At 40.4% G+C, this 72089-nt stretch overlaps 2 protein-coding genes and 1 long non-coding RNA gene across 4 annotated transcripts; 1 reads left to right on the top strand and 2 right to left on the bottom strand.

Moving 5' to 3' along the window:
* Positions 1-31421: 31421 nt before the first annotated feature.
* Positions 31422-37630, top strand: LOC117591085 (ER membrane protein complex subunit 7 homolog). The gene is made up of 3 exons (XM_034284185.1): positions 31422-31473; positions 31564-31705; positions 36943-37630. Exons 1-3 carry the CDS (start codon positions 31422-31424, stop codon positions 37628-37630), a joined length of 882 nt encoding a protein of 293 aa, XP_034140076.1.
* Positions 37631-37830: 200 nt separating this feature from the next.
* On the bottom strand, positions 37831-46481 carry LOC117591070 (protein teashirt). 2 transcript variants are annotated; one of them, XM_034284173.1, is made up of 4 exons: positions 46252-46481; positions 40913-41690; positions 38295-40861; positions 37831-37911 (listed from the first exon to the last, which is right to left on the bottom strand). In XM_034284173.1, exons 1-3 carry the CDS (start codon positions 46302-46304, stop codon positions 38765-38767), a joined length of 2928 nt encoding a protein of 975 aa, XP_034140064.1. In that variant the 5' UTR covers positions 46305-46481; the 3' UTR covers positions 37831-37911; positions 38295-38764. The 2 variants fall into 2 exon arrangements, with proteins under 2 accessions (XP_034140064.1, XP_034140063.1); XM_034284172.1 differs by having other exon boundaries at positions 38295-41690.
* A 233-nt stretch (positions 46482-46714) lies between these two features.
* On the bottom strand, positions 46715-60854 carry LOC117591071. The gene is made up of 3 exons (XR_004574347.1): positions 60842-60854; positions 54744-54745; positions 46715-47018 (listed from the first exon to the last, which is right to left on the bottom strand). It is a non-coding gene; the product is annotated as an uncharacterized LOC117591071 (long non-coding RNA).
* Positions 60855-72089: the final 11235 nt, after the last annotated feature.

Below are 72089 nucleotides of genomic sequence, written 5' to 3'. Positions count from 1 at the left end.
TAAGAAATTATTCATAAATGTAAGGAATATGTATTCATGAAATCATTGAAACTGGAAGAATATTCTCGTAAATGAATTCCCCTTTCAAATCCGAAAAAAGTTCCCTTAAGGGATAGGAAAATGATTTAATTTTTAAAGAACGAGAAGGGACGTGTGAGACGCTTCTTACGCGTCACAACTTTTATACCCGGCACTCAGTACAACAATAACCTTAGCGGTTATTTGTCAAATTTTACATTTTTTCTTCATCTGTCATCTGTTTTTCTTCTTCTACATCAACAACACTACTCACACCAACACGCTCCTTTAGCTCGCAGCCCTTCCCTAGACCCACACACTGCAGACTCGCTGCAGAGGTAGAGGCAGCGCCCGCACACAAAAAAAAACAAATATAAGCTGCGGGACTGCGTGGGTTAAAAGTCGGAAGAGGCAGTGGCAGGGGGAGGGCAGAGGCAGGGGCCGAGTGAAGCAGAAGCAGAGTGTGAATGAGAGAATATAAAAAGAACAACAAAAGCTGCGGGACAGGGTGGGTTTAGCCACTGGAAAATAATTTCTTCATTGTGGCTATAATAATGATCCAATCGGATCCCAATTTGGTGATCCGGTAGATATGGCCATTCCCTACGGAATGGCGTTTTTAGTTTTCTTTTATTTGTAGATTCGGGAGGCTTTCGACCTTTTGCGGGGGCGGAAGGGGGCGTGGCACATTTTTCAAATACACTTGTAACAGTGTGAGCATACAGAAGTCTGGATGTAAAATTTGGTGGCTCTAGCTTTTATGGTCTCTGAGATCCAGGCACTCAACAAGACGGACGGACAGACGGACGGACAGACAGACATGGCTCTGTTGACTCGGCTATTGATGCTGATCAAGAATAAATATACTTTATGGGGTCGGAAACGTTTCCTTCTGTGCGTTACATACAACCGTTATTCGCACAAATACAATATACCCTATTTACTCTTCGAGTACCGGGTATAAATATGGAAATCTATATAAAAGATAGAATACGCAGAGAATTTTCATAATTTTCAAGGATCATTTGTCATCTTTCGAAGCATCAATGTTTTAGCCATTGCCATTACAAACGCACATACTTTCCAACCACTGTGCAATGTCATTAGATACTCGTATCAGACTTCATCGGTGGAGTCGTCTCAGTCGTCGTTGTTGCATGTTGCCGATTGCCTTTTGCCATCGTTGCGATTTGTAGCCAGATCGGAAAATGCATGTTACCAACAAATGACACCTTCACCACCAACTCTCTTTGAAGTTGGTCATTCCTCTTGCCAGTATGCACGCCTTTTCAGCCTCCTCGTCTGTCTCATAACTTGGCCAGCAGCTGAGTTTCGGCTGTGCCCCAACGTGTTGCCAATTTGGTTGCTCCTTCGTACGTTGGCTCATTGTTCCATTGGACATTTCAATGCTTCCTCCATGTGCAAAGTTGCATGTTTTTTTCGTTCCAAACCTGAAACCAAGAGGAAACTTAATAACTATAAGGCCTTAAAAGGCCGACACTTTTGCTTGCTCATTTGGCTGGAATGCTTGAACGCACTTTGCCAAAACAGCGCGCGAATTAACCTGTTGAATGCCTGGCCGCAGCAGCCGCTGATGTCTCTGCGTTGGCGTTTTTTTTTATTGCCTCATTTTCCCATGGCTTTTCCCAGTTCCCATCCCCCCTCCAATCCGTTTCATGTGCATATATGGAGCACACATGGGCATGTCCGCTGTCAAAAAACAAATTTTCCAGAAATTGTTTGTTGGCTAACATTTTCCACCAATGAATGAATGACGCCTGAAGAAATATTTTGGGAAGTAAATATAAATGAATATATGTACATGCATAGACGGCTATGGATATAACTAGCTTAGAGATTGTATTAAAAATTGTACGAAGTTTTAAATGAAGAAAAACGTAATAGTTTAATTTCACAAATCAATTGCCAAAACAAATTTTAGGTTATTCAGTAGATTCTGTTTCTCTTAAATTTTATTGCAAAGTATAATGCAAAACTCTCCTATTTTATTCATTTTACATTTCTTAATGAATGGAAACTTAAAGATGCTTCGGACTAAACTTTAAACATATGTTCGTACATATGAAATGTATATTTATCAATCATGTATATGTATCAACTTATTGAGTTTGACTGTTTCTGGTAGAATTTCTGGTAGAAATCATTCCATTTACGAGTATGATCTTTGTTATTACAAATTTAAAGAATATTTATACAAATATTTCTAAATATGGAAACAGCCGTTAGGCTAATGAGATTTATATTTATTTACATTTTTCTCTGTTGTTTCTCTATCTTGTATCTACATATGTAGATCTATTTATCTGCTCCCATAACTTCATTTGTTCTACAAATATTTTATCAAAATCATTGGCGTTTCGCAATTTAGGCGAAAAAGCCGAAATTATGGAGCATGAAAGCCTCCACGGCTGACACTATCTACGGAGATGGCCAACAATTGTATGTGTAAAATAATTAAACTATTTGTGCAACGTTAATGAATTTGTTTACATGCCCGCGGTGCAGTGGAATTTTTCATCTTAGTGGAAAATCCATTCAATCTACTGGAAAAGCTTTATGCAAAAAAAAAGAGGAGAAGCAAAAAAAAACCATTTAAATCACACGGAGCAAAATGTGGCAGAGAAAAACCCGTTTAATGATTAATCACACGAGCATGCGATCGGGAGAGCGATAGAGAGGGAGAGAAAGAGATCTCGCAAAGCGCGGTACAAATGTCAGAGACAGCGAACATCAATCTCCAGCGGCGGCCAGAAAGAGCCAGGCAACCTGGCCACATGGTGGTGGTGGCAAAGTCAACGAGTTCTTTGGTTGCCACAAAAGGAAAAAGCATTAGAGCCACAAGCCGCTGCTGCTCCACCGACAGAGTGGGGGAACGATGGGAAAACCGGCTAAAAGGTGGCCAAATGCGTTAGCCATCGTTTTGGTTGTTTTTTTTTTATTGGGTTTGTTGTTGTTGCAGTGTTGCTGTAACGTTGCAGCAAAACTACAGTTGGGTTCATAACCTCATTTCAAATTGGCAAACAGGTGCGACACAAATCGTGTATGTCCACTACACTCCACCCCAATCCGATCCACTCCAACCCTCTCCACGTCTGACTCCTGCCACGTTGTAATGTAAGATGATGATACGCTGAGGCAAACAGCCATTGGGTTAAGTGACAAAAAATATATATAAATAGCCAAAGCACTTTAGGGGGTTCAAAGAAGACTTTAGAAGAAACTTTAGAGAACATTAAAAAAGTGCTTAGAATATTGCATTAAATGTAGAGTTCAAAGGCCAGCAGATATGTATGTGTAAATAAATCACAACTGACTGTCTTTGCCACTCCCAAATATACAAAAAAAACGAGAAGGGACGTGTGACGCTTCTTACGCGTCACAACTTTTATACCCGACACTCAGTACTACATCTGCACCTTAGCGGTTATTTGTCAAATTTTACATTTTTCCTTCATCTGTCATATGCATCAACAACACTACTCACGCCAACACGCTCCTTTAGCTCGCCACCCTCCCCTAGAGCCATACACTGCAGAGTCAGCGCAGAGGCAGAGGCAGAGACGTGTCTGCGCGAAGCAGAGTGTGAATGAGAGAATGTGTAAAAAAACAAATATAAGCTGCGGGACGGGGTGGGTTTAGCCACTACAAATTAATTTCTTCATGCTGGCTATAATATTGATCCAAACGGATCCCAATTTGGTGATCTGGTAGATATGGTCAGTCCCTACGAAATGGCGTTTTTAGTTTTCTTTTATCTTCAAAACTGTAGGTTTGGCTGCTGAAGAGAGCGGGGCTAATTTTTTAAATACACTTGTTTCAGTGTGAGCATTGAGCAGTCTGGAGCCAAAATTTGGTGGCTCTAGCTCTTATAGTCTCTGAGAACTAGCCGACAAACAAGACGGACAGACGGACGGACGGGCATACAGACATGGCTCTATCGACTCGTCTATTGATGCTGATCAAGAATATATAGACTTTATGGGGTCGGAAACGCTTCTTTCTGTGCGTTACATACACCCGTTATTCACACAAATACAATATATCCTATTTACTCTTCGAGTACCGGGTATAAATATTCAACTTAATTTTCCCATTACATATCCATTACTTTTCCGCATACAGAAAAAGCGCTTTCATTAAATGGAAAACCAATCAAACTTCAATTGCGGATACTCGTACTCGTTTTTTTTTGCGATGCTTCGACTAAATTCTACCTGTCAGACAATCGAATATTCTACCTTTACCCTGCCCCTGCCATCGATCAGGCGCAAGTTCGGTCGTCGTCATCGTCGCAGTCGCAGCAAATCATGACATGAGTTCAATTTATGACAATTATTGTTTCAAAAACCGAAGCACAGTTTTGCATTCGGACGCGGCCACTGAGGTCTCAGGCGAATGGCCGCCTCTCCGAACAGTTGTACGATTTTTATCGTTTTTCAGTCGATTTGGTTTCAGTCAGTTTATTTGTATGTGTGGAGCTATAGTGCTGCTGCTGCCTCCATTCGTTACATTTAAACATGCCACCATACTAAGCAAAACTTCATATGGCTTAAACTTCTTTTATGCATTATTTTTTGTACTGAAATTAAATTGTTGTGTCAGCGGTCAACGGTGTGTATTGGACGTTCGTTTAGTAATTGCATTTTTATTTAATTTTATTGGCGCATTCATTTTTATTGCCTCGAAAATTATTATTTCTGTATTAGGCATCGATTGTATTTATATTTTATTCATTTGTCAAATGTTTTAATTTCAGATGAAACCGAAAATAGCACAGAAACAAGAAAATTTGATTTTATTTCCATATTATTGTATTAAACGTTTCTTTGTAAAGCTGAAATGGAGAGCAAACATGGGTCTGTAGAAAAATCGAGTCCATCTAGAAAAAAATGTATCAAATGCAGAGATTAAATTGGTCAAATTCAAGATTTAATTTGTATAATAATCAAATCATCAAATTTAATAAATAATTTTCAAAATTAGTATTATTTTTACCACATTTTCTTAGGCCTTTTTTATTCTTTAAAAAATATTGAACCGTTTAGGTTTTCTCCACTCTTTTATGACTCGATAAATACCTTTAATTATAAAAAAATCTCCCTTCCTAGATAATTTCCTTTATGATTATCCCACAATTACAAAAGAAATCTTATTAGAAATAAAAACAAATATTACCCCAAACGTATGACGCATGTAGGATGAAAATTAAGGTTTTTATCTCTCTCTCGCTCGAGTGTTCCAATTTTGGTATAATTTCCATTCGGGAGATTTCATGTGTAAATATTTTGTCGAATTGCGAAGCTTTATGATATTCTAAATACTGTATAAATATGGATAGGGGAGCAGGCAACCGGATGGCGATCATAAAAGCAGCAGCCACCACCGGGCAGCCCCTCGAATAAACATAACATTTTTCGAACAATTTTTCAGTTAATTAATAAGACCGAAAATATTGCAAAACCATTGGGGGAAAAGTCGTCGCTTAAGCGATCGGAAAATATTTGCAGAGTGGCAGAGAAAGTCAGGGCAAAGGCAAACAGTGAGGCGGGAGGAATAGCTGGCCAATAAAAGATATCTCCAAAGGGGCCAGATCTGCTCTCCTTGCTGCATGGGTGCCGATAGTGGCGATAGTTAATTTCTTAATTGGGCTGTTGTTGCTGCCGCCACAGACACAAACAATAATTGCGTTGCGCGGAGATAAAAATGTATCCGGTAGATACGAAATGCTATGAGTAGGGTGCGGAGAGGCATTTTACAAACAACAAAATTATGGAAAATTTATGAACTTCTTGAGTTCAAAAGAATTGCTGCTGAACGCTGCAGACCATTTCCTCAATTCCATTTGACAATTAAATAAGTACATATGTATTGGAATATTTGTATGTCTTGAATACACTGCCAGTAATCATCACACACAGGTCTCTCTGTGAGTTGAAGATCAAAGAGGAAGATACAAGTGGTTTTTCTTCACTTAAAAATCTAAAGAAATTATCATTCGAGTTGTCCACTGTTTAGCCTGCAAGGATTTGTTTACCCGAATTTCCCCCACTTTTCCCCTTGGCAAGAAATCCACCTAACATTTTTGGGAACGGCCTTTGCATAATTTCTGCAATATTTTTCCTCAGTTTTTTCACAGATTTTTCCTATAAACCAATCTTGTGGTGCAGCCAGCTAGCCACTCCTCTGCAGTCCGTCTGCAGACAGACTTTCTTGCCTCCAAATGTTGTATGCTGCAAAAATTATGTAGCACGTCCAAATGCTGAATATGCTTTGAGCAAATAAAAAATATTATGCACGACAAGTTACATGCATCAAACTGTGGCCACCACCACTGCCGCTGCCAGTGCCAGTGCCAGTGCAGCACCAAAATCTGGAAAACGAATGCCATAAAATCAAAGCACAAACCAGAAGGCGGTGGCGGCAGCGGCCACAGTGGGGTTGAGTTGTGGCAGACACACACACCCCGTCGGCCGCGGCCATGGCAGAGAATGGCAACCTGTTGCACGTAGCAGCGACGATAACGACGACGCACACACAAGCTGGTAGGAAATCTTGGAACATGCATTTCATTAAAGGAAAAAAGTAAACCAAAACAAACAGCCACACAAAAGTGAGGGAAATAAAGTAAGGCAAGAGAAAATTATATAAATTTGATGTAAAGAAAAGTTCTGGGAAGAAGTTCGTGAAAGGAGCTAAGATTTATGCCCAAAACAAAGGTTGCTCTATTTCACAAAGAATCCTTTAATCATTTACACTGAAAATCCATACTTTAAGGAATTTTTGTCTCGTTTTAGAGCTTCAAAACAGTTATTTTTGTTTCCCTAATAAAAAAGTTACCCTTACCACATCATTTTTGACTCATTTGTGGGGTGCGCCACTCGGATATTGAGCAGCCCAAGAACCATTTGCACTTTAGCCTGCCCAAGGCCCAAGAAGAAGGACAAGATGAGACCAAATAGGCAGAAGAGGCCGAAGAGGTAGCAGGGGAAACTGCAGCACCAGCATACATAGGCTGGTAGCAACATCAGAGGAGTGTTGGGCCAGTGCTAGCACTGGCACTGCTTGCATGCAAAGAGAGAGAGAAAAGAGGCAGACGACTTGCACCTCTAAATCGCATTGTTTCGGTCGCATTGTCCGAATCAATTGTGGGAAAACGACGCACAGGAATAATCTGCCACATCGTTGGACTCACGCTTGAGGTGTGAGTGTGTGTATCTGTGTGTGTTTGTGTGTGTATATCTGTGTGTGTGAATGTGTGTGTGTGTATCTGTGTGTGTGTTTGTGTTGGTTCCTTTTTGGGTGGGTGGCATTGGCCGCTGGACAACGCGACGTTTGTCGCTGTCAATTAAAGCCGGGCATCGGTCGGGCAACAGCCACAGCCAAAGCCAAAGCGAACGGCAGGAACTGGAACTTGTTGTACAAGTTGCTGCAGCGTTGCAGTTGCAGTGGCACATGGCTGTCCCACTTTTCTATGCCTTCGTGGCATTTTTTGACAATCTGGCGACGTCGTTGCAGCAAGAGCAGCAGCTGCTATGGAAGCAACGCCCCCCTCGCTCGATTCGGACGCCGCCAGGCATCTAGAGCCGGGGCCGAGCCCTTCCGCTTCACGCTTGCTACCAGCTGCATTTTGTGTGTCTCCCAGTCTCTGGCTCTATCTCTGTGCTTTTGACCAACTTTGCTGGTTTATGCATGCATGTGCGGATGGAGCAGGGGCAGGAGAGATTGCCATGCTCTGCTCTGATATCGGTTATCTGTCGCATGATACATAGAAACATATATTGACAGGCAGTCGAGGCAGAACTCACTGCCGAAGGCAGCATTTGAATGGCGTTTAAATGATTAGAAGCTTCCTATTTTATATGAGAATTTATCCAGGGATTGCCATGTTCTTAAGAGACAAATATCTCAGATGTAGAAACATTTTTGAGATACTTTTCCGTTCTGCTTCCTTTATACGAACAAGTCTGCTCCGATATCATCCATAAAACATCTATCTCACTAAATCTTGTATCTAAGACTTTCAACCTAATTCTTTTGCATCTTCACCTGTCACCAAAATGTTCTATCTTCCTGCATTTAAAGCATTTCCCTATACATCTTAAAGTCCCCAATCAACAAATAGCTAAAGATACTTTTACTTCTCACAATTGACAAGATAGTTCTCTCCTTCTATCTGCTCCATCATCACTTTATAGATACTATTGTTTCACAGCTGTTGGGGTGCCTGCAAAATTAAACAAAATTGAGTGTAGCCACAACTGATGGCGGCTCAAGAGCTGCCAATCTCAAGGTGTAAAGATCGTATTTGCAAGATACAGAACCACAGAACCACCAAGTGCGATCGACATCGCAAAGGCAGTGCAATCCGATGATGTTACAGCAATTTATGAGCCCCAATCGCTGGCAACGCTGCATGGGAGCGAGCCAAAGGTTCGATCGGCAGGAATGTGGCATGTCCATCATGTTGCATCCCACTGTGTGATGACGGCGAATGTGGCAAGTGGCAGCAGTTGCTCAACTGAAGAGGGACACTCTGCTGTGTGTTGATTCGTCGTAATTCAAGCGATTGCATCTGTGTGCAACAGACGAGTCAGCAGCTTCCATTTTTATGGCTGCCACTGACAGCCGCCAAGAAAGAGAAAAAAAAAAGATTATCATGACGTTCCCTTAACCATACATCCATGTTTTGTATCTGGTATTTACCTCTCACTCTCTCTCTCTCTCTCTCTCTCTGTATCTTCTCCGAAGTCCAATCTCAAAGCATAGATTCGAAGACGCGACTACGACTCTTTACCTGAATAAAGGTAAATAATCATTGATTGATTTGATTTATTTTTGTCTGCTTGAAAATCTTCTGGAAATGGCGGAAATCCTGCGCAGTTTAAAATTTTAAAATTAAAGCAATTATTGAAAGGGTTAAACTTTCTTTGGTGTTAAAATGGATGTTACGTAAATGGTTTTTCATATAAAGATGGATGTACTAAGGGTCTGAGAATAAATGATGCTTGGGAAATAAAGATTTAAAATGTTTAAATAGGTTGGGAATGAAAAAATTTACAGTTAAGCTTCCGATCCATCCATTTTGCAGCTCTAAAAGAATAGCACTGAAGTCAGAATTCAACCAAATAGTCGGAACTGTCAATGAAAGACTGGTAGCTCTTTATGGAACCTAAGATAAGGGGTAGCACTTTAAGTCTAAGATTCTGAATAACATCCAGGTTGGCCAGAGAGAGAGAGAGAGAGCCAGAGAGGCCATCTCTAAAAAGAACCACAACACCACAGAAAAGCTTTCAGAAAATCAAAAATGAATTACAAATCCATAAACATTCGAAAAATGCCTCCATAAAGACTTTGAGCTCTCCCTCCTAGGCCGCCTTTAATCCACAAGCGTCGACGATGGACGGACTTTCAGCCTCGTGGAACAATAATCATTTGAATAAATAAAACTTTGGAAAAAAATCAATTTGAAAAGGAGAATTTTATTTGAAGCAGAAAGTCTGGGCTTGGAAATTACCACGAACTCTATAAATCAATCGAATTTACTGACCAAATGACAAAATGGACACCAAAGATGAGAGAGAATGAGAGTGGATAGGGAGAGCAGAACGAAATGAAAGCAAACGAAAAGGCATTAAGAAGGAACCATGAAGATTAGGCCAAAAAATCGATTAAAAATATATTAAAACGATTGGAATGTCAAATGGAAGACCCAGAACCATAGCCTCCTACAAATGATACAACAAAAAAACAACAAGAAATACGAGAAAATATAAAACAGAAACCCAAATATTTCTTGGAGTGTTCTCTATGGCATCTCCGCGCAGCTTTTTTGTCTGTATTTCTTGTCGGTATGTCTATGCCACAAATCAAATGTGAGACATACCTAAGGATGCAAAACGGAACAGAACGGACTGTCTATAGTTCTAGGGGGGCTTTGCTGTTTCTGTTGCTGTTTGTTGTTTCTACTGTCTCTCTTCCGTGGACTCTGTGCCTTCTGTCTCTTGCTCTTGGAGTTTGTGCCTTCTGTCGCTGTGTCTCTGTGCCTTGAAGTTCCTTCTGGATCTGGGGGAACCGGCGCGTAGATCGGAGCCCCGCTGCAGGGCGTCCAACAGCAGCGTCATAATCACACGGCTGCTGCACTCGGCTTAGGAAAGGAGTGCGGCAAAGAAATGAATGAGGAAGTTTTGGGATGGAGTGTGGCATGGCTCTGTGGCATGTAGCTTTAGAGCATCTCCTCCGCCAGCTCCTCTTGCTTCTCTCCGATAATTATGACGGGAAATAAATTGTGTATGATTGCTTGATTGGCGATTTATTGACTCACATTATTGGAAGTTGCCGTCGCCATCATCCTGCGAATGCGAATTATGTGTGAGTGTGTGTGAATGGCTGCATCGTATTCGCAGTCATTCGAAGTGCAACCCATGAGCGTTCATAATCGATGCCCCTCTGACAGCGTATTTATTACCAAATGCGTATAATAATTCCAAGGTTTTTTTGTTCCACTGGGTACACGGGAAAGACAGTAATGGGTTGATGATTGGAATTGCGAATACTCGGTTCGAGGTTAGAATATGTATCTGCCAGAACGGATCTATTAAAATATAAAAGATGCAACCTGCACATAAAATGTGCGTAAATGTTTATGGGGTATGTTTCTAAGGCCATTTGCAACCAATGGAAACTAAGAATTATTTGGAATAGACGACATAAGACATCCTAAAAATACGACTATAACTTTGTAGCCTCTAAATATCCAAAACTCCTCCAAAAGGCATACGAAAATGTTTTTATTATTAATTCAACAAACATCAGTACTTCTTCCATTATTAATAAGCATAAGTTAGGCATTAAATAAATCCTAAAACGACTTCAATTATGTTAAACCAAAACTTTTGTGCTGCCTGCCCATTGTGTATGTATCAAAGTATGTGTTTACCAGCACAAAGGTACACCTATTCGATTGATTGGAACAAAGAGTTGATGGGATGGAGCCTAAGAGTTTAGTTATGCTTTTGCTTTTGTTCCCCCAGAACAACATTAATATGCTAAGATGCTGATGAAAAAGAGACAAAAAAGAGAATCTAAAGATGCTGTAGGGGAAAAAGGAATTAACTAAATCCCCAATGCAGAAGCAGATAAAATCGAGAAAGAGAAATGGAGTGAAAGAAGTGAAAGTGGAACTAAGAAAAACAACCCCTGAAAAAAATCGAATGGTTTGTGGGGCATTAAAATATAATTGCGACTATATAATGCCATTAAAGTCACTGCAACGATTAATGACTAATGGGGTCACAGGGTTGGAGGGTTGCTCTCTAATCGTGTGCCATGCTGTGTGGGTGTGTGTGTGTGTGTGGGTGTAGCTCGTTTCTGGGATTGATAGAATGATTTAATGTCGCCATTAATTGGACACACAGACGAACGACGTGCTAGACATTCGAAATGTTCTCTGGCCCTCATTGGGATCTCTGGCCAAAGCTCAGAGAAAAAACATGGCCGCTGCCGGCCTATGCTCATTGCATGCTTACATGACATTTAATGTGTCATATGTATAAGGGTTATTACTAGCCCCACCCCCTATCTCTGGGGGGAAAGAGATAGACAAGCGAGGCTTCATCGTCATCATCATCATCCACTTTCTTGAGGCCGCTCGTACTTGGACTCCGGGTGTAACTTTTATGTGAAATTGATATCCCATCGTCATGTGTCCTTTCTACAGTTCTCCCTTTCTCTTCCCCTGGTGATATCTGCTTTTTCCTGTGCGTGTGTCTGCGCGTATGTATGTATGTATGTATGTACATAAATCTGTCAGTTGCTGGGGTTTTCTCTTCTATTCTTTTTTTTGTCACTGCTCCGACTGTCAATTCACACAAAAATTATGATCCTGAAAAGTAGATTATCCTTGATTTATGGCCGCATCATTTGAAAGTTGAAATTGCCCTTCCCCCTCAACCGGCTAGAAAGAGAGTAAACGAGAGATGGATGGACACATGTGCACACACAGCGGAGTGTGTATGTGTGTGTATCTGTATCTTTTGTGTGCCAGCATGTGTTTGTCGTGTGTATTCTCATCTCTCTGTCAGTCAGAGTTACGACACTTTCGGCTTTCTTTTCCCTGGCCTGTCGAAACCTTTCTTCAATCTGATGGCCTTTAATTTATGTGTTACCCTCATGCACCATCAGTGTACATTGCTGTATATCGGTTCTCTGGGTTCTCTTGGTTCTCTTGGTTCTAGTTAGATAACAGGATACATCAAAATCGTCTCAGACGTCTGTAAGGATACATGCGTCTCTGAGTCACACAAACGACATGGACATGGATATGGACATCATCCCCGCCGAATGATAATAAATAAAATAAAATGTGCTTTTCTTTGTAGCAATTGAATTATGTGCGTGTGAATGCCCAGTTTTAACCATTGCCAGTAAGTACGTCTCCATTTCCCATTTCTCCATACCCATTTCATTTTTCCTGTTTTTTTTGTTTTTAAAACTCTGGCGGCCAGTAAAATTGTACTGGCTTTCCATCGCATTCTCCCAAACGAAATGGCTTTCTTTGCACAACCCCACATCTAGCCAGCTTGGATAGCCATCTACTCTCATGAATTATTCACATTTCATTTGTGACATTATTTTCTGTGGTTTTCCATGGTGTTTTTGTTTTTTTTAAACATATTTTTATGGCAGAAACTCTCAGATATTTAAGTTACTTCAGAGGCCCAAGCTCTCAGTTATATTTTCTAAATAATTAATCCAATAATTAAAAAACATTTTTAAAGTATGCATATGTAAATTCAGCATTATCCTTTTTAAATTTCGAACTGAAACTCTTTTGTCAGGGTAATAATCCAACGCCGTAGAGCTTTTTCTTAGACCACAAACCCCCCCTCATCAAAGCCCACCCCCCTCGCTAATTCAATCAACTATTGTTTTTGGATTCCCCATCAACGTTAAGAACTCTCCTAAGGAACAGTTCTCCATCTGCCATAGACCCTCCATGGCTCTGTAGCTTTCATGCCATTAAAATTCCTGTGGGCGTGCAGACTAAGTGCCAGTATAAAATATATCCATACATGCATTCATATGTACGTATGGAAAGAGACTATAACAAACAAAAATGTAACCCCTTCTTTTTTAGATTTACAGATGGGTGGCATACAGAAATGATTTAGGGAAAGGGTATGACAGTATGACTCGGACTCGCACTCGCCTCTGTTTCCAGAACAAAAGGAAAGTTCAGAACAAACGTATCGAATCGACAACTAATCAAGTTTTGACAGTGGAAAATCCACCATCGCTTGAGAAAGAATTGAGTGAGAGGCAGCTGAAGTCCAGAAAACATGGCCGCTGATGATGATGGCGGTGTATCATCTAATGAAATGTGCCACAATATCGGGGAAAATTAACACAGACTGACGGTCTCGTCCCGCATTGCATCCATCCCTTAGTTCGATGGCCATAAAACAATGTCACGCAATTGAAAATAAAAAGCCAGAGGCCTAGAGGCAACCGCAGAGCATCCAAAGAAACGAGGGAAAAATATCAAATTTTGAGTGATTTACAGTGGCAAAAGGGAGGAGAACGTGAGGGACGAGAGTTTTTGAGTTTCCAATGAAAACTGGAACATGTAAGGAGTTCATAATTCTCGAAGTGAAAGATAAGAAAGTTGGAAAAGTGACTGTATCTGAAACTACGGGTGGCAGCAGCAGCCAGCGGCCAGCACCAGCGACCCTTGACCCTAGACAGCACATGCTGTGCTTTCTCTCTGTTTGAGTCCCTGTAAATTAGGCAAAACAGGATACGCCGCCGCTGCCACAGAAGCAGCGTAGCGCTGATGCAATGCTGAAGTCACGAAGACAGGCCCGGGACATAAATCACGAGCCCAGGCGGTCCCACTAATTTGGCAGAACGAAATTGAACGCGTTGCAGCCGTCAGATACTTTTGCGCAGGCGCGCAGCTGCGCTTACGTCTTTCAAATACTTGTGGAAATATGAAAATTATGAAAGAGAAAGCAGCGAAGGTCGTGGAGCGCATGTGCCCCTCAAATCAAAAGATTTACAAGACCTTCGACAGTTCATTCCATCAGTTGCTAAGAAACTCTCTTCTTAATGCACTGGAACGACAAGGCCGACGTCCTCCAGCGGTTTTATCTTTCCCGAAAATTGTTTAAGAGAGAATTTCACTGATTTTCTGATATTTTTATGATGCGCATTTCCGTTCCCTTTCGCAGTTGACTTTAATTTTTGAAGTGTAGTCAAAGATTTATGTTTTCTCTCTCTTCGATTATGGCACCACGCGGGAGAGTTTTTTCTATTCTTTTCATACCATTTTCTTTCTACTGTTCATTTGTGTGGAAAGTCAATTTACAAATTTATGATCTTTTTTCAGCCATGAGATTTTTCATTCACTCTTCAGGCGGCAGTTTTCTTTCGTTTGATTTTAAATTTTCCCATGCACTTTTTTGATTCGAAAAATTCATCGCATCTGTTGTTATTTAATTTGTTGGTAATTTTTAAGTTATTAGTCATAATTTTTGGTATTTTCAGGCAATCGCTGACAGCTTTTTGTAGTCGATTCTATGGTTTTTAATCAGCCAGGTCTATGGTTTTAAAGTAAGAAATACAAATGTATGTATGTTGGGTAGGTTGTTTTTTTATTGAAGTTATGTGTTATAGATATGGTTTTCCGTAAAGTAAATAGGGATAATTGATTTATGTGTTTTAGGCGGTGTTCTTAGATGTGAAAGAAAAAAGAGAGAGAAATAAGATGTTTAAAGGGGTCTAAAGAAGGATTTCTTACTGCCTTAAATTTCCTTATAATCCATACACACAAATGCTAAAAACTGAAAGTATTTATCTAAGAATTGTCCTCAAGAAACTTATGTATGTTAAAAGCGTAACCAAATTCTAACTTAACTTTAGCTTCAAACTTTGCGGCTTTTTTCCACTTGCTTATGGACAATCGAAAAAACACCCACACTCTGCCATTGAGAAAAATTTCATTCATTTGTAGCCTTTCGTCAAAACAGCAGCAGTGGAGAAAGCAGCGAAAAGTTTTTAATGAAAAACCCGCATTGGAACGTCGCACTCCACGCTCCACTCTCTCCACCCCTGAAACTCGCAATTCAAAACTTTGAAGAGTTTTTCTTTAGAATTAGAGCAATAGAGAGGGAAAGAGAGGACACACACACGGAGAGAGAGACGATGATTCCATCATGGCCGACAAGCGACGAAGAAGAAGGGAACGACAATGGCGAAGACGACGAACGACACGACGCCTGACAGCCTGTCAGTCATTCCAAACGGGGCAGGGCAATGGCCATACAGCAGAAGAAGCAGCAGCATGTGCGGGCTCTCTCTCACTCACTGACACTCTGTACTTATGTCTCTCTCTCTCTACCTCTTTTTTTCTGACTTACAAGTAGGGGGGAAGGAAAACCAGCTCTGATGATTTTCATCCACCATTCAAAGTCGGGGTTTTCTGGTTTTTGGCAAACATTCACATTACCGAGGAGGATTCGAGAAAACGACCCTTCCGACTCGTACATATTCCTCTTCTGTTGGACAGGCGGGTAGTCATAATTCTTTTTTATTTTGTGACACGAATAAATCACTCAATTGTATAAAATTAAACGCAAAAAGGACCAACTGAATGCCAAAAGAGCACACGCAAACACACACATAAACAGTGAGTGGCAGCAATGAGGGTTGAGGGCAGTATTCGGGAGTTAAGTCACTCGCAGAGACGCAGTTATTTAGGGCTTTCTCTCTCCCTCTTTCAATAAAAGAATTCTGATTCGTGCGGCCGAATAAATCAGTAGATTGGACACAGATATCATAAAAATAATATCCTGTTCTGAGCAAAAATAACCTCTGTTTGTCCTTTGGCAGCCGTTTGATGCGACCCTTCTCCTTTTTCATATACATGTCTTAGTCCAATGGCCAGCAAATGGCCTAGTTTTTTCCTTCCATTTTACTATGCAGCTAAATGAGCATTTGGCACAGATCAAAGTTTTCCTATTCTTTTTTTGATCCTACTTTATTGGATTGTTTTTAAGAAGGGAAATCAGCTATCTTTTGGAACAGGTTTAGGGAATATTTATGTACAGGTCTTTAAAGCCACAATGAAGAAATTAATTTGCAGTGGCTAAACCTACTCCGTCCAGCAGCTTTTTTGTTTTTTTTTTACATTCTCTGCTCTCTGTCTCTGCCGCGTCACTGTCTTTGCCGTGGATCTGCAGTGTGCGTCTCTAGGGAAGGGGGGCGAGCGAAAATAGCGTGTTGGCGTGAGAAGTTATGTAGACGTAGATGTAGATGACAGGTGTAGCAAAAATGTAAAATGTCAAATGTAAAATAAAAAAAAAAACGATATGGTCAAGGTACAGGTATAAAAGTTGTGACGCGTAAGATGAGTCTCATACGTCCCTTCTCGCCACTTTATATACATTTATGGGAATTTGATCTATTTGCACAAAACTAAATAGTTTGGACTTCTTATTTTCAGTGTTATCAGTTTCATCAGTCAGTGCCAGTGTAATCACCGCGTCAGTCTTTAAATTCTTTAGATTGCATTCAGGTAGGTTTCTTAGTCCGAAATATTTATACAAAATTACAGAAATCTATCGAAATTAAAGCCTACCCTAACCTAACTTCCAAGACCTTTAAAAAAAAACCGCTGCCACAGAGCGTCTAATATTTTCCATTGCAAAACCGTAGCCCTAGTGTACTCTCTTTAAGTTTTTTTCAGCAATTTTTTCGGTGGTTTCTCCGCCTTATGAAAGGTGGGTGGGTATTGGCTGGTGGCTAAGTATTTGGTCCATGATTTGTGATGTTTGATAGAGGCATATGAGTTATAGCAGGAGAAGGAAAGATAAGTTGTGAGTGTGTATGTATCTACGTACGTGTCTGTGCATGTGTCCTTAGTTCTTCCTTCGTGTCATCATCATATGCATTAAACGAGCCTTCCTCTCCAGCAACCAATGCCACCCAAAGTACACCCCCCACACCAACCAAACCATCAACCATCTACTGATGTGGCATTAAGCAACACTTAGCACGCATAAATTACTTTTATTACCTGTCAGGGGTATTTGTACGCATTGTCCTGTGCCCTCTGTTTTTTCTCATTTGGTTGTTAGCTATGTACAGTAAGCAAACTTATTATTCGTACACCATCATCACCCTAGTTTAAACACCTATAACTTGGCGTACGGTCAACGTAAACAGATAAAGTTAATTTTGTATCAAAGATCAACATATTTACTAAATGTTTATGAAAAAAGTTTTTAATAATCTTCTATAGTATCTTTATAAAAATTAACTGAAGCAAAAATACATTTTTTCACACATAAATTATTCGTACAGCCGTCCGACTCTTTAAGTGAAATTAAAATATTAAAGGTAACATGTAAAATGAAAATTTTTGTTTGCTATATGTAGTCTTTATTATGTCTAAAAGCATTAAAAACAATCTTTCCCCCAAGGTATTGGTGCCCCATTAATGAATATCAGAAATTAATATAGTGTTTCAGCTGGTTTCAGCTTTAAATGAGGCAGATTTAATCCAAAAGAGATTAATTTTTGTGTCATTTTTTTGGCTGGGTCAAGTTTGGCTTCGAATTATGACTAAATATTATGACACATGGATGCCAATTGTTACTCAAAATATAGTTTAATACATCCTTTTTCATATTTCCACTAAATAAAACTATTCGTACAGCTCCAGCTCAAAAACAACACAGGTGAAACACTAGGCACCAGCTGAAACCTGCACTTCGGTTAGTAAACTTGAGGTAGTTGTAGAGAGGACTATTAATTAATTCATGGGGCACCAATACCTCGGGGGAAAGATTGTTTTTAGTGCTATTAGTCATCATAAAGCCTAAATATAGCAAAACACAAATTTTCATTGTACATTTTACCTTTAATATTTTAATTTCACTTCAAGAGTCGGACGGCTGTACGAATAATTTATGTGCGAAAAAAATGACTTTTTTGCTTCAGTTATTTTTTATTATTATATTATTAAAAACTTTTTTCATAAACATATAGTAAATATGTTGATCTTTGATACAAAATTAACTTTTTAACTGTTTACGTTGACCGCACGTCAAGTTATAGGGTGATGATGGTGTACGAATAATATGTGTGCTTACTGTATGGTACTGTATGTATGTACATATATTTTAATTGCATATCGCGCGGGCCATAACTATTTTGCACTGCACGGACAGCAAATTGAAGATATTTATTAATATTAGAGGCAACAGACAAACGACGAACAGGAAACAGAGCATTGCACACAGGTACCCGCCCATTCCGACTGCTGTCTATCTGTCCTTCTACTCTACCCCCAAATGAGTCGCATAATTCCAGGGGGCTTCCATTAATTCTATTTTATTACGTCACAGATTTTTAGATGATTTCGACTATCTACTTTCATATGTATGTATGTAGATTTCTGTGTGTGTTTCGTTATGGCAGTGCATTTTTTGTGTGTGTGTGGTGTGGGTATGTTGCATATATCATTTCATACAAAAGATGTTTAAAATACATTTGCAGACAATCACTCGTTTACGGGGATTGCTTCTAAGGAAGGGTAAAGGGCTATGCCATAGAATGGTAGGCAAATTATGGCTTTAGGATGCGGGAACAGGATTAAAGCTGGTCATTACGGTTGTAGCTAAAAACACCTGAAATTGTAATTTTATTCTTATTTTTTCCACCGCAATCAACCACAATTAAAAGCATTTTAACCTTATTAAGAATCCCTGAAAGTTGCATACTTTTCTTACCTTTTTAAACTGCAATAAATGAGGCGGAAAAAAATAAATGCGTATGAAAAATGATATATTAATTAAACGTAAGCAGCAAAAATGCATCAGCATATATTATGTAAGCATGTAGCTAAAATTGTATAATTTGTTAGCCTCTTTAGCTGCAATCAAATAATTTTTCAAATAATTACCTGAAAGTGGGTATTTTAGCCACAATCGAAACCAAAGAACCTTCATAAGTACTTAAACATACAATTTCGTATGACATATGTACATGTATGTATATTGTATACCCAGTCCCTTCAATTTATCGTCAACGAGTAGGAACGTTCAGTCAGTATATTCAATGCACATAAATATATACCTACATACATATGTAATATGTAATATGTATGTACATACATATGTGTGTAACCTTATTGTGATAAATATGCACATATTTACATATTTTAAATAATGATTTTTTTCTAATTTTACATTTTACATTTTTTCTGAATCTACATCACTCCTTACATCAACACGCCACACACTGCATAAGGCAGTGTGTACGAGCTAGAAAGAATGAAAACAATAAGCAAGCACAGGCAAAGCTGCTGGAAGGGGTGGGGAGAAGCCACTGCAAAAGGAGAACTTCATTCTGGCTATAATAACGATCCAATATAATCCAAATTCTTTGATCGGATATATGTATGAATGTACATATCTATGTACATACTTATATGGTCATTTTCTTCGGAATGTAATTTTTAGTTTTCTTTTATATTCAAAACAGACAGACAGACAAGGACTTGTCTACTGACTCTGCTATATGTTTCTTTCTGTGCGTTAAGCACATTGCTCCGACCAGACAAAAAATATACCTTGGTCTTCGAGTACCGGGTATAAAAAGAACCACTTCATCGGAATGACAGAGAGAGAAAACTCCCAACGAGAACGAACCTTTGTGCAGCCAGCAGTGCCTATGTCTGATGTCTGAGACTCTCAAGAAAGATGTCTGCTGCTTTTATCGCTGAATTAATAGAGCTATTAAAAAGTCTTTTGTAGTGAATCTTTTGATACCAAAAAAAATAAATAAAAGAAACCACTGGTTAACCTTGATTAAGTACGAGAAGATGGAAGCACCAAAGAAATGGGAGACGGAGTAAATCCTTCAGCAATAAAAGAAACTGATTTACTTGCGTTGAAAGTGACATGTCCTCCATCGTGTGGCAGCAGCACTGCCACAGGTTCCTGCAGCAACTCAATCTTAAGGGGTCTCTGGTCGCCTTCCTGCTGCTGCACATGGTGGCTACGCGGTCTGGAGACGACTTTGATAAATACCATGACAAATTCAAAACTGTCAGACATCATTTTTCAAATTTTAATTGCATTATTATCGAATGCTGAGTAGGGATATGCCAGAAGAAGGAGATAGAGAGTATAGGTAGAGGTGTGCGGGCGGTCCTTCTTCAAGAGGGAGTACGGGACATATGGGAAATGGGAAAATGATGATGGGAACAATTGGCGTATTAATCTCACAAAATGTCGTAACGAGAGAGAAAAAAAACGTCCACGACATGTGTTTCGGCATATAGGATCTTCCTCTCCTTCACATTACTTCGCCTTTCTGTCTGCCCTTTCGCTCTTTCTCTAACTCAGTGTCTTTTCTCTTTTGAATAATTTAAATGTCAAATGTCGGCATAGAGCAACTCCATAAGGTAGAGAGAGGTGGAGGGACGGTACTGAGAGAAAGGGCAAGGTAGAAAGTTGCTTAAGTGATTCACTCAATGAATCAGAAACAGGTAGAGGGACACCGTAAGAGTTGGTGTTGGTGCAAAAAAATAGGCGACAGAAGTGTCGTCGTTTATGCAGCATGTACGATTTTTTATTAGGCTGGAATATGGGTAAGAATTTCATGGAATTGGATGGGAGTAAATGCAAAAGAATAATTAAATCTTAATTAAAGCATGAACTAATTGAAATAAAATCATTAAAAGTAATAGACTTAAATCTAATTAAATATATATCTCTCTTTATAAAGTTTTTAACTTAACATTTTAGCTTAATTGAATTTTACTTAATTTTTTTTTGTTTTAGTTCACATAGGAATCCACAAATACACAACAAGATATCCAAATATAAATTAAAGATTATAATAAACCAAATAAAAATATCGTATGTAAACTTGCTTTTCATCACAATTTCGTTCATCGCATAAACTATCCACCATACCATTCCATATCCATTGACTTCCCCCGCTCCCTCTCTCTCTATCCACGGAGTGAGCTGTGCTGCATCTGCAGTTTTTGGTTTACTGCTTAAAAGGGAAAGGCGCAAAGATAAATTGCTCGTAGAAACTCCTAATTAAATCATATCATGGTTTTTGGGTCGCCCGTTGGCACCTCCTCATCCTCCATTTTTCCCCTCGTACTCCTTCTCCATCGAATTCTTTTCCGTCTTGTACTCCTCCTCCTTCATCTTCTTCGCCTACTTAAGGATGTTTTGATGTGGTCAATTTTTATTTCCATTCTGTAATGAAAAAAAAATTGCATGTTCAGTGTCTCAATTAGGGAGGGAGCACATAAGAGAAACAGAAAGAAGAGAGGAAATCTAGGGCCGCGTCTGGGAGGGTTCCTAGAGAAGGTCCTTCTCTTATTTTCAGATGCATTTGCATGGAAATTGTCTTCAAAGAATCACATTTTGGACAGCCACCAGTCTCTGGTAATGTCTTTCCTTTTGTTTCCATACAGGTTGCAAGTATTTAGTTGGTTGCATGAACACATAGTGGAGAAATGTCTACCATTTTGTCTGTGTGTTGTATGTGAAATCTGAAATCCTTTTCGGCCAAAGAGGCAGCAGCACCGACCTGATTGGTAGTTGACTGCTTTGCCTCTCTGCTTTTGCTTCGTGCCTCTTCTGGCCAAGAGATTCCTTCAGCCACAGGCACTAGCAGTAGTGGCAGCAGCAGCAAAAGTGGCAACAACAACAGCAACAACTACAAGACAAATGAAAACGAAATGCTGCTGCTTTCCTGCTTCTGCTGCTCCAGAGACATGAAGTTGACAGCTCAATGCGCTCGAACCACAAAACTCAAACTCGAACTTCGAACAATGCAGCAGCCAGACAGAGAGGCAGCTACGTGGAGCGACAGGGATAGGGACTGGGACAAAGCGAATGAGTGAGCCAAGCGATGGCACACCAACACACATGAGCATGGAGGAGCACAAAGCACAAATACGAAATGCAAAAACAAACAACAAAGCAGAAAAAATAAAATGGAAAAAGCTGGAATGAGAAGTCAGAGCTTGAACTCTGGACAATCTTGGACAGGGGAATAGGAGGACCTGAATCTGGTCCCTTTTTTGACATTTTTAAGAGATATGAAGGAAAGACTGAAATAAGTTTTTAAGAATATTCACTGCGGAATTCTCTGGACTGTCTAAAGTATTTGTTGGAATAAATTTAAAAAATATATAAGTGATCTTTGCCTTGATTTCTTGTAATTTCGATCAATATTTTAAATAACCTTGTTTATTGTGAGTTATTTTTTAAATTTAATTACAAGTGTTTCTTCGAGTTTCTTTTTGAAGTTTGAAGTTCTGATTTTTTCCCCTTTTCTTTTAATTCCCTATAGTTTTATTCCCCACTACGTTGTATTGATGTACATAGTATGTACATATGTATATTTATGTACATATGTATATTTATGTACTTAATTTCCCTTCCCATAGCTGGATTCCCCTTCGGCTTAAAATATGTACCTTATTCCCTCTCCACTTAATATTTCTTTTGTATGTTGCTATTCTACTGCCCCTCACTATCACTGGGGCTTCAAGCTAAACGAATCGATAAACGAGCTTCTTCACCTCCACCTTTTCCACCACCTGTTACCATGCCCTTTGGCAGCAGCAGGCAACAACATCAACTCATCCACTCACCCCTGATTCCATTTTCCTTTGCCATTCCCTCTTTCCATCAATTTCCCGCCAACCAATGCACCGCATTGGAGAAGCGTTGAAGAAAAATCCATCAATTTTTATGTTGCCCTCGGTCGACATTTTTGTCGTTTCTGCTTTTGCTCTCCCTCTCTCTGTCTTCCGCTCGTCTGCTAGTAACTATATAGTTGCTTCATGGCTAGAGCTAGAGCTCTATACTATTTGGTTAGTGCTCTAGCTTTGTGCTTGCCTCGTAAAATGCAAATCGAAATTAATATCTCACACACACCCTTACGCAGACTTCTGTTTGTGTGGTGGTTGAACGGTTTCACCCCTTTTCATCATTGCTCTGTCCATCAAAAATGTACAAAGAAACAAGCTTAGAAAGAAGAGGATGGAAAATGCTGAAGCTGTGACAGTCGAATATTTGGATGCCCTTTGCTGTACGAAACTATCAATGGGTAATATATGTACATATGTATGTAATTTCATACATACATATACATATGTATGTATGTACATAACCTGTAATTTTTCGTGGCGAAGTTAATGCTGCTTACGAAATAAATAATATATCTTTTTAAATCACCTTCAGTATCGAAGTTGTGGCCCTCTCTGTTTTGGAAATATCACTTTAACTATTAATAAACCACCTTATACTTAGCAGAGTATCCAAAGTTCCATTCACATGCTGCTTTCGATTCGTTGACTTTTTCGTATGCTGCTCCTCCTCGTCGTCATCATCATCTTTGTCTCCTACGACTTCTCCGTTGTCTTCTTCGTTGTCGTTGTCTCTCATTGCTTCTCCTTTACTGTTGATTCGTCGTTGGTTTCTGCTGCCTGCAGCTTTCTGCTTCGTCTCCTTCTTGAAAGCTTTGCTGATGCTGCCTGCATTTCAATTGTAGTTGTTATCGTTGCTGTTTCGATTTTACTCATCGCTGATGGTCCCGCCCTTCCTACAAAGAACTTTAGCTTGATTTTTTTTGCCCATTGTTGTTGCTGCTTTACTTTGCTTGCCACATGCCACTGTAGATGCCACAGCCACTACCTACTCTCTGTAGCAAACTCCAAACAAATGTCTGCCCCGAAAATGCCAACCCGCCCATTTTTCCATAGTCTCTCGCTCAGGGCAGTCGACAGAAGCCTCTGGCTGAGAGGGAGACCTGTCCAAACCATCCTTCAGCTCTGCCACCTCCCTCTTCATGACAAAATCCCTAAGATGCAGCTTCAAACTTGATTTCTGTTACTTTGTGGGGTTTTATGTAGCAGGAGGAGCGGAGAATGGTACAGCATTTCAAACTTTTCACTTAAAATTTGTAGCCTTTCAGCATTTTTAAGAATTGAGATAAGGCCTTGACGATAGTGCCACAAAAAGTTAGTGCAAAAGTTCACAGGATGGGGAATATATATAGGGAATAGCATAGAGAATGAATGAATGATGGAATGATACATATGATGGAGGTTTTTGTTGTATAATTTGCCCATATAATATGGAGTTTCAACCCATTTTCCCCTCATTTACTGCCACTAAATTTTATTCTAAACTTCAATAAATTTATTTTCAATCTTTATACAAACTATTACCGATAGCAGTAATTTCCCTGCGGTGTGCCCTCTCTGCAACAGCTGCAGCACGCTGGTATGCATCGTCAACAGCCACATCGCCACAGTGAAGCAGCAGCCGTAAAACTAATTGAGTTGCAACATAAACCACGCCCCTCGTTACGAGCTAATTTTCTGAACACAATTTTCACTTAACTACACTTAACATAAATTAACTGTTTGGAAATCATTTCTTTAAAAATAATTTCAAATTGCATTTGAGCATGAGACGTGAGAGGAGACGACGGAACTGCCAGACGGCAATGGCAGCGGAGGCAGTGGCAGCAGGCAGGACCAGGACCCACAGCAGGACATAAGTGGTAATTGCCATTAACGCGAAATAATTTTTGCGAAAAAGGCAATAAGAACGACCATTTCCAACACGCACGCATAGCCAGTACCAGTTCCAGTTGCAGAACTCGGTCCCCACAATCCGTTCAGGACACAAATTGCAGGACAATCATCAGGCTCTGACGCCATTGACTCCCCTCATACCATTAGCTGGTGGCGCAACGCATAAAATGCACTGCAAAAAGGACTAAGAGGATATGTCCCCACCAGAGCAGGAGAGTGGCAAAATCCACTCAAATGAATTTGTATTAGTTTTTAGGAATAATTTTCGCGTGCGCGTTGTCTCTCTGATTCTGTGTTTGCTTCATGGGGAAGAGGCAATCAAAAATTGTTGACCCAGGCAAGTGGGTGAGGTGGTGATGCTTGTGGCATCAAGTTAGAGTGGGTCAGACGTGGCTACTGGGCTCAGGCTTAGAAGGGTTCCCGCCTGTCCTTCTGCTGGATTTGTATGCGGTAATCAACATTGGATTGTGTCGGATTTTTAGAGTGCTGATATGTGTGGTGTGTGTGTGTGTGTGGTTGTTCTCTGTCGATATGGATATGCCCCACTATACACGCCCCCCCTCCCACCCACCACACACACTCTCTCTCTCTTTCTCTCTCGCTGGCAACAGTAATTTATGTGGCGTCCTGAGGCTTATGCAATTTGGTCGACATTTTTTCAATGCCTGTTAATTGGTGGCATCAATTTCGTTAGCCAGTTCGTAGAATGGATAAAAGGATATTTAAGGACTTTAGAGGGACATATGGCCTGAGAGAGAGAGGCTCACATACATATGTACATATATGTATGCACATATATTTGCTGTGGCCGACTCATTATTCAGTTATTACGGCCTATAATGAAGCTCTCATATTAAATAGTTAACGAGGCAAATTTAAGTTTTATGGGAGAAGAAAATATCAACATAAATGTGGAGTTGATAGAAGGTTATAGGCAGGGGGTGCTAGTTAAAGATGTTTTCTTTGGATTTTGTGTAAAATATTACATAGCTTTCTCACTTTTTGTATGTAGATATATTTTGTATAGAACATCTTATACATATGAGTTATATAGAAATATGTTGATTCTAATGGTTCAATGATTTGCTTTGATTGAGGTAAGCTTTATCCAATTAATTATTACGGGTTTAGGCTGTTATAATTATGCGAAGATTATTCTAAAATTTAACATTAAAACAAATGTTGTGTAGAAAGGTTCTTGAATTTTTTTAAATTTTCGCAGGTATTACATTTTTAATTCTTTAAGCTCTGAAAACCCAAGGATACTGCTTTAAGCGAGAAGGGACGTGTGAGACGCTTCTTACGCGTCACAACTTTAATACCCGGCACTCAGTACTACATCTGCACCTTTGTGGTGTTTTGTCAAATTTTAAATTTGTTCTTCAACTACATCTACAACACTTCTCACACCAACACGCTCCTTTAGCTCGCCGCCCTTCCCTAGACTTACACACTGCAGACTCGCGGCAGAGGCAGAGGCAGCGCCCGCACACAAACAAGGCAAATATAAGCTGCGGGACGGGGTGGGTTTAGCCACTGCAAATGTATTTCTTCATTGTGCACCTAACAATGATCCAATCGGATCCCAATTTGGTGATCTGATAGATATGGCCATTCCCTACAGAATGGCGTTTTTAGATTTCTTTTAACTTAAAAATTGTACATATGTTTGGGAGGTTTTCGCCATTTTGCGGTGGCGGAAGGGGGCGGGGCTCATTTTTGAAATACAGTGGTTCCAGTGTGAGCATATAGCAGTCTGGATGCAAAATTTTGTGGCTCTAGCTCTTATAGTGTCTGAGAACAAGCCGACAAACAAGACGGACAGACGGACGGACGGTCAGACGGACAGACAGACTAGGCTCTATCGACTCGTATATTGATGCTGATCAAGAATATATATACTTCATGGGGTCGGAAACGTTTCCTTCTGTGCGTTACATACAAGCGTTATTCGCACAAATACAATATACCCTTTTTACTCTTCGAGTACCGGGAATAAAAATGTCCATATATTCGGCTCAATATCGAACATATTATTCTGCCCATTTATGCTTCATACTTTAGTCGTCAATTTATCTCACACAGCACACAGCATTAGGTGTGATAGCCCAAATCAAATATCATTTGAAATCTTAGCCCAAAATCTATTTAAAACCCACGTCCTATTCCATATTCCATATACATATGTACATACATACATACACACATATGTATATTTTTGTGGTTAAGCGCCGAATGGGGAAAACTGTTCAGTTTTCTGGAACTCATCAAGGGGCAAAAATCATAAATTATAACCAAACGAAAAGGCAGAACCAATAGTAGAGAACAACAGAAAGAAACTAAATAACTCCCGAAGAATGAATTATGACAGTTCTAATTGACTGAAATATGGTGCAATGGCTGCTTTCCATCATCTGTGAGAGATCTTGATGGGAGAGTGGCAGAGAGGCAGAGTGTGTTCCATTTCAGGGGGAGGATTGAAGTGAGCAAACGAGCATCTTACCAGATACTTTTCTTCACTTTTCGATTCAGTTACGCTTCTCCGACGCTTGGTTTTCGCGTTGGATTGGTATTTGAGATACACAGACAGACAGACAGTCAGACAGGAAAGGCTGCTGCTGATTCGAGTGGATCTCTCTTGAAAACAGAACCCCCAAAAGAGACGGCGACAGGCAGCACATACACACACAGGCCGTAGCCACTGCTACACAATATTTCATTTTCTTTTCTTTTCGGTTTTTGAAGTGCCAGTTTATGTATCTGAAAGATACGCTCAGCAAGCACACACCCACACAGGAAGAAAGAGCTGGAGAGAGAAGGAGAATCGAAGTAAAGAAAACATGCGATGCTGTTTTTTTCGGGGGTAAAATGAAAGAAATGGATTTTTGACAGATTTATGACTATCGGAGCCGTCTTCATATTTTGAATTATTGCCATCGAAATAGACGAACAATTTTCGGTGTTTTTCTATGCCTTTGCCCTTTAATTCGTTTCGTTTCTTTTCTTTATACTTCTCTTCACTTCTTTCGCTGCGGTTTTGGGAAATGTACTTGCTCGTACCTCCTGCCGTTTTTCTCCATGCCACAGCGCGCGGTACTCATGACACACAGAACATTAGGATTATAGCTCTGTCCTCGTCGTCGTCTCAAAGGAAAGTGGTAAAGGCAGCTTTTTGGCTGTGGTTTTTGATTCAGTTTGAAGTTTCCTTATGGTTCCAAATGCTGAAAGTTCTGAGATGTGTCCAAGACTGTTTTTTTTTATGATTTTTCTGAGTGGTGAAAGAGTTTTCAATCGATTGTTAGGAGCATGCCACACTTCCTGATCTTTGCTTTTGAACGCCTCTCTCTCACATTTTTCTAATTTTTAACAACAAATAATAAGTTTTCTTTGTGTAAACAAGCACATTCCAGTCTTAGCTACAGATTCACCAATTTGTACAAATGCCTTTCTCCTCTGCCAAAGTCTTTATTTCTCTCTATCGATCTGCAATCGAGCGTATAGACAAATGTTTTCATTCGTTTCGAGACATCCACAAAATGCCTAAACAACCTCAATACATACATATGTACGTACATTGTATGTCCGTACCTATACATGTATGTATGTACATATAACAATATCCCCCCGAACAACTGCAAGCCGTAAACATAAAAATCTAAATCTAAAAAATAAAGTAGCGCTAAGATATTAACCCGCAGGTCCTATCGCTAGTTATACCCGATACTCGAAGAGTACATATATAGGGTATATTGTATTTTTGTGGAAAAGTGAATGTAGCAAACGTTGCCGGCGAAATAAAGTATATACATTCTTGATCAGCATCAATATCCGAGTCGATATAGTTATGTTTGTCTGTCCGTCCATCTTGATATGAGCCTGGATCTCAGAGACTATAAAAGCTAGAGCCATCAAATTTTGCATCCAGATGGCTGTATGCTCACACTGTTACAAGTGTATTTCGCCACGCCCCCTTCCGCCCCCGCAAAAGGCGAAAAACTACGGTATCCACAATTTGTAGGATAAAAGAAAACTATAAGGCCATAACTATAAGATCACCGAGTTGGAATTAGATTGGATCATTATTACAGCTGGAATAAAAAATTAATTTTAATTTTTTGCACATTTTCTCATTCCACACTCTACTTCGTTCAGTGTGTCGCTCTAGGGGAGGGGTCCGAGCTAAAACAGCGTGTTGGCGTGAGAAGTGATGTAAATGTAGATGTAGATGACTTGCATATATAGGTAGAACGAGAAGGGACGTGCAAGGATGGTGCAGATGTAGTACTGATTACCAGGAATAAAAGTTGTGACGCGTAAGAAGCGTCTTACACGTTCCTTCTCTCTTTTTAGACGGTAGATCGGGCGGTGTATAAAAAAACCTCATCGAACAGGGGGAAAAGACAGAAATCAACAGAAGCAACAGCAGCAGCTACTTTAAATGAACAATTTTATTTTTATCCCGCAAACAAATCTTGCCCCAAGCGAATGTTTTACAATTCCACTGTGCAGGCCGCCTGCCCACCTCCCACTCCACCCACTCTTTCTCCCCACTGTGCGACGAGGCCGAAACGGTCGAATCGGAGTGGAATCGGAGAGTCATCGGGAGAGTCCGCAGAGTTGCAGCCAGACAGAGTCCATCGTCGTATTTAAGCAACATTATTGCCAAATCGTGACTATAGTTACATGAAACTGATATGAAGGCAACCGCTGCTGGCGCTGCTACAGCAGCTGCCACTCCCCCGCGGCCACTACGCTTGATATGATGGCGCCCTCCCAGCCTCCGCCCAACTCCTTCGCTATGCTTTTTATACCCGGTACTCTAAAAGTAAGTAGGGTATATTTTATTTGTGGGGAATAACGGTTGGATGTAACGCACAGAAGGAAATGTTTCCGACCCTATAACGTATATATATTCTTGATCAGCATCAATAGCCGGTCGATTGAGCCATGTCTGTCTGTCCGTCCGTCCGTCCTTATGAGCGCCTGAATCTCAGAGACTATGAAAGCTAGATCCACCAATTTTTGCATCCAGATTTCTGCATGCTCAAACTGTTACAAGTGTATTTCAAAAATGAGCCGCGCCCCCTTCCGCCCCCGCAAAATGGCGAAAACCTCCCAAACCCACAATTTTGAAGATATTCTCAAAACGCCATTCCGTAGGGAATGACCATATCTATCAAATCACCAAATTGATTATTATGGCCACAATAAAAAATTAATTTCCAGTGGCTAAACCCACCCCGTCCCGCAGCTTATATTTGTTTGTTGCACATTCTCTCATTCACACTCTGCTTCTGCAATGTGCGTTAAGGTACAGATGTTCTACTGAGTACCGGGTATAAAATTTGTGACGCGTAAGAAGCGTCTTACGTCCACGTCCCTTCTCGTTTTTTGCTTCACTTGTTGTTTGCCATTCAAATTAAATTAAGTGCAAAATGCTGCAGCAGTTAGCCAGAGAGCCAGCGAGCGCCATTGCCCGGCAGCAGCAAAACTATTGGAAATCATAACGGTGTTACCCCTCCACTTACCCCTCGCCACTGCCTCAGCCTGCTGCAAGTTGCACTTAGCCAGAGGGTTCCGCATACTCTAATATGCTTAACTTTACATCAGACGCAGCGATAAAGCGATGCAGAGATCTAAAGATCTGAAGATCTTAAATTCGTAGCTTATAATGACAATACTTATTGATTCTGTATAATTCTAGATGGTTTGGAGTTCTCCTAAGACTAAGGTATTGCATTTGTTTGTATGTGTCTGAGGAATGTTTTGGGCAACAAAATTCTTTCATTGGAAATCAAAGAATTTTGTGGCTTAAATTATTGCGAATTGTATTTAATCAATAAGTTCTCATTTTTTAATTACTGAATCAATTAAAAGCAGCTTTCAAATGCAGGTAAAATTGCATCACACTTTTAATGTTGAATGGACTTCAATCTCTTAAAATATTAGTATTACTCAAAAGAAATATATTATTTTCTACAATTTATGGCATTTTGAGGATTATTTTTCGTGGATATTTTAACCACGTGTACTTCAAAGAAATGGCGTACATTTCTCGATCGAAAGGTTCTGCTGCTCACTATAAACTAAGGAAACTAAGAAAAGTTGAGCTATAAACTTACCATTCTACAAATTTGTAGATGGATCATTGATCATGGATCCATAAACTGAGTAAAGATAACAAAAAAAGACAAAAATTCAAGTTCCTTCTGGTTTTAAACCTTAGAAAAATCAAAATGCAATTAAATAATCCAAAAAGTTTAAGCTTTTCACTGCCTTTTCCCTTGAAGTTTTGTGTCTCAAACTCCTTTCTGTTTGTAGCTTAAACTGTTTCCTGCTTGTAGTTTTGCAGTTTGATCTCTTTGCACCTTTAGAATCCTCGAATGATTCATAGATGACTTCTTCGATCCCTCATACAAATATGGCTTTGGCCAGGCGAGTATCGAAATTCGATTATAGATCTGAGTGTTTGTAGAATCACGTTGCCGCTGGGATTGGCCTTTTGGCCGTTGCCAATCGACAAAGAGCGGTCGTCGCTGTCGTCGCGACGACCTGTAGCCCGTGTAGCCTGAGTAGGCTGTGTGCTCTGCTCCCGTTCTACGAGTAAATGTTGTCGCCATCGTCGCCCCACAGAGAATTTAGTGCAGTGCCAGCAGCAATCGTTGCATGCATAGTCGTAGTCTACTGATGCTGCTGCACGTTGTGTGCCCTGCCTGATTTACGAGGCAGAAAATGGTGCATGCAGCATCAGCAGCAGTCCTCATCCTGCGATGCCATGACCATGATCATTGGTTTGTGGCGCAGGTCAGTTCCATTATTTCTGGCTGGCCAATTCGCCATTGTTACAAATGCTAATTTTGATATTTTGTATTTAAATGCAGGCAGATCCCGAAAGACAGGAGCACTGCAGCAGCCCATAGAGTACTTGAAACTACAGCAGCAACAACTGCTGCTCATGTTGCAGCCACAAGCAAAGAATATAACTTTATGGTGCACTGCAGCATTTATCCCTCAAAATCTTAGGTATGTACGGGTAGGGTATAAAAAGGTTTGGGAAAAAGTTTGTAACGCTAGAGGAGCACAACATTGAGAAAAATTAAAGGCAAACATTCTATGGAGTGTGCCTGGAACTCTCTTCGGCTTTATTTCTATTTGGTTAAACTCGGTTATTAGTTTTTTTATTGAAACACCTATAGAAACCTCTTAAATAATTCGTTCTTTGTCGATAAATTGTAAAAAGTAAGTATAAATATCTCCGACTTAAATACGCATGGACGAGTTATTGATTTTTATACCCGGTACTCGAAGAGTAAATAGGGCATATTGTATTTGTGGGGAATAACGGTTGTATGTAACGCACAGAAGGAAACGTTTCTGACCCCATAAAGTATATATATTCTTGATCAGCAATAGACGAGTCGATAGAGCCCTCCCTGTCTGTCCGTCTGTCCGTCTGTCTTGTTGAGCACCTGGATCGCTTGCTATCGATAATTTATCTCTAAATTTATTTGCTAAAAGTGTCTATGAACTTGCTTAGAATTTTAAAAATATATTTTTTTAGAGCTGCTCAGAAATTTCTTTGCATGAATCCCTAAACATCTTAATATCTTTCTTATTTTAACAGAAAATACATTACTTTGATTGAAAAGAGCATCAAATCTTCGCTCTAAGCTCTAAGTCTGCACATTTATATCTATTTTATATTGCTCTCAGGCCCTCAGAAATAGGCCCCACAGCCGCCTCTCTTTCGCTTTATACTTTCAACCCAACGTAGCCAACCTAAACGTCGTCGACCACGTCCTCAACCTCATCCCCAGCCTTATCCTAAGCCTCTCATCCACATCGTCTTCGTCGTCGTAGTCTTGTGGTCGAGTCGATCGCTGTGTAATGGATGTTATGTTCTTGGCGGCGATCGCATGACAGGCGCATGTTGCAGCCGCTGGCATCCGCACCATTATGGCCAAGAGTCGCGCGGTTCTCGCTCTCTCTCTCTCTCTCTCTCTCTCTCTCTCTCTTTCTATCTCTTTTTCTCTTTCTCTATCTCTTCCTCTCTCTCGCGATGGCCCAATGCATTGCAGCGTTCCCCAAAAAGCGTGTAATCAATAAACAACAAGAGCCATCGCCATCGAAAATCGTCTACTGCCTCTCTGTTGCACTATCGCTTGCTGTCCCGCTCGCTCACTGTGTCTGCCACTTGTGCCCCCTTTGGACGATGTTTGTGGCATCGCCGCTTCGTTGCAATGTAACCTATGGGAATGCCGTTTCGATTGCGGTCGATTGTATCTGTTTCTTCGCTCTTCTTGGCTCTACTGCGTTCGTTCTTCTCTTCTCTGCTCTTTTGTTCTCTTTTTGTTTTAGTTTTTTGTATCTGGATAATGATCCATTGTTTGCATCTTGAACTTGTTTTAAATGTGCCTGCCCCAGCCTCCATGCCATTCCACTGCCACTTCCATCTAGTGGTCGTCTGGCTGCCTGAATGCCTGCCTCTCTGGACTGCTGCCTGCCTGGCCTGCCTGTCTGTCTGTACCTGCCTCATCATCGTCAATGTTGTGCCACAAGACCATATCTAGAATTGGCTCAAGTATTTCCAGCAGCAATTCCTTTAATTAAAAGTTTTTTTAAGCTTATGAGAATATGTCTTTAGCATTGGTAACGAATTTCAGAGTGAGAAAAATGTTTCCAGCGAAAGGAAAGTAGAAATGGCAGTGGGACGCTGATTTAAGACTCGTGACTTGGAGAATCGAGTTAAAGTTCCTTTAAATATGCTAATTATTTCCTCTCCAACTTCATCTTCGCAATCAAATTCCCAAAGATCATGACTCAGAAGGAAACATCTCAACCTTAACCCGAAAACAGGGATTCCTTCCTAGCATCTTCTGCAGAACTGATCTGATCGTTTAGAGGAATCTGAAAATGTGTTAACATATGCAGGGGAGATGTCATCACGAAAGTTCTGAAACCAGAAACACGAACATTGAGAACGATTTTTGCGTTTGGGCCCAATAATTTCAGGAATTGACACAAACTATATAAATCACTCAAGCAGCAGCCGGAACAGAAGGATACCCATACCAGCAGGATGGGGCATCATCATCCCCAAGGATCGTGCAATACTTGTTGGGTTGTCACAGAAGCTGGGGATCGAGCCACAGACCACTCCTAAATGACCCATTGTGTTGTGTTCTTCCTAAACAATTGTTTTGCCTGAGACTGACATTGGGTTTCGATTGGATTTTGCTTTTTACTGTTTTCTTTTTTTTTTTTGCTCAAACAATTGATCGTTGAATTCGCCGCTGAAACCGATCCGATTTCGATACCGATCCCTGTCGCTGCGACAAATATCACGCATGAATATTTAAAAGCAGCTCTCCCTGTTTTTTCTGCATAAATCAAAAAGGTTTTCGAGAAATTTATGACCTCTGCTGTTCCGCAAAAAAACAACGAACAATTCCTAGCAAATCAGTTATGAAGGGTCTTCAAGAGAAGTATTTTAGGTGTGGGGTTTTATGTGTATTGATTTACTGCAGATAGTGTTCTGGTTCTCTGGCGATAAAGCGATAGCCATCAGACCGATCGATCGAACCACAAACAGCTATACAGTAAATCTCTGTGTTCGCATATCAGCCATTAAACGATTATCTTGCAATCGTTCAAATTGCTTTATTATGAAAAAAAAAACGATGAATAATGCCCGGACATTATAGCGATAGTGGAGGGATAATCCATAAGTATGGTGGTACTCTCTCTTCCTATCCGATGACTGTGGGATTTATGATTTGAACATGACTCTTTTATATTCATAAATCAGTCATAAGCTATCAATTTTTGGTTTGATTGATTTACTGAATGGTTTTGATATTTTTGCCTGGTACCCAGCACCCTGGTTTTCTTTTTTGCTTTCAGATTAGATTTGGTATTATTTATAGAGAACTTTTATGGAAGAACCCTGCTTTGATAAGGTGTAACACTTTGTTGTGTGTTGGATCAGGTTAGTTTTATAGGGAATAAGAAGCTCAGAGAGATAATTGTTGGGTTCTATGGAAGATGGTATGGAGCATAAAAGGTTTCATTTTTTAGGTTTTATGGATTGAAATTTTGCCATCCTGTTATAGGAATTCCATTAATAATTTTCGAAGCACATTACATTCATGTTTTTTGTGTACTATTTTTGAGAATTTCGAGAATGGACTAACCGAAAACACCTTTAACATTTTTTCCCTATACTTTTCTAGACATTTCCTGCAATTATTTCCACTTTTCCCATTGACTGTTCCACCATATCGATCTTCATTTAAAGTGCCAGACTCCAAATCGATATTCTTTCATTTATTTTATTTTTTTTTTGCACACATTTTGCAGCTTTAATCACGGGCAATTATTCACCATTCAACGCTTCATAGCAACTTATATACATCTAGCCGTAGACAGAAGCTCTCCACCATGCGCATGCGCTGCTGTCAATTGAGTGGAGCACCAGATACAGCTAAAAAAAATTGAAATATCCACACAAATACAACAACTCTGTTTATTGGCAGGTCTCGATCGGCTGAGAGGCGCTCCGTTTTGGGGAAAATGTAAACACAAATAACTGATCAAGATTCTTCTCAATACGAGGCTGGCGCTAAATCAAACGATGAACACGACGATTACGACGATACCATGCAGGCCCCTGGTAGCCCCATACTCTACAGAAAAGTCAAATTATACTGGAAAATTGTTTGCACATGCCCCCAGATACCGTTTTTGAACACTTGTTGAGAGGATAATTTGAGCAGATACTTGCTGCGAAAAAATTACCATCGATGCACCATCGTTTGGGGTGTCGTGATTCCCGCGACACAGAAGCAGAAGCCACAAAACGTTCATCAAAAAGTGCAAATTTGTGGCAGCCACTTCATGCCTGGCTGCTCTGCCTGGCCTGGCCCTGCCTGGCCTGGCCGTGCCTGGCCTGGCCCTGCCTCTTCTCTCTTAGACCGCAAGCATACATTCCATATAATGTCTCCTGTGTGTGCGGCAGTGTCTGATGGTTGAGCAAAAGTCGCCTTGGTCACGACTCTCTTCCCATAGAAGAGAAGTCTGCCGCAGGAGAGAGGGAGTAGGGCTGCAGTGATTCACTACTCTCATCTCTTGGCGTCTGGAGATGCAACAAATGTTGCGTTATAAAATGCGAACGATCGTGCGATCGTTCACTGTGGAAAATGTGGTTTTGCCGTCGGTAATTTGTGTTTTTTAAGAAGATTTTTGGCTCTTCGGTGGCGATAAGGAAGTTTTTGAAAGGCGATGGTTAAGAGGATGATTTAAGAAAAGAGGAATGTATGTAAATTTGCATTTGTAGTTTCTGGAAATCACAGAGAGATTTCTCTGCGATCTATGGGAAGATCTCTCGAAGGATCGATTTTTAAATTTATTTTTACACATTTCATATATAAATTAATTATTAGCAACCCTAACACCGTTAAACACCTTTTTTATTTTTTGCATATTCTCTCATTCCACACTCTGCTTCGTGAAGTGTCCGGCTCTTGGGGAAGGGGCGAGCTAAAAGAGCGCGTTGGCATGTCAAGTGATGTAGATGTATATGACAAATGTAGAAAAAAGGAAAAATTTTAGATTTGAAAAAACCACTAAGGTACAGATGTACTACTGAGTAATGGTGACGTGTAAAAAGCGCCTCACACGTCCCTTCTCGTTAGTTGTCTTTTATCTTCAAAATTGTGGATACAGCAGTATTTCGACCATTGCGGAGGCGAAAGGGGCGGGTCGAAATTTTGAAATGCATTGTGGGAGCATACAGCCATCTGGATGCAAAATTTGCTGGCTCTAGCTTTTAAAGTCTCTGAGAGCCAGGCGCTCAACAAGACGGACGGAAAGACATACATGACCATATCGAAACGGCTATTGATGCTGATCAAGAATATATACATATACTTTAGGGGTCGGAGACATTTCCTTGTGTGTTACATACATCCACTTCTCTTCGAGTACCGGGTATAAAAAGATTCCTTAAATATATTTCCCTAAAACTCCATCACGTACTCACAGATCTAAATGTATAGTCAACATTTCTAGAATCTCGTAGGATTCGTAGCTTCTCAAATGAAAGGTATATAATACAAAATAATATTTTCTCAATTCTCTTTTGAAATTTTCATCTTTACCGCCCAAGGAATCTTTTTTTCCGTCCAAAAAGTAAACTTTTTGTGGCTAAACTTTTAAAAAACGCCTTCCAAAATGTTTAAAATTATTTTGTTTGTATTGAGCTTCTATTTGGCTTTTGTTTTTGCTGATGTGGTGGTTCCAGTGAAAAATGATGTTGCCATTGCCACGCCGCTGTATACCATTGAAGGTTATATCTTACCACCAAATCTTAACTTGGGATTGAACCACCGCTGGCTGTCGGAAATCACGTTGTCCATCAATGGTGGGCAGTACAAGGGATTCGTGCGCACCGATGGACGCTTTGTGATCAGCGGAGTGCCCTACGGCAGTCATGTTGTGGAGGTCTACCATCCGGACATTTACTTCCGTCCCGTGCGAGTGGAGATCAATGCGAAGGGCAAGTATAGGGTTCGAGCGTTGAGCTATGTGGAGCCGGGCACCATCTCACAGATTGCCTATCCACTGCGACTGCCGGCAGCGAAGCGTCGCAAATACTTTACGGAACGCGAACAGTGGCGTTTCGTGGACTTTATCCTTAATCCCATGTTCCTGATTATGCTGGCGCCCGTCCTGATGCTCATGATTGTGCCCCGCATCATACGTGATCCCCAAACGAAGCGCGAGCTGGAAAATTTGCAATTTCCCAAGGTACCCAACAATTTGCCAGACCTCAGCGACATGCTGACATCTCTGCTCTCGGCCAAGCCACCCACACCCATACCCGAGAAGACTGCACCCAAACCAATTTGCAAAATTTGCAACACGAAACAAAACAAGAAGAAACGTTGATGCATCACCTGAAATTCCACTTGAAAGAAAGATTATCCCTCACAATGCTTTGAAAAATAAATAATCCGCTTGTAATGTTCATAAAAATGTTTTTCATTTATGTTTTTTTTATTGGATCACAATGTTTTCTTTTTTTCAAATTTCATAACTCTTTGCAGAGAGATGTGGCAGCCCTGACAAGGGCTTGTGTGTGGTTTTTCTCTATCAACAAACAAAAAAACCCACCAATAGATCAGCCATGACAAGTCATAGTTTTTCAAGGATCCCAAGTTGTATATATTCTGCAATGAAGAGAAGAGAATCGGGGTTTTAGTTAAGAGTTTTCATGGGGAAAAAGGTTATAGATGGGATATTACATATATCAAAGATTATGGAATACATTTTTGTCGGAAAAGATTACGCATTCACTCGCATCATTTAAGCCTGCTTCGTTATTCTTTGTTCCATGCTTGAACGTTCCACTTATGCTCTCGCCCCACTCACTAAATTTACATAGCTTCGTATCAGTTTCTTGTATTTTCATACGTTCCTTTTCACCAACAGCTAATGCTCTCCGTCTCTTCCAAAACCTTTAACCCATTCCCTCTTGTTCTCCTCTCATTTGTGTTCTATAATCTTTGCTATTGGTTAATCCTTAATTCATTAAAAGTGCTTGAATAATTACCTTGAAAAAGTACGCCTTAGAGCTTGCTGAATGCGCGGGGCCTCGTCGCCATAGCGGAGGAGTAGAATGCGCGGCAACTACTGCGGGGAATCTGGATCGAGTTCTCCTTCTTTTCATTCATTATTTTCATTATAATCGTTTTATGATCCCGAATATATATCTTTCCATATCTCGGTGGTGTCCTTTTATCTCTAGTCAAAGTTTCGTCCAAGTGGAAGTGCCTTTGACTCTGGCATCTCCCTTCTCTTCTCTCTCTCTCTGAATGGTTGCCGAAGTACCTCCCCAACACAAAAAAGTCCAAAAAATGCATGGGAGTTTGTTGTGGGGAGGTTGGCGTGTGGGCAACGCGCAGGCAAAACCAAAAAAACTTGTTTGAAATTACTTTTTGTTTGCGCGAAAACAACGAAAAAACGAGGCTAACGAGAGCGTTTGACGGAACGGTCCGGTTTGCGGCCGAGAAGCACCAGCGCTTAAGCGGTCTTCTCCTTCTTCACGCAGAACTGTCGTAAGGCGGCCAGCGAGTTGCTGGCGCTTAAATTTTCTGGCGAATCGCTGCCACCAGCCACGGGCAGGACTCCCCCAGCGACCGCTGCCGCTGCAGCGGCCAGCTTGGCTCTCGTATTGGCCGCCGCACCGCCTCCGCTGGCGCCCAAGGAGTCAAACATTGAGGATAAAGCATTCAAGGAGTCACTAGGATACTTTTTGTTGCCCTCGCTGCCATCGTAGGACTTGTGACTGGAGGCTGGTGACTTGGGTGTAGCCGAACGTTGGCTTTCCGAGGGACTACGCGGTGGCAGCAGCCTCGACTGTGGACTCCCTGCCACCGAGGGTGTCTTGGGTGAAGCTCGTTCCACATTGTTGTTGTTGCTGTTGCTATTGTTATTGCCTGCAGCGACCGAGGAGGAGTTGGTGGGGGTAGAGTAGCTGCCATTGACCAGTGTGGCCTCCATTTTGGGCGATGGCATGGCCGTCTCATCGTTCTGCTCGTCATTGATCTCAGACTTGATCTCCATTTTGATGGCTTCCTCCTGCTTGATATTAGGCCTGCCAGCAATCTCCTCTGTGGCCATCATCGTCTGTTGCTGTTGCTGCTGCTTCTCGGGCGTTGGTGCATCCAAACGAGGCCTTGCCGCCTCCGCGCTGCACTCGCTGCCACTGCGCTCGCTGCTCGTGTACCGATAATGCTGATAGTACGGATCACTGGTGTCAATCAATGGCTTATTGTAGTCCACCGTCTCATCAATGCCGAGCCGCTTCAGGATGCTGCTGGCCACTGGGGAGGTGTTCTTTGTGGACGAATTGGAAGGACTGCTCGCCGGCAGGCTAGCATGCCGCGGAGGTGTATCAAAGCTGGTGGTAAACATCTGCTCAATGGCACTCAGTACTGATGAATTACCGGGCTTGGCATTTCCATTCTTTTGCTCCAGCAGCTCGGGGGATTTGTTTTTGGCCAACAGCTGAGCGGCAGCCACTTTGGCAATCTCCTCCGGAGATTTGACACCCGTTATATACTGACGCATGCGCTCGGCAAAAAGTGCCGCATCGTTTTTATCGCCACCACCTGGACCTAGGCCTGGTTTTCCCTGCACCGCTGACTTTTCCGCTGCCAAATCATCTTGGTTGGCCCCTCCACCACCCTTCATTTCGAGCAGTTTCCTCACTGGCAGCGATTTCTCACGCTTCTTGGGCGCGGGACGCTTTCGTCCACCAGCATTTTGGAGCAGTGGCTCGGCATAGTGATTGTTTTTGGCCATGTGATTGCTGAGATCGCCCAGACTGTTGAAGGCCTTGTCACACACCTTGCACGTGAGCACGGCGCTGAGTGTGCGACTCTCCTCGGAGCTGAGGCTGTTGTTTTGGTTGTCCTTGGAGTCTGAATTTGCATTCGCTTGATTCTGTGACTTGATGGAGATGTTTTGCTCCTGCGAGAGGATATTCGTGTAGTGCTGCGTCTCCTGCATGTGTTTGGTCATCTCCCCGAGCGAACGGAAGCTCTCGCCACACCGCATGCACTTGAGGATTTGCATGGCCTGCTCAACGCCCTTTCCAAGCCACACATTCTGGCCGCGCACCAACTTTCGGGGCAGGGGCGTTGGGGGATCTCCGCGATACTGGAACGCATTCTTCACATTCGCCGAGGGCGAATGATTCGCGTTTGTCTGTTTGCGCATATTCTGGTGGTTCTGCTGTTGTTGCTGCTGTGCCCCCGAATGATGGTGCTGCTGGTGATGCTGAGGCGGATTGTTGCTGGGCAGATTACCAAACGGTGGCACATTTACCCCGCAATGTTTGCTGTCCTTCATGTGGGTGGTCAAAGCTTCGAGTGTGGGGAAGCTCTGCTTGCACCACACACAGCGGAACACGGAGCTGGCCACGCCCTTGTTTTGCCAATGGGATTGCCAAATGTTGTGGCGGGCCTTGGTGATGCCAGCACCACCACCAGCAGAGGCACCTATAGCTGCTCCTCCTGCTCCTGTAGATCCTCCCTCGGAATTTTGGCTGTTATTGGATCCCTGCTGCTGCTGCTGTTGTTGTTGTTGTTGCTGTTTTTGTTGCTGCTGCTGATGTGCGGGACTCTTTGGCGGAGCTGCCTTGTCGGGCGGGGTGGCCTTCGATTGATGGTGATGATGTTGAAGTTTATCCTTGTGTCCCTGTGCTCCGCCCTTGACAATGTCCGACATCTTTTCCAGCGGATCCACCACCAGATCGTTTTTGCCATTCCAATCGGGAAACTGTCCAGATCGGAAGATATTGGCAGCAGCCACAGCCGCCAGATAGGGATTCACTCCAGGCATCAATTGGCTGGCAGTGGGCGCTGCCGCAGGTAAAGAACTCGCCGGTGGACTTTCCGATTTGAACATTTTCTTCACCTGAATGTGGCCCAGCTGTGGCTCGGCGTCGTGGCCGCGTTTCCGTGTGCCCACGGAGAGATCCAGTGGATTGTTGGCCCCATCATCGAAATCCTCCTCCTCCTCGGACGCTAGCGGCTCTGCGGACTCTGCGCGACCATAAAGATTTGTGCGAAAGTCCAGCGCCTCCGAGTGATTGCTGGATGCCGTGGGAGATGCCTGCGGTGGCAGCTTAAACGGTGGCGTCGCCTCATTGGCCATGGGTAGAGGTAGCCGTGGTCCTGCCGCCGCTGCTGCAGCCAGGGGAAAACCGTATTGCTGTGCGGCTGCTGCCACCATATGCAGATACGCCTCCATGGAAGGCGGCTGGGCGGGCAGGTTTTGCGGCACGGCCGGGAATGTCGAGTGCATGGATGTGGGTGGCATCACACCCCCACTTGGATCCCCACGATGTCCCCCATTTTCCGAGGAATTGGATTCGTGCGAGGGACACCGCTCGCTGGAATTTGCCGATTCCGTGGAACGCGGACGAGCTGTGGGCAGGGCGCTGTAAAGTAAGAGGAAAATGCATTTATTATTTATAATATTTTACTTTTTAGAATTTTACATTTAGAATTACTATAAATGTTTCTTCGAGTGTTTGAATGATAATAAATCATTTATCTCTCTTTTTTAAACTATTTTCAGGCTTACGAAAACAATTTTAGATGCAATTTGGGTATTTTTTCATATATTATCTACTAACTTAAAGATTTTCATCTTCTCATTAAGATGTTATCATTCATCCATCAAACCACATGCAAAAAACGATTACCAAAGCTTTCTCCTCTTAGCCATGTAAAGACTTTCAAAGACATCGTTTTTTTAAGTCCGTAAAAAAATATACATTTTTAAATTGGATAAGCAATAAAAAGTAGAAATATTGGAAATCTGTTTTATAGCCCCTCTTTCGCTTACCCCTGCCCAACCACCTTCAAAAACCTTTATATTTTGCGCTAAATCATAAGCCTCCGAAAACTAACTAACTAAGCAGGAACAACGACAACAACAATGGTAAGAATGCCAAACATATGTCAACATTTCGATTTGTTATTCAAATCTCAAAAAGCGCCATAAACCAAAATGCATCCATCATTTTAGACCACAGCTGTGTGTTTTATCTGGGCCTGTCCCTGCTGATATACATACGTTGCTCTGCCCGTTCGTACCTCTAACTTTGTTCTAGGTTCCATCTGTTTCCTGCTGCTAGACGTTCCACTTCCCTTGGACTCACCTCCATTGCAGCTTCACGTACACAGCTTAATGTTTCACCATATTTATTTCACCATGTCCCCGACCCCCCCAACCTACTTCATTGCACGTTCCACTGTCCATCTTTCACCCCTCCAGTGGCCTTACGTTCCACCTCTGGCTGTCTATCCCTTTCTAATATACATTCCACTCCCTCAAAACGTCCCCTCCCTCGCTCAACAAACACTGCTGGGCTGCTCTTTCGGCGCTGTGCTCTAAGGGGTCGTAAAAGTCTATATTGGAACAATGGCGTTTAATTCGAGATTTAAGGCATGAGTTATGAGCAGACACACAGAAAAGAGACGAAAGACCGACCCAAGATGATCATAATCATAAGATCTGAGATCTGCGGCAATTATCATCATCTGCTTGGGTTGCCGGGCAGTAAACAAACACACACACTCCGCATATCAGTTTGCATAAATTAATTGGCCACAAACTTTTATGGCAGCTCAACAAAAATAAGAAACACAAAAAACGTAAGGAAAACATATAGAATTTGATTTCCTAGTGATCAGCGAAAATGGTACCACATTTTTAATTTTTGTTAATTTACGATTTTTATTGAAAAACATAATTTTGTGTGAGTCTTTGAATGATTGCCTTGATTGACTTTGAAGTGTATATGCCAAATGCTTATCAATTCTTTGATGATTAGGCACTATGTATGTGTATACATTGTATATAAAGTATCTGTGTGTGTGTGTGTGTGGGCGTCTGCAGATACTGACTTTTACGACTGCTTTATGGCGGAGATCACTGAACAAATGGTGCGTTAGTGTGATTTGATTTGAATGAACAAAATATTATTTAAAAAATATATATAGATAGTTCTGAGCAGAATTTATGTTGCTTGGGTGTTGTCAACAATTTGTCATTTATATTCTATTGTCTAAGAAGCGATCGCTCAAAAAAATACTTATTTAACGGGAATTAAGTTGTTCGAAACGAAAACGAAGGTTTGTCAAAAGTTGCCTAATTGATGGATAGTACACACAGCAAAACGAACACTGGAGACCCAGTCTATATGCAATATTGATGGGTTCGGTGTTTAAGGTATGATTCATGAATAGGGTAGGGGTGCACCTGTACGTGCTTACGAATGGCTTAAAGCCACAGTCGTTTATGGCAGCACATCATAGATGCAGATACTTATTACCCACCGATCGCTCACAGCTAATTAGCCATCCACCCAGATTGCATTCTACAATTAGGCCCGCATACAAAAGCATATTATAGCAGCAGTCAAAACCATAAAGCTTGGCTGTTTTTTTTTGCAACAAGTTATCTCAAAGCAAGGGCATATCATAATCGGAAATCTCGTTATTCGATTAAGCTTACATATATCACAAATGATTTATACGCAACTTCTCTCGCGAGTGCAGTTAATTACAGGTTGGAATTGTCTCATTAATAAGCGAGTGGAAGAAAGAGATAGAGAGATCTGCATACATATATATGCCAGCATATCAGGTGCAAGCAATAGGATACAGTGCGTAAAGGCATTACTTCTATGCGAGAAGAATGCTGAAATTTTATGAGAGAGATGATAGCTGTCCTCTTTGCAGGTGTTAGGTGTGGTAAAATTTAAGAATTCTTTTTTAACGACATTTAATGCTATAAGTAATCGATTAATTACAGGCTTAAATGTATTAAAGCTTGAGCAAGCAGACTTAATTCAATAAATATGAAATGATTTGAGGCTGATATCAATCGTTTATATACACATTCCTACACTTCTGTAATGCACGGTGGTGCACTAAAAACATGACTAATCCGTTAAAGGTACAAAAAGTGAATATTTGTACACACAGATACATATACACACACGAACACACACTGCACCACGCACTAATCAGCGCCAAATTGTGAACATAAATCTTCCCGGTAATAGGCAGACACACACAAAGCTACAGATACGAAGTGGGAGATAGAGACAGGGAGAGAGGTAGGGAGGGGCAAAGTGGCAAAGATAGAGATACAGGCACCCACCCAATTGAGGAAGATAGCAACCAGGGCGTGATCCGTGAGTTTCTCTTCACTTTTTGCATGATTTATTCAAAAATTTCTGGAACGTCATCGCCTTGGTAATATCTTGAACACATTTTCTCAGCCACCATTCCACACCGCGCCTGACATCTACAAAGTAGGCGAAAAGCAGGCGAAAAACTATGTATATCTAATTTTGCAAACTTGTATAGCTCACAGTCGCGGCACACAGCAAAATCAGACAATTTGTCGGACTTTATTAGTAATGTCACAGATGCAACACGTACACACACACACAGACTAACTAACCATAACCAGAGTAACCATTCGCCCATGGAAAACCCGTTTTCAGTTGTATCTCGAAACTTGTTTAATCATAATTTTCAGACACACACACAGCAGCGAGAATTAATAGCCGCCCAAAAGATAGATCATTTTGGAATCTAGACAATATAATTTTGTTGTTTAATATTTATCGCCTACCCCTACTAACCCCCCAATCGTATCACAGCAGTGCGATTACAATTGAAATTTTTCCTATTTTACAACTTTATAAAACTTATTGTTCTTCTCGGGGTTCTGGGTTTTGTGGGGTTCGGGATTTCTGAGTTGTGTTTCTGAGTATAAATAAATACATTTTTGAAAACAGAACTGTTGCTCACGCTGTGTGTGCGGGGGTGGGGTATGTGCCCCTGATATATGGCGGGCCTCTAATATTGGCGTGGGGATGAATTTATAACGACAGGTGTGCGACGTAGTCGACGACAACTACGAGGACGCCAATCATCAATGTTCTGTGGAACTCTTTTGATGAAATAATCATTGCTTGCATTGTATGATGAATATATATTTGTGGGCCATTGGCTATCAAAAATCAGAATTCTTGCCTCACTGATGAAGAGGCGAAATGGAAGAGAGGTCGCTCATTTGATTAAAAGCGTTCAGATGGTTAGGAGACAGTTTTAGTTCTATATTTGTGAAAGAGTGCGGCTATAAAATGTGAACATATTGTGAGGTAATCATAAGGGAAATCTATCTATAGTGTTTAAGAAGAGAAAGAGAAAGACAGAGTACAGGCGTCTGCAGATATATCAACATATTTAGAAAAAATTCGAGTTCCTAAAGTTTGAAAGTATGGAAAATTTTGTAGAGTAATACTTCCAAGTGCCAAAGTACAAAATTGTATTGCTATAATTGTTATCTCTAGCTATTCACCATCATCTAAATGCATCTAATTATAGTTTATTAGAACTTTTGTTCTTCATTCAAATCACTTTTAGGCTCTAAAATTTAAAGGGGTCAGAAACAACGTTCCGCAAATCAACACGAAATGATTTACGATATTATTTAGAAGTTGGATGTACTTTTTGACTTTTAAACTGTTTCAGAAACGATTATTGCCATATAATATATCAGTTTAGATAAAACAAAAATATAGATCTCTCTGCAATTTAATGTAACTTGCTCTTTAAAGAAATCTGTCTATATATTAAAATATTTCTGTATGTTCAAATTATTTACTCCCGTCAGAAGCGGACTGGAACTTCAATAGAAGTTTTCCAATATTTTCGAAATGCCAATTCGTCAATAGAACTCATTGTTTTATTGGTTCAATTATCCACTAAATAGTTTCCATATGCTTTCTCCAGCTATCTATTGATTGTCTTTCCTCACAGTTTTCTGGATCAACTGTTAACCAAACTATTAAAGAAATCACACACTTCTTAACCACAAACCCTATCTTCCTGAAACATTTCCATATTCCATAACTATCCAAACCTCTCCGATATATTATTCCTAACATAACATACTTAATGAAAAACACTTACCCGGCATTTAGCGCCTGTCTGTAGATCTCGAGCATCAATGCCTCATGCAACATGTTGAGATTTTGTTGAATTTTGACGATTTTGTTAGAGAACTTATTATTAATTTGACACAATATTCATAAATTTTGGTTTTGGTTTTTTTTATTTATTTTGCACTTGGTACGTTTTTTGTATAGAATTCGTTTTGTTGTAGCGTATAACTTTGTTGGATTTTCCGATATATATATATAATTATTTTTAATATTCTATATCGTATGGCAGACAAAAATCTATGTTAAATTTTTTTTTTTTTTAATTTAATTTAATAATTGCATCGAGTCGTATACTTCGTTAAGGTTTTTTGTTGGGGTTTGTTGATTTTTACATTATTTTGTTTTAATTTTGTTGAGAGCAAAATATTGTTAAATATATTAGTATATATATTGTTGTAGTTTTTATTATGTTTTAATTTTTAGTTTAATAAATATATTTGTGGGGTATAATAATTTGTAGTCGTAGTTGTTTTTGTGGTTTGTTTTTTACGTATACTTTGTTGAACCATTTGTTGTAGTTGTTGAATAATTTTGTTTGAGTTGTGCTTCTGTGTTTTTCTCAGTCTTGATTAAACATTCGAAGCGCATTTCATGTTTGATGAACTTTCAACTCAATTTTTGACTAGATATGATGGTAGGACTCGCTTTCTTCAAAAATAATCCTAATTATTATTACTTTTCGTATCACACTTGCATATTTGAATATTTCTTGTGGCTTGAATGGCGTTAAAAATTCTTATTTTTCTCCTTTATTTCGCTCGCTGCTCCTGTTGGTTGTAATATTACTGTTATATTCTGGGAAACACGCGTCGCGTGTACGTATACGAGATGTATTGTATGTGAATGTGCGTGTATGAGTGTGTTCCGAGTTACGGATTCCTCGTCGTTACTCGTTTGAGAGTCCGAATTCGAATGAATTCTGCTGCCGCTTCTGCTGTCGGCCTGCCACTGCTTTGCCTCGCGCCGCGCTTCTTCGGCTCTGCTGCTGCGCTGCGATGCTGATGGCCCTCTGTTGTGTGCTGTGTTGTTGTTCGGTTGAGTTGAGTGGGAGGGGTGGGGGCTGTCACTCTGATTCAGTCAAGAATCAGACGCGTCGCGTCGCGTCGTCGGGTGCGTTTTCTCGCAGCACCCCCTTCTACCATTGATTGATACAAAAAAAATGAAGTTCAAAGCGCGACGGCAGCGACGCGCACGTTTCGTTTTGTCTGCTGCGCGGACTGTTGCTGGCGCTGCTTGCTCTGGTGCTTGGATGCTGGGGCTGCTGGTTGCTGCTCTGCTTGCTGCTGACTTTGTTGTTTTTGTTGTTTTTTGACGAGAGCCGACAAACGTTCGTTAACACGAAGCCCGCGTTTTGGCGACGGCAATTTTGATTCGATTTGCGTTAAGCGACGGCGCAACGCAGTCGACGCAGTATGACTGTGTTCGTTTCGCGTGTGTGTTTGTCGACAGCGCTGCGTGTTGATTACTTTTGCTTCTTATTCTTTTTGTTACCGTTGTTCACTCTCTCCACCCACTGAACGCCGACAACTGACGTGAGACGTGATTAAATTGTGCGCCCGTCTCGCTCGCGCACAGTAGCAGAGCTCCTCTAGGCTCTCTGTCAGCTAATTAATTACTGTTTACTGTGTGTAGAGTTGAGTTTACCCTTTTACGTACTTTTCGGCAAGTTTTTGCGTTTGTGTGAGAGCTTACGCGCGCAAAGCTTTTCAAACATGATCACGCTGTAACGGTCCGTTGTGGACTGAAGAACAACTACAAAAGTTGCTTGATTTTCGCTCTCGCTAGTGGTAGAGAGAGATGGAGAGAGGGAGAGTCAGCAGTTGGCTGAGCGCACATGCAAGCGAGATTCATGCGCACCAGCAATATCAGTTTCCCCTTCGCACCAATTGGGAATGGTGATAAATCTTCACGAATGAATGGGAATGGAACGCAGGGGAAATAGCAGGCTCGGCTCTCTCAGAGAGCAAGGCTGTCTGCGTGTGTTCGTGTGAAATCTGTTTTGCCACCTTTCGTCAGAATGCCCGCTCTTTCGTATCACCCTTTCCTTTCAAATACCCAACGATTCTGATTCCATCACTCCGCCGCAATTAAGATTTATGACAGTTCAAAACAAATTTTCTGGCTCGCATGCGCTGGCCTGCTCACACCTCCCACTTCCCTCAGCCCATGCTCCAACACATTTAGAGTTGTACAATACATAGACTCGATGTATATATGTGGGTGTGTTTGTGTAGGTGTCTCTCGTTCTAATTTGTTGGTGCGACGTCGCGCTTTCGACATTTTGTCTCTCTTTCTGACATTCGTTTTGCTTCTTCTTCTTCTGCTGCTTATTTTTGCAATGCGCGGGTGCTTCTCTGTGTGACTCTGTGTGTATGGGTGTGCAGAGGGAATGACAATGTAAAACAGCTAAATAAATAGCGGTAATAGAAGCGGTAGGTAGTCAGAGAGAAAGACGGTACTGTGGGCCGAGGGAGCAGCATCCACGTTGTTGCTTTTGAGCTTTTCGTCCTCGTCAATTTTAAGCGTGACTTGCCCTCTCTTTCGCTCTGTCTCTCTCGTTTGCTGTATGTTGTTCTCTTCTGGGATAGGACTGGCGGCAGCAGCTCCTTCTGCATATTTTTCTGTTGATTGTCATCCCCCATCCTCATCCCTTGTCACTCTTTATTTTGTTTTTTTTTCTTTCACTGCACTCTTCTTTTGTCTCCCTTCCGTCGTCGTCGTTGCTCAAGGGGTGGCGGTGGTGCTGTTGCCCGCCCCGTTATGACAAGGGTTGGGGGTGGGTTTTTTTGGTGAGTGCGTCGCGCTGCACTTGGATGGAAAAAAATTAGTTTTTCCTTTTTTTATTCTGGCTGGAAAAACAATTAAATTAGCGACACTTGGACTTGGGTGGAATGGGGTACCATTTTCTTTTGAGTGGGAAAATCTGTAAAATGTTACATTTTTACGACTTCAAGATGGATTCGAATGGGCACAATTTTTGTTTTCAAAATTTGCTAATGTGATTAATGACAAAATTTTGTTTGAATTTATGCGTTGAATATGTTTTATGAAAGGGATTAAGAAATAGGCATTGGAATGCGAAAAAAACAGAATTTTACTGTTGAAATTATGATGAGAAACTTTTGAACTTGAAACTCAAGGGAGAGATATGTATGTATATGTACATATGCATGTATGTACATTTGAATGTATGTATATTTTTATGAAGAAAGCATGACTGAGGGTATTAATAGATGTAATCTATGAAGTCAATTTAAACAAAGTACGTATTTCGCTATTAAACTAAAAAACATTTTAAACCATTCTAATTGAATTTACTCTAATGGGTATTTTTCTCGTCTATACTCAACACCACATCCTCCCAGATACCTTCCATAATTACACAATTATTATCCATTAAAAGAGAACTGCTTGAAAAGCTTTAAATTTCTGGTTGCCTGCTGTAAAGCCATCCAAAGAGGTGATCTGCCTTGCTTGACGAATGGCTGGAGAACCATAAAATGGATGTCATCGCGCGACGACATCGGCGATGAGTGAAAAATGGTGGACAACCATCTCGTGTGTGCAGTGCTTGTCCCGTGTCATTTTATTGGTTGAGAAGGAGTCCAGGCAGTCTTTCTGACTGCACTTGTTGATCCCAAAACGTAGCTAGGCCCCAGCATTGGTCCCACTTAATGCCCTCCACGGCTGAGGAAGCGAATGAATCGTAAAAGTTTTTACGATTTACCAATTAACCGATAATAATCAAATCAATTGACAGAAAGAGAGGAGGCTAGAGCAAAAGAATGAGAGGACAGGCCACTGCTTCTGATGGTTCTCTCCTGCTGTCTGTCGCCGCCAACACCCCTGAAAGAGAGGCAGAGAGAGCCCCCACTGATGAGGTCCCTGGTGGTAATAAATACTTTTACGATTCTATAATTTGATTTGGTCATTTTTTTTTTTGTTTTTTATTTAATATTTCTGCTTCTTATGCCACTTTGACAGAGCGATCTCTCCGCGTGGATGGTCTTCTTCCTCGCTCTATCGCCTCCGGTCGCAGAACATCAATTTTTTTATTCGTTGAATCGTAAAATTCCGTTTGATAAATTATAATTTGGAATTTCTCGTCGATTTGATGCTAAAGGTATCCGCTGGATACGCAGGCATCTACGAGCATTCCCTCCTTCGTTCACCAAAGGGAGGGTTTGATTAGTAAAGAATTATGATGATTGCTGCGGTGTATAAATATTGTTTGTGATGAAATTGTGTTAAGTTTTCCGAACATCAGGAAAAGGGGTAAGTCGTGAAGGAAACCTGAGAAACGGCGTTAAACCTTCATCCATAATTATACCCGGTACTCGAAGAGTAAATAGGGGATATTGTATGCAACGCACAGAAGGAAGCATTTCCGACCCTATAAAGTACATACATATATTCTTGATCAGCATCAATAGCCGAGTCGATAGAGTCATGTCTGTCTGTCCGTCCGTCTGTCAGTCCGTCTGTCCGTCCTTATGAGCGCTTAGTACTCAGAGACCATGAGAGATAGGGCAACCAAGTTTTTCATCCAGTTATCTGTATGCTCACACTGTTACAAATGTGTTTCAAAAATGAGCCCCGTCCTTTTCAGCTCCCACAAAGGGCGAAAATCTCCCACATCCATGATTTTAAAGATAAAGGAAACTAAAAACGCCATTCTGTAGGGGAGGACTATATCTATAAGATTACCGAATTGGGATTTGGAATTGTAATTGCTGTGGCTAAACCCAACCCGCCCTGCACTTTATTTTTATTTTTTGCACATTCCCGCATTCACACTCTGCTTCTTGTAGTGTGCGGCAGAGTGGCTAAAAAAATGTTTTGGCGTTAGAGGTGATGTATGTAGATGTAGATGACAGATGTAGAAAAAATTTAAAATGTTAAATGTAAAATTAACATTACCATAAGCGTCTCATACGTCCCTTCTCGCTTTAAATGCAGCTTTTCCTTTACACCAAAAATAAACAAAAAATAGTGAATACAAATTACACTCTTTTTAAAATTGATGTGAGAACACCGACAATCAAAAAGCTTAAAAACTTATCAAACATATTCCAAAATACATAAAAGTTTAAAATACAAAAAAAGAAGATTATACAGAAAGGAGAAGCGCGAGAATCGAGAACAAAACGTATTATTAAAGAGAATCTTTGGTGAACGCTTCCGTTCCAACCATATTTCGAACCAGAGAAAACCAGAAAAAAACCATATTTCGAACGATCTGCTTAAAGATTTTGATCGTAGCACTGCCTTGGATTTATTTTTAATGGCAGATTTCATGAAGCCAAGGGATTAACCCGTACCCCACATCGTCGAAATTTTGATTCATATACCAACCGTAAATCTACATGCTGATGCATTATTTCGCTGAGCTCCACAAAAATAAATATACATATTTTTTGGTTCCCATAAAGCGTTAAGCACACGTGGGGGCAGGCACTCTTTTCGCTTTTATTATTTAGCTAAAATCCATTCCCAATTTGTGCACAAAACTCGTCTGCGATTGATATTTATTCATTCGATGGATCAATCAAATAAATTACAATTAACAAAAACTCATAAAACTGAGAGGCACAAAACATACAAAATAAGCATCAATATATGAATATCAAGAAATCCAACAGCATAGTAGAGAAGCGAAGCAAACAAAAATGTAAGAAGTTGTTAATTATAAATGTGAAGTTTATGGCGCCACTCAGAGAGCCATGGAAAAAATTTCACAGATTTATCATTCCGGCTCCCAAAAGCTCTCCCCCAAAACAAATCCGCTACGGACGGATTCACTCGATGTCATCTAGAAATCGTATCGAAAACGAAATCTGGTTTCGATCGTAAAACATTTATTCAAATTATGACAAAAATCGCAAAGATTTAATTTCGTTTCGAATTTCGATCGGTGGCATTAATTAAACCACACACACCGACATATTATAAACACTTAACAAAAGATCAGTAAAATACCTACCTCTATATATATTTTTCTCATTTTGGTCACAAAATGTATTTTAGTTTAAATGGATGGACATTAATTTCTATCTAGAAATTAAAAAAGAGAAGAAAAAAAGATAAACCTAAAGTATCGCATAAATGGTGATAATTAAATAGAAATTTGTTCCAAGTATCGTGTTTTATGGGTCTCTGAAATAGTTGCTCATGGTTGGTCAGATGAATTCGAGAAGGAATCAAGCATTAAATGTGGGGCAAATGCTGAAAGGGAACTGTGGTATTAATTAATTGGTTTGCTTAAGGAAAGGAAAGGACAGGAGAGTCCACACATAATTTTGGCAGTGTATAAGCCCCATGTAAAATATATTTGTAATATGTTACACTCTCAATTAACCCAAAAAATGATTGCAAAATGTAGCCACAAAAACTACGACAAACATCGACGTGAACAAATTAATTATTCGCATATTATGCCCCTGGCTTTAAGGTCGTGCAGCATGCAAAATGTTAACCAAAAAGAGTTAAAAGCCTATATAAAACAAAATATCCACTGAGCTTTAAAATTATGAGCGGTACTGTGAAGCTCTGCGGATCAGTTGACAGGCGAAACAATAATTTAAGCGGAAGCCCAGAGTGAAAAAAGGGGGAAAAAAGGGGAAAAAAGGGATTTAGGATATTTTCAATTTTTATAGTTTTGGTCTCGAAAGCCTGGACCAGACTTTACGACCTTTTCGCATCGATTTTTGGCTGGAGGAAGGGTGCTCCCTCACGGGGAAGTCAGTGGAATTCTGCCTGGACCAATAAACAATCTTAATTTAATGCAAACGATTTCGAGATCGGACTAAATGTAAAGCCGGTTCAGTATTGTTGTCATACTTTAAGGCACAGCAAACCACAGTCGGAAAATGGACATTCCATATTGAGGGACGGCTGCTGAGTCACTTTTTAGTGGAAGAAAGTAGCACATGGAGGAGAATGGGTTGAGAATGAAAATTAAAATAAATTTTCTTTATTTTTTCTGAATAGCCTCAAGTTCTTGCGCTGTTTCTTGGCTTCCTCGGGGTATAAGTCTATGTTTATTTAAACCTGCGGAACTTAGACTCACAAAATAAGGTAAAAAAGTGTTGTAAAGCGACAAAATACAAAATAAAGCACAAATACTAAATTATGTAAATGCTCTTAAACCATTCCTAACCAGTCTCCTTTTATGTCCTCACTCTCTAGCACAATTAGTTATTGTAATTTTAATTAATGTTAATGTAATCACCTCAGTCTGCCGACCTCCACCTGAACAATCAGCATCCAGATCAACATCCCCAATGCCATACATCTTTGACATGATGTTGTGGTTCTTTGACTGTCATACTCCTCTGGGGCTCTTTTCCGGGATTGAGGCTCCCTTTTTGTCTTGCTGCTTTGCTGGCTTTTGAGGCTTTGTTCTTGGAATGGCAGCGCACAGTGTTATTTATGTGCATCATTATAAAGTTGCCCATTTTATTGGGTCGCTCTCGAATAAATAATGTTCAATAAAGTTGTTACTTTATATTGACACTTGCAGGCGGCAATCGCTCGTCACTTTCGGTTGTCCCTTCGCTCGAGTTCTCTGGTTCTCTCTTCTGTTGGATTTGGCTGCAGTTCGGTTTCGATATTTATGTGAAAGTCTTGGGAAAGTATTTCCCCTTACGATGTCTGCTGTGCGATGATCGTGTTTAGTGCGGTCGTAAAATCTTGCAGGGTCTCCAATATGTTTAACATTTTATCAAAGCCCCCAACCATTTCATCTGGCTGATACACTAAAAAAAAAATGGACGTGCTGTGCCCCATGCCATATACCTGTGGCCATGTAACTCTGACTTTAACGATCATGTTCATTATGAGCGGGACTAAAACAAAAACCAAACAATTTTGAAATGATTTTATTTAGTGTTCTGCTTTATGATTGTTGCTCCTTTCCCGCCCCGCTTAAATTCTGTAAAAATAGTCGGTTACCAAAAGCCAATAAAAAATGTTATGATCTTCAGCAACGATTTAGTCTATCAAATATTCTAAGATAGTTTGTTCTCGATGTGCATGTTGTTGTTGGGCATTGAAATTTCTTCAAGTTTTTTTGGAATTAGAATTCCAGTATGGTCAAAGTTTTATGACTTTATCAAATGTTGGTGAGATATTTTATGTGGTTTTAAAGTTCACTAACACTTGGACATGGTTTAACAATTATTATTATCCCAAGGGTGTAGGGGTCATTAAAAGTATATCCTCAAATTATATTTAACATCTATAGAACGCATCGCAGTTTATGAAAATTTCCCACTTGGGAGCTTCAGTATCTAGCATACATTATCGCATAACAAAGTCCATGTTTCCCCCATGTCTCCCCCTCCGATTTCCGCACATTATGTTTTTCACAATCTACTCGCACTGTGCTTATGCCGATGTTGATGTCGAAAAGTATGCTGCTATAATAACTCAGATATTGTGGTTGTTCAATTTTGACACCACTGCCATCAAGCCGCAAACACAACAATAACTGCGATCGGGTAGGGTAGGGGTGTGGGGTTGGGGGAACAGGGAAGTTTTGTTTATTTTAAATCAACGCCTAGCACCGCCAATAATCGACAGAGCGATAAAAACAAAGGGAGCAGAAGGAAAGAGATGGATGGAGGGAGAGTCGGGAGTGGGTTAAACAACTATGAAGTAGTGCTCCGACACAGCCATAATTATGACGTCAACGGTTGTTGTTTGTGCTAGTAAACTTTTTTTAAGCAAGGCTACTACGATATTGCAAAGAGGTTTGCTATGCTATGTAAAAATACTTGATCATTTGATGATCTTAATAGCCATTAAGCCGCAGAAATCCTACATATATACATATGTATACCTATCTCATAAATTAGGATAGAATAGGATTTTTAATGAAAAAGTTCCGTTTTTTGAATGTAACTAAATGAAACTTCATGGACCCCTGAGATCAGGAAAGAGATTTTAAATATATTATTTAAAAAAAAAAACGCTGGCAAACATGTATGTACATATATATGTAAATACATATGTATATAAATCGAATATGTACTTTTCTACGTTTGACTTATGTACATATATTCCAACCAAATCTTTCGTAGAATTTATCTGTTTATTCCTTGTAAGACTTCCCAACATCTCCCATTTTTTCATCTATCTGCTGATGAAATTATCGCTCTTTAAGTGTATCTCCTGCTTCGGTATCCCTATAAAACCTTTCTTTTTGTTCTTCTGACTGTTTGCTGCAATTTTGTGTGGGTATTTTTCGAGTTGCCGTTTTTTTTTGGCTTTTCTGGTCAAAATGCTAATTGCGCCAGATGCAAATCCACACTCAGACATACACACACAAAGAGAAGAGATCTCCTGAAAATATACATCGGATTATGCGGCACACGACGACGCACACACATGAGTGGTTCACCAGTATGCCTCTGGATTGTGCGTTATGGGTGGGGTCTGGGGCTTGGAGGTGGGGACAGGGCGCCAGGCGGTCCGGCATAGCATCAAAGTTGAAATGCGGCAGAGAACCCTTTGATCAACGGTTGTCCGCCGTGACTGCCCTGACTGGCTAATTGCTACGATTGTGTGGGCGCTGCCTCTTTGAAATTGATAAAAGATAAAAGATACTACTCAAACAATAAGTACACATACCTCGCACCACCAAAGTCCGATTGTCTAGAGCGTCCGGTGGTCTCTGTGGCTCCATCCATCAATGGTCTTAGCGTTTAAATCACTTAATTTTCGGACTGTTTTCTGACCAATGTCCGAGGTCTTGCAAGTTTCGGCGACACATAGATCTGCTGACCGTCTCCAAAGTAAATAAAAAAAGGCACCGTTACCGCCAGTAAAAAATGCCCATTGATCGATTGTGAATTTGGCAACAGTCGTGCCCACCATTTACCACAGTTTTGACGGATTAATTCTCAATTTTGGGCCTAAACCGCATTATGATAGATGATAGATGATAGATGGATCACCATGCGATCGCTCAAGCAACACCAATTTTTCTTGAGCTTAAGTTTTTGCTTACGTGGAAAATTGATTGACCAACGTGTGTCGCGTTTGGTCTTTCGAAGTAACGCCGCCCATTATCCACCCACTCACTTGATTGATGTCTCAACAAAAGGAGCCACGAAGTAGTGCGAACGGGAATTACAAAAATAAACTGTCTTCTGAAGTGACGAATGGGGGAATCGGAGGCGGGTTATTGTTTTAAGGTTTCTTTCTGCCGTGGGTTCCTCGATACTGCCATTGATCAATTGATTTTTAGAGAACAATTGCAGTCGGATGTATGTATTAACAAATCAATTAGTTTATTACCGGGTTATTTGTGGCTGTTTTTAAAGATTGTTTAAGGAATTCTCTTTATATATACTTACTCCAAAAACATTCATTTTACGATTTATGGTCTTCCGTTAAACAAAAATAATCGAAAAGCCTTTCTAAAACCAATTAATCTCTTGGCAAATCAATCGATAAACATATCCATTTTACATTTAAGCAAAGAATTAAATGCAAAGTCAAGGAAACCTCCAAATTCATGTCCAATGTTTCGAATTGGCTTTCAATTGGTTGCCCTACACAATGGGTGTTCCACCATTTCGTTTGCGTTAATTGGTACAACAAAATATAATTATACATCCACCAAAGGTCTTCGTTCTCTCACTCTATTTCTGTTTAGGTAATTTTTCATCTTGTATTTATTTGTTGTAGCTTTTGCAAAAAGAAACAAACATGAAGCATAATGTTGGGTTTGCTCCCCTCATGTTTTATGCGCTTTTAATGGTAAAGAGGAATGCCCCTGTGTGCCCTGTAAAAAAATTTAAGAGTAGGTCCATAAATACCAGAAGCATTGCTCATAAATCTTTCACTGATTTTGCTGGCTAGCCAACCAATTGGCTGCTTAGGTTTTTTTATACCCGGTACTCGAAGAGTAAATAGTGTATATTGTATTTGTGCACAAAGTGTGTAACAAAGTATGTAACACCCAGAAGGAAACGTTTCCGACCCCATAAAGTATATATTTTCTTGATCAGCATCAATAGCCGAGTCGATTGAGCCATGTCTGTCTGTCCGTCCGTCTGTCCGTCTGTCTTGTTGAGCGCCTGGATCTCAGAGACCATTAAAGCTAGAGCCACCAAATTTTGCATCCAGACTTCTGTATGCTCACACTGTTACAAGTGTATTTAAAAAATGAGCCACGCCCCCTTCCGCCCCCGCAAAAGGGCGAAAACCTCCCAAATCTACAATTTTGAAGATAACAGAATACTAAAAACGCCATGCCATAGGGAATGGCCCTATCTATCAGGAATCCGATTGGATCATTATCATAGCCAGAATGAAGAAATTAATTTGCAGTGGCCAAACCCACCCTGTCCTGCAGCTTTTGTTGTTCTTTTCACATTCTCTCATTCACACTCTGCTTCTGCTTCACTCGGCCCCTGTCTCTTCCGTCCCCTGACTCTGCCTCTGCCGACTTTTAACCCACCCCGTCCCACAGCTTATATTCGTTTTTTTTGTGTGCGGGCCACTGTTGGCTCTTCTGTTGCCTCTGCCGCGAGTCTGCAGTGTGTGGGTCTAGGGAAGGGCGGCGAGCTAACGGAGCGTGTTAGTGTGAGAAGTGTTGTAGATGTAGATGACAGATGAAGAAAATATTTAAAATTTGACAAAACACCGCTAAGGTGATGTAGTACTGAGTGCCGGGTATACAAGTTGTGACGCGTAAGAAGCATCTCACACGTCCCTTCTCGTTTTTTTAATATTTGTGGGGCACTAAACTAAGGGGTACATGTATTTTGGGAGGAGACAACAAGAGCCACGAAAAAAATATATTTCGGATCGAAAACAAAAGGGTAAATAATAAATAAACATGTTTAAAATTCATTTATTGCCTACTAAAAATCACCATCTAAAAGTATCAAAAATGTCTGCTTGAGGTTATTGTCTTTCCTGTCCTTGTTTTGATTTGAGAACATTTTTTAGCTGCCGGATACCAGGTACACTTTGGCACTCGCACATAAAAATGGGGCAAAACATCTGTCAGTCAACACTTGCCACCTGACAACAATGTTGAGATACAAATTATCTAACTTGTATCTTCTCTTTTTCGCGGCCAAAGGCAAATGCATTCTGTTGAATCCAAACGGATCGCATCGGATTTGTTGTGTTTGTTTGTTTTCACTCTTGTCATGGGATTTTCTGTACTTTTTCTTCCGATTGGTCGAGCGTTGAGTTTTTATTTTTCATTCCCCGTCGCGTGGCAATGAGAGGGCAGTCAGTGAGATTTAGGGGCATGGGCAGGGGGCACTTGAAGCCTCTGTAGCAGGCACCGTGGTGAGAGATTTCAATTTAAACATTAAACTGACAGATTTATCAGGTATTAGACGATACATGCATCAACAGAGAAGGAGAAGCAGAGAGAAGAATGTGTAGGCTAAGAAAAAAATGGTAAAAGTCACACTGTTATATAGTGTTGGTTAATGGCCACAAGTGTTGATGAACATCTGAAGGGATTTTAAATGATTGTTCATTAGAAATATTTAAAATCTAAAATCGAAGGCAAGTCTGTATATTTCTGCTCTAAATTTCACTGCTTCTTTTGCCTCTTTTTTCTCCCAACGATTCCCACCACATTGCGGTTCTATCAATCACATAATAACTGCACCACATGCCTAGCATTGACGCACTGCCTCTGGCTGTTTTTGGGGGCGACCCACTTTATGTTGGAGGCTATCTCAATCTCTCTCTCTGTCTGCTGTGCGCCTAGTCCAGAAATCGTCATCATCCATCAATCTAACAAAAGAGCTCTGGCGGATGTCCAAATGACTAACTACGTGGGTAATCTGAATGCCGGGACTGACTGACTCACTCACTGATTGACTGAATGACTCCCCGACTGACTCCCTGGCTGACTGACTCTCTTGCGGCATTGCGTGACGCAGCACACTTGCTGTGCCATACTCCGCACCCCCTAACACCCTTTGCCAGCCTCTTAGCGGTTACCCTTTCGTGGGGTAATCAGTCGTTGTAGGCTCCCTGACATTCGATCGATCAATCAGCCATCCATCAGTTTGGAAACATCACAGAAACTGTTGCTGCTTTTGCTTTTTTTTTGTGGTGATTGATAGCTCAACGCAAAATTGACTTAGCCCTATTTTGTGGAGCTCATTTCTGTTATTATTTGGGTATTTATACCCGGTACTCGAAGAGTACCATATACAGTACAATATACTGTATCTGTGGGGAATAACGGATGTTTGTAACGCACAGAAGGAGACGTTGTGTCTGTCTGTCCGTCCTGATGATCGCCTAGTACTCAGAGACCCAAATTTTGTATCCAGACTTCTGTATGCTCACACTAATACAATTGTTTTTTAAAAATGAGCCCCACCCCTTCCGCCCCCGCAAAAGGGCGAAAACCTCCCAACGCTACAATTCCGTAGGGAATGACCATATCTATCAGATCACCAAATTGAGATCCGATTGGTTCATTTTTATAGCCGGAATGAAGAAATTAATTTGCAGTGGCTAAACCTACCCAGCCCCGCAGCTTTTATTTGTTTTATGCACAATCTCTCATTAACACTCTGCTTCTGCAGAGTGCGGACTATGCCTCTGCCGCGTCTCTGCCTCTGCCGTGACTCTGCGTATGGCTCTATGGGAGGGTGGCGAGCTAAAAGAGTGCCGCACACTGCAGAGTGTGGAATGAGAGAATTTGCTGCTGGACGGGGTGGTGGTAGCCATTGGAAATTAATATATTTATTCTGGCTATAATAATGATCCAATCTGATCCCAATTCAGTGATGACGTTTTTAGTTTTATCTTTTATTTTCAAAACTGTGGGTACCGCAGATTCTCGCCCATTGCGTGGTAGCCATCTGGATGCAAAATCTTGTGGCTCTAGATTTTATAGTCTCTGAGATCCAGGCGCTTAACAAGACGGACGGACGGAAGTACAGACAGACATGGCTATATCGACTTGGCAGTTGATGGTGATCAAGAATATATATACTATTTGGGGTCGGAAACGTTTCCTTCTACAATATTTTCGTCTTCAAGTACCATTTCGTATGTGTCACAACTTTTAAATCCGGTACTCAGTCAGTATATCTGTATTTTTTTAATTTAAAATTTGTTCTATGTCACTTCTTACACCAACACGCCCCTCCCCTAAAGCCGCACACTGCATAAAGCAGAGTGTGGAATGAGAGAATGCTCAAAAAATAAACAATGCTGCTGGACGGGATGTGCGTAGGCACTGCAAATTATTTTAATCATTCCGGCCATAATAATGATCAAATCTCTTACCAATCGGTAATCTTATAGATATGGTTAATTTTTGCTCATTTTTAAAATACTCATGTAACAGTGTGATATTACAGCCATCTCAATAAAAAATGTTATTCTGTAGCTTGTATATTCTCTGATATTCAGGCGCTCATAAAGACGGATGGAAACACAGACATGGCTATATGGACTCGGCTCTTGATGCTGATCAAACAGATATATGTACATATATACTTTATGGGTTCGGAAACGTTTCGTTCTGTGCGTTATAAACTTCGCCTTTCGCGCACAAATTCAATATTCCCTTTTAACTCTGATCAAACAGATATATGTGCATACATATATACTTCATAGGTTCGGAAACGTTTCGATCTGTGCGGTACAGACTTCGCCTTTCGCGCACAAATTCAATATACCCTTTTAACACTTCGAGTACCGGGTATAAAAACGATGGAAAAAGTTATTGAAATTCCTTAAATAGTTCTTTGATTGATTCACAAAAAAACAGTAAGTCTTTTTCACACACTTCTATTATGATCTTTAATGACTATAAATTGAAACTGACCAAAACGTTAATTTGATGACCGCTGACACACCTCAGCTCAACGAAACAAAAATCGAATGCCCATAATGAATCAATTATATATCAAAAGTATATATAGTTTTTGACAATTACTGATTAATTATCATAAGGAGCTAATGACAGTCAATAATTATAATGAAGAGAGAGTCCCAGAGAATTCATATGTATGGGATAAAGACTCAAGGGAGTGTAAAAATGTTACTGAAAGTGAGTGGACGTCTACTGTATCGCATTGGTTGGATCCTACAGTTGTGTTCTTATAGATATTGCACACCCACAAATCAATATGTTATCCATAGAGATGTGTATTATTAGATAGGCGTTAGTTTATTGAAAGTTATGCTCTTGCCTTTGATATACCTTTGATTTGCTAGTAGTGTTTTGGTTCTTACACTCTGCCAAAATTGTGGATAATGCCACAATTACTACGTGCCATCGCATATTGAGCAGAAAATATGCCTTCAATTTAATCATCAGTTTTCTTTTATATTTTATTGACTATTGGCTTAGTCGCATTATGAATAATCGATTTTCTTTTCTGTCTAAATTTAACATGTCTTATTTTATAGAAATTAAATATTATTTTACGGTAAATATATGGCCATAACAAACTCGAAAACATCATTTAGATCTAATACTCTCGTATGAATATTATTTCCCATCAAATTTAATGAGGCAGCAAATGTTGCATAAATGTTCGGTTTGGGTCGATATCAAGTGGGGAGTGGCATTCACATTCACCCGATGAGAATTATTTTACATGTTGCACACATAAAATATAATTTTATTTTATTCATTTCTCAAATGCGAAAGAAAAACAGAAAAAACAATTTGACTGACGAAATGAATGAATGAATAAATGAGAGGAGGAGAAAGAGAGCGATAGGTACAGCACAGATCATAACTTTAAATTTGTATTACCACCCAAGAGCCCAATGAGAGCGAGGGAACAAAGGAGCCTTGGAGTCCGGGAAAATCCCGCATATTTTCCAATCTTCCACACAGACAAACACACACCCCCCGCTATAATACCCCCCGCTATTCCTCTCTACCCCTTCTATTGCTCTAAATGCAATGCTCAAGTGTGCCTGGAATTTTGATTTTTCGCTAAAAGAAATGCTCCCTTTCCCCTTCCTCCTTTTTGATACGAAATTTTGTTCAGTTTGTTTCGTTCGTCATGTCGCTGGCTTGCAAATCAATTTAATGTCAGTCATTTTCCTGCTAAGTGGGAAATGTTTTGAAATTTCATCAAAAATCTGCCTCTGCAATGCCCTACATACCGCCCGCCTCATTCCCCATCTGCACGTCGAACATATGCTGCTCAGGGGAATTGGCTGCCGTTGCTGCTGCACGGTGGAACTTTTTTTGCCCAACCCAGAGCTGGAGATGGCATACTATACGATTCGGGGGTTTCTCGCAGCTAAAGCGAAACACATTTGAATGCAAATTTCCTTCAGACGCTGGCGTCGCAAGGCATTGCATGTTCATGAATTCTCTTTCTCTCTAACACTTGACGCACCCGAAGGACATCTACTTGGAGAAAGAAGTAAACGAACAAAAAAAAAATATTGTATTAAAATGCTGGAGAGCAGCTAAAACGCATAATAGTAAAATTTTATGTTATTGCCAGTGTGAGGAAAACACGTCAGCCAGTTAGTCAAATACCGCATCAGCAACGCAAAAGCAAAAGAAATGTGGCTGCTGGGGAAACTGGCACACAGAGAGAAGGGGAAAGCGAAAGAAAAGCACCCACAAAAGGACAATGAAAATTTAGATGATGACAGGCCAAGGCACATGAAGAACTCTAAATGAGAAGACGAAGGAAACTTGAAGATTTCTGTAAAGGTAGAGAATATGAGCTGAGAGTGAGTACCCAGAAGAGTGGCGAATGGTTTGTCTAAGGAATAGTATCGACTGATTAGCAGAATTTAATGAGAGAAATAGTAAATTTGTTCTATAAAGTTTAATAATACATTTAATGAAATAACTTAAAGAGAGGTATGGAACAATAGATGTAGAAATTAAGTATAACTTAACAATTTAAAGAGAGTATTTATATTTATAAGTCGGGTATCCAGCACCGCGAAAAATAAAAATTTCTGTGAAATGTGGGAGGTGTGAGACGCTTCGTAGGTGTCACAAATTTTATAACCGGTATCACTATCCGACACGAGTCAGAAACACACTTTTTATGAAAGATATGGGGCTTAAAAAGAGTCTGATGACAATTTATGCCAGAACTTTTTTTGAAGAATTTATAAAGTCTGGTAATTTTTAAGCATTTTTAACGGGTAGCGGTTTGTTTATTCAGATCAGGATGTAAAAAACTTTGTTTTTTTTTTAATAGCTGATTGATGCAGCTCAAAAATAAACGAAAACAAATAGTGGTTTTATCGTACCGTCTGGGAAATATAAAGCTTTAAAATTCAACGGGACGTGTGAGACGCTTCTTACGCGTCACTACATTTATACCTGGTACTCAATACCTTAGCGGTTTTTTGTCAAATTTTACATTTTTTCTTCATCTTTCATCAACATCTACAACACTTCTCACTCCAACACGAAACTAAAGTTACCCATTTCTCAGGCTCTACATGTTTCATGAGGTTTAATATTTCCTTTTTTATCAATTTTGATTTATTTACTTTCTTACTCCAGCCTGGAATAAATCAATAAGGTCCTGCCCAAGCTTCAATCGGACTTTAGCCAATATTTTTTGAACCCCTGCCTCTCACTTTGCGCTGGTTCCCGGAATTTCATTTATAATAATGCTTTTGGCATTCCCCCATAAGATTTTGATGACATTCAGATCTAGGGTCTGATTTGAACAATTTCTGCCGAGCTTTCTGGAGTATTTCGTATCATTATCTTGTTGAAAGATCCTTTCTAAAGATTTTTTCCAATTGGAATATGAATGTAATGTATGAAAGCGTATGCTAGCCCCTACACAATTTTGTGAAATGCACCAACTAGGAGGCTAGGAAGTACCACTTTATATGCACTGGAACTCATAATGCCCAACATTCCCAATACCGTTTTTTGTCACTGTGACACAGCTCAGCCACATGCTTTCTTGCAAACTTTAGCTGTACCCATATACTCTCAGACCCAACGCGTAGCTTTCTCGGACTTCTTGCAATTAAATAATGTCTAGTCAGTATACTAACTGTTAAAATACTTACAGAGGGATATAAAATTGTTTTCATAATTTTTGAGGATATTGAAGACCTTGACCTTGCCTTCGACCATCTTCGACCAACCTCTAAAATATACGTTTTTCACATAAAAGGTAAATTTTCTTTGTTCTTCTTCTAGCAAAATGGTTAATTACAATAGTAAGAGCACATTCAACTTAGTTTTCAATTGCATTATAAGGAATTGTAAGCAAATGTGTAGGGATGTTTAGTGTTCTAAAGCCTCCATGCATTCCATTCTATTCAAAAAGGTATCACTTGTTGAATTTGAAAGTCAGGAAGTCTCTCAAAAATGTCTTTGAATGTGTGGTGGATGCGGCACTACTATTTCATTGAACACGACTGTATATAGATACATACGTAAATGCATACATATGTATGTACATCGAAAAACCATTTTCTTCTAGGTTTCTGAGTAAGTTTGTGTGTCACACACTCATGGGACTCTCATAATAATTCTTATGCATACATAATATATCCAAGGGATCCTGATCCTGACTTAAATGTAAAAAATGGAAATGTAATGTAAATGGAAAAATATGTATAGCGATTCCTATAGCAGCTTAACCCATCTCATGTCAAGCATATGTAAAATACACATTGGTCAATTCTCAAATCATTTGCGTGCCATTGAACAGCGGATAATGCCACCAATTTCTGTGAAATGTGGGACGCTTCGTAGGTGTCACAAATTTTATAACCGGTATCACTATCCGACACGAGTCAGAAACACACTTTTTATGAAAGATATGGGGCTTAAAAAGAGTCTGATGACAATTTATGCCAGAACTTTTTTTGAAAATTGTATAAAGTCTGGTAATTTTTAGGCATTTTTAACGGGTAGCGGTTTGTTTATTCAGATCAGGATGTAAAGAATATGTATAGCGATTCCTATAGCAGCTTAAGCCATCTCATGTCAAGCATATGTAAAATACACATTGGTCAATTCTCAAATCATTTGCGTGCCATTGAACAGCGGATAATGCCACCTCCCCCACCAACAGCAGCCGCCCCAATGCAATTCGAGGGTAAAAGGAAAAGCGGAAAAAGGGTCGCATAAGGAAAATAACAGGGGCGCACATCAAATAAAATCAAACGCACAACAAGCGAGAAAACATTGTTTCAAATTGACCATCGCCAAAATCCCCCATCCCCACACACAAGCCCAATCGCATGCAGGGGGCGTGGCAATTGCACGCCAATTCAGGCGCAACCAATTCCCATCCCCTTCCAGACTCTCTATGCAACCCATTCAGAAAGCTGTGAAACTATTCACAGAACACAAAAAAAAAAACATCGGTTAGGGTTTAGGGTTCGCTTTCAGTGTTTTATTGTGCGAAAAATAATTTTTTATTTTCAATTTTCCTGCCTCTGCCACGGCTACAGCCACTGCCACAGCCACTCTCTCTGTTCCCGAAATGGAAAGTACAAGTTTTTGGTGTTGGCCAAATGATGGGCAAAAACCAATTTGATTTTGAATACGTTATGAGGCGCAAAAATAAGATGAAAACAAAGTGTGAAAAAAATCCGGAAAAAGATCGTAAAAATAAACACCAAAAGTGGTATGCGAAAACGCAACAATTTCGCATTGAACATAACACAGTACAGAAAAAGTAAAGAAAAAGAGTTTAGTGGCAATTTTTTGATTGTTTTTCAGAAGCACTAAAAATGAATGATTTTTCATATGTTTGTTCAATGAATCGTATGGCCGTGATAGGATCCCCACGGGGACTTTCAGATGGGAGTCATACACCTTTTTACATTGGTTACCAAAACAGACTATGGGTATGCTCTTGGGCTAGAGAAAGGCCAACAATTGAAAATGTCTATGGGTTGTTGGCAGAGTTCGGACTCATTGATTTTAATCTTGGAAATCAGCTGCTGTTACTATGTTGAAGGGGTTGCAAAATACATGAAAGGGCCTAGAATAGTTTCAATGTTAAGTGTTGTACACACAGAGAAAAAATCTCTGAAATTTGGCTTTACTCTGAGGGGTAATAGTAAAAATAGAGAATTGTCCCTTAGAGGCATTGTCCTCTGCTAACTTAATTGTAGTCTCAGCATCGCTAAGGGCACGGGCATGATGCATATGAGGCATATGTATGACAAACATACTTGCATCATTCGGCCTGCCTGCCTTCTACTGCCGTCGCATATGTACATATGTACAACCGCATATATTCGGTCAATTGCTGACATACGAATCGCGGTGTCAAACAATCTTGCCTCTTTTTCACCTTTCCTATCGTTTTCTTGATCCGTCGCTCTCTCTTGCATTAGGGCACGGGAAGTTCGGACCGCCTGCCCTTAGTTAATCTGGAAGTGAATCTCTTAATCTGTACTCCTAATTAAAGGCATATGCATAAACGCGTAATATCGCTATCCGATAAAATATACATAAGTAGTAATAATACATTATAAGTACATACAAAATTTTATTAAACAGCTATTAAAATCGCTTAGTAGCTCGATAGATACAAAAATAGAGATTCTTATTTATTTCCTCCAAATATTAATGTATTATTTTGACGTGTTTTAAAGTTAGATAAATTTAGATGAGACTAAAAATACTTTTTATAGAGTTAGGCTTAAATCAAAAGTGTAACAATAATAATATATGTATGATCATACATATATACGTAAATGGAATTAAAATTTATTTTGAAAATGGCTGTTATGTCCCTATTTATTTTTTTTTACCCTGTGCTCGAAGAGTAAATAGGATATATTGTTTTTGTGGGGAATAGCGGTTGTATGTAACGCACAGAAGGAAACGTTTCCGACCCCATAAAGTATATATATTCTTGATCAGCATCAATAGCCGAGTCAATTGAGCCATGTCCGTCCGTTTTGTATCCAGACTTCTGTATGCTCACACTGTTACAAGTGTATTTCAGAAATGAGCAACGCCCCCTTCCGCCCACGCAAAAGGGCGAAAACCCCCGAAACCTACAGTTTTTGAAATAAAACGCTTCTTAAGCGTCAGCACTTTTATACCCGGAACTCAGTACTACATCTGCACCTTTGGGTGTTTTGTCAAATTTAACATTTTTTCTTCATCTGTCATATACATCTACAACACTACTCACACCAACACGCTCCTTTAGCTCGCCCCCCTTCCCTAGACCCACACACTGCAGACTCGCGGTAGAGGCAGAGGCAGAGGCAGCGGCCGCGTACAAAAAAAAACAAATATAAGCTGCGGGACAGGGTGGTTTAAAAGTCGGCAGAGGCATCGGCAGAGGGACGGCAGAGGCCGAGTGAAGCAGAAGCAGAGTGTGAATGAGAGAATGTGAAAAAACAACAAAAGCTGCGGGACAGGGTGGGTTTAGCAACTGGAAATTAATTTCTTCATTCTGGCTATAATAAAAATCCAATCGGATCCCAATTTGGTGATCTGATATATGCAGAATACCCTCCTGCATGTGTCATACATGTATGTATAGTTGTGTTCAATGAAATAGTAGTGCCGCACCCCCATCTCTTTCACAACTATTTTTGAGACCCTTTTTGAATAGATTGGAACGTGTGCATCATAAACCCGTCGAAATCTTTTTACATTTGCATTCCATCTTCTTGTTTTTCATGATTTTAGTAGAGTACCCATGAAATCTGCTTTTCAGTGAAAGAGTAGTGCTGGGTGCAAGTACTTAAAAAAAATTAAAAACAAATCAAATCAATTCAAAAAGAACACCATCAGTATGCTTAATTTAAATAGTGAATAATTTGATGAAAGAAATTTTTGGACATGGCGGTACTTTTGTTTTTGAAGCGTAGAAGAAATCATTTTTGGGCCCAGTAGAGGAAACCTTAGATTTTGATTAAAAACTGAAGTCAGGAGATATAATGGAATTGAAAACATAGTTGACTAGAAGAAGAACCCTAAAAATTGACCTGATATGTGAAAAATGTATCTTTTAGAGGTTGGTCGAAAATGGTGGAAGGCAAGGTCAAGGTCTTCAATATTCTCAAAAATTATGAAAACAATTTTATATCACTCTGTAAGTGTTTTGACAGTTAGTATACGACTGACTAGACATTATTTAATTGCAAGAAGTCCCAGAAAGCTACGCGTTTGGCTCTGAGAGTATATGGGTACATCTAAAGTTTGCAAGAATGCATGTGGCTGAGCTGTGTCACAGTGACAAAAAATACGCTTGACTGATAAGTGTAAAGTTATATAATATGGTAAGAAATAACAAAAAAAATAGGTTTGGCGTTCACAGACATCAGATTAGTGTTCAAATTCTTGAAAAAACGGTATTGGGCATGTTGGGCTGATCCTTTTGAGCTCCACTCCATATGAAGTGGTACTTCCTAGCCTCCTAGTTGGAGCATTTTACAAAATTGTGTGGGCCAGTATACTTTTTCATACATTACATTCATATTCCAGTTGAAAAAAACCTTTGAAAAGGATCTTTCGCCAGAAACTTGGTTTCATCATCATTTTTCGATGTTCAAATCAGACCCTGGATCTGAATGTTATCAAAATTGGATTATCACAAATGGATTATAACAAATGCAATTCAGGCAACCAGAGAAAAGTGAGAGCCAGTGTTTAAAAAATTATTGGCTAAATTCCTACTGAAGCTTGGGCAGGACCTTATTGGTTTATTCCAGGCGGGAGCAATGAAGTAAATAAATCAAAATTGATAAAAAAACTAAATAGTAAACCTCAAGAAACATGAAACATGAAAGATGGGTATTAACTTGAGGTTAGGTTTTTTTCTTCAATTTGCAGTTCTTCAAACAGCATTTTTTATGGGTATTTTTGTAAAGTCATGTAAATCAAGAAGATGGGATGCAATTGTTCCAGGATCCCTTCGGGTTTTTAATGTGTACATTTCAGGCTTTCTAAAAAGGTTTTCTTGTTTAATTTGGATGATTGAAAATGTCTTAAAAACAGCTTTGAAAGTAGTGAGGTGCGGCACTACTATTTCATTAAACACAGCTGTACATATTTCGCACGATTCGCATATTATTTCACACACTTTTCGCCGGTGTGTCTCCGCGACCTCTGGCCCGAGCCATCCTTCATTGCTTGCTATCTGCTGCCGTCCCGTCCCATTCCCTTGTTTGTGCTGCTGCGTCGCTGACATGGGCATCGCTTGGTAGTGCATTGAAATCCACTTCATTTCATAGCGATGGCTATGGCCAATCCGATTGGCACTGGCCAAAATCAGAGGCAGAGTCAGAGTCACTGCCACATTCAGTGGCACAGCATCAGCCGCCCTCGTCCTGCTTGCACACCACATTGAAGGGTATTAACAGTCATTATTCAATGATATCTGACTGCGGACATTGCTGGGCAGGGACATCATCGTTCGTGCGGAATATTCGTGCTCTTCTCTTTCGGCGCTTTACCCACCCTGTAAATGGATAGATTTTCCACCACCCACTGAATCGTTGAGAGGATCAAGGACCCGCTTCGTCCCTCTCGCATGCCCCGTTCGATGCATCTGCATATCCTTAATTATGATTATTGTTATTTTCGACTTTGAGTGTCGCATTTAATGCCCATGCTTGGGCTTCCAGGCTCTGCTCATCTACCAGCTACATTCCCCCAGTGTCAACCGTCTGGCTCGTTATGTTGTCATAAATTTTGCGCTTTGGTGGCAGGCAGTCGCTCTGCTCTTCTCTCCATATGGCGGACGGCCCCCAAAATGACTTTTGGCCCATTAAAATATCGAGAACGCAGTCAGTCGTCAATCGTTCCAGTCTCCTCTCCTGCCATATCTCTTTACCCTATCGCACTCTCTGTCCGCCTTTCTCATATTGCATTTCAGTCTTGTTTCGCACTCTTTCGCTCTGGTGTGGCCACTCGTTCTTAGTCTTTTCTTCTTCCCCCATTTTTGGGGGAATTTCATACGCCAAAGTATCCTTCAGCTTTCAATTTATAGAACATCTCTTTATTTCCTCTAGCTCTTCTTTTTCCTTTTAATAAACATTTCAACGTGAAAGCATCAATTTATTAAACTTCCAAAACACGTTTCATCGACTTAATCAGCATGACTAACAAAAGCATTTGTAACTCCTCTTTGTAACACTTCCACAAAAAAATTGGTTAAAGCAACCTCCTCGCAGAAAGAGAAAGTGGAGAGAGGAGGGAGTGTGGTTGTGGATAGTTTTTTTGCTAGTCTTTTAGCCAGAAATGCAAATTCGGCAACTTGCATCCAGACGCAGCAGCAGGTCGTACACCCCGTACTCGGACATGATTGCAGTTGTTACACCCGGTACTCGAAGAGTAAATAAGGTATATTGTATTTGTGCACAAAATTTAATGTATGTAACGCATAGAAGGAAACATTTCCGACCCCATGAAGTATATATATTCTTGTTCAGCATCAATGGCCGTCCGTCTTGTTGAGCGCTGGGATGTCAGATACTTTAAAAGCTAGAGTCACCATCTGCACCTTAGCGGTGTTTTGTTAAATTTTAAATTTTTTCTTCATGTGTCATCTACATCTACAACACTTCTCACACCAACACGCTCCGTTAGCTCGACGCCCTTCCCTAGACCCACATACTACAGACTCGCGGCAGAGGCAGAGGCAGCGACCGCACACAAAAAAAAAAAACATATATAAGCTGCGGGACGGGGTGGGTTAAAAGTTGGTAGACGCATCGGCAGGGGGTGGGCAGAGGCAGGGGCCGAGTGAAGCAGAAGCAGTGTGAATGAGAGAATGTAAAAAAACAACAAAAGCTGCGGGACAGGGTGGGTTTAGCCACAGCAAATTAATTTCTTCATTCTGACTATAATAATGATCCGATCTGTTGGATCAATATGATGATCTGATGGATATGGCCATTCCCTACGGAATGGCGTTTTTAGTTTTCTTGTATCTTCAAAACTGTAGATTTGGGAGGTTTTCGCCCTTTTGCGGGGGCGGAAGGGGGCGTGGCTCATTTTTGAAATACACTGGTTTCAGTGTGAGCATATAGCAGTCTGGATGCAAAATTTGGTGGCTCTAGCTCTTATAGTCTCTGAGAACTAGCCGACAAACAAGACGGACAGACGGACAGACAGACATTGCTCTATCGACTCGTCTATTGATGCTGATCAAGAATATATATACTTTATGGGGTCGGAAACGTTTCCTTATGTGCGTTACATACAACCGTTATTCCCCACAAATACAATATACCCTATTTACTCTTCGAGTACCGGGTATAAAAAATCTAAAATCGAGATTTCATTATCCATTTCATTGGATCATTATTATAGACGGAATGAAGAAATTTATTTCTAGTGACTAACCCCACCCCGTCAAGCAGCTATGCTTAGTTTTTGCACGCTCTCTCATTCCACACTCTGCTTCGTGTAGTATGCGGCTTTAGGGGAGGGGGCGAGCTCATAGAGCTTGTAGATCTAGATGACAGATGAAGAAAAAATGTAAAATTTGAAGAAAAAAAAACACTAAGGTCCAGATATCCTACTAAGTACCGGGTATAAAAGTTGTGACGCGTAATAAGTGTCTCACACGTCCATCATCATTTTTTTTTCGCTGCTGGCTATGGGTGCAAGGTTGAAAGAGAGCTTAAAACAAAGTCGACTAGGGGAAGTGTTCAGAAAATATTTGCGTTTGATCATTTACATTCCTTTCTACTTGGTTCGTCTTATTATAAAATTAAGAAGATAATAAGTACCAAAGCTCTTCTAAATAAATAATTTTCCATCATTTACTAATTATAATATATTTAACCATTGAATTTTCATTTTAATCTCTTATATTCCTCTCTTTACACCAAGAAATGAAGCAA

The sequence above is a fragment of the Drosophila guanche genome, unplaced genomic scaffold (genome assembly GCF_900245975.1).
Source record: "Drosophila guanche unplaced genomic scaffold, DGUA_6, whole genome shotgun sequence".
NCBI classification, from domain to species: domain Eukaryota; kingdom Metazoa; phylum Arthropoda; class Insecta; order Diptera; family Drosophilidae; genus Drosophila; species Drosophila guanche.
The sequence above is the reverse complement of the archived record's forward strand: the minus strand, read 5'-3'. Positions and strand labels throughout refer to the sequence as shown.

What these genes read in the sequence shown, in the direction of transcription:
- LOC117591085 (XM_034284185.1), top strand. Translation starts at nt 31,422, where the DNA reads ATGCAGCATCAGCAGCAGTCCTCATCCTGCGATGCCATGACCATGATC. An exon ending in TGCCATGACCATGATCATTG is followed by an intron (nt 31,474 to 31,563) that starts GTTTGTGGCGCA and finishes ATTTAAATGCAG; the next exon opens with GCAGATCCCGAAAGACAGGA. An exon ending in TTTATCCCTCAAAATCTTAG is followed by an intron (nt 31,706 to 36,942) that starts GTATGTACGGGT and finishes GTTTGTATTGAG; the next exon opens with CTTCTATTTGGCTTTTGTTT.
- LOC117591070 (XM_034284172.1), bottom strand. Translation starts at nt 46,304, where the DNA reads ATGTTGCATGAGGCATTGATGCTCGAGATCTACAGACAGGCGCTAAAT. An exon ending in AGACAGGCGCTAAATGCCGG is followed by an intron (nt 41,691 to 46,251) that starts GTAAGTGTTTTT and finishes CTTACTTTACAG; the next exon opens with CGCCCTGCCCACAGCTCGTC.